Source organism: Salvelinus alpinus, chromosome 7, assembly GCF_045679555.1.
Source record: "Salvelinus alpinus chromosome 7, SLU_Salpinus.1, whole genome shotgun sequence".
NCBI classification, from domain to species: domain Eukaryota; kingdom Metazoa; phylum Chordata; class Actinopteri; order Salmoniformes; family Salmonidae; genus Salvelinus; species Salvelinus alpinus.
This window is the reverse complement of record NC_092092.1, coordinates 59869873-59941961: the sequence shown is the minus strand read 5'-3', so window position 1 is coordinate 59941961 and position 72089 is coordinate 59869873. Positions and strand designations below refer to the sequence as shown.

The 72089-nt window shown below is 42.0% G+C and overlaps 3 pseudogenes; all 3 read right to left on the bottom strand.

Annotated features, from left to right (window-relative positions):
• Positions 1-19456: 19456 nt before the first annotated feature.
• LOC139581900 (protocadherin alpha-C2-like) lies at positions 19457-31112 on the bottom strand (annotated as a pseudogene).
• An 8713-nt stretch (positions 31113-39825) lies between these two features.
• LOC139581899 (protocadherin alpha-C2-like) lies at positions 39826-51481 on the bottom strand (annotated as a pseudogene).
• Positions 51482-60193: 8712 nt separating this feature from the next.
• Positions 60194-71845, bottom strand: LOC139581898 (protocadherin alpha-C2-like; annotated as a pseudogene).
• Positions 71846-72089: the final 244 nt, after the last annotated feature.

Below are 72089 nucleotides of genomic sequence, written 5' to 3'. Positions count from 1 at the left end.
AGAGCGCGCCTTGAGCTTTGGGCGTTGTGCGTGGCACCTGCAATTTCCGTGAATGTGATTGGTCAAGACACGCAAAGAGCATGCCGCAGAACTCAGTTGTGAAGGATATGAGGTATCGGTCTAAAAAACAGCACCCTGCTCCTCTTTAAACACTTTGCGTCGCTATATTTTATTAAACTAAATCAAAAGTGGTACGTACACCTGATTGAAAAGTGCTGAGGCAAATGCCGCCTGGCCACAAGTTTCCTGGCAGCACTGCTATTGTTCAGCCAAGGGAAGATAAAGACGTCCTTGTGCAAATACACTGGAAGATTTCAACACAGTACATGCCTAGATGTATGATAGTCATGGTGTGTCAATGCATGTATAAAACTAAAACCATATTCAACCTAATCTTCTCCTAAACACTAGCCTCACACCAGACAAGAATATCCCCCCCCCCCCTCTCTCAACCGAACAACACACACACTTACCGTAAATCCCCTAAAACATACCATTCTGGGCTATGTAATTCTATCCTGCACTACCCCATCTTCACTTCCACTCTGTCACTTGATCGCAGCCCTGAGCATCAAGCCCTCCGCTGTGTGTGAAGGCTCATATACGGCCTAACATTAAGAGTCAGAGGCAGAGTGGATGGCGGCACCATGGGCCTATTGTTATGGATTTCGCAGCGACGGACAGGAACGGTGAATAGTGTTCAATGTGGTTTCTGGGGTCTCACATTCGGAACAATTACCGTTTAGTTTGGTGCAGTAGAAGGGGAAGAAACCAGACTCTTAAAAAGAGACAAGGCAACACCGGGAAACATTCTGCACTTAGCTTATGAGCTCTCCTGCGGGCTGTGTGTTGTTCGCGTGTTAGTCTGTCAGTGGCTCACAGCAACACAGCAGCAGTGTAGTCATATACAACAAGTACAGGCAACCTGGGAGTATCCGATCTGGGTCAGAAGGAGGGAGACGGAACACTCTGGAACACACCGAGGGGGTTTGTTTATCTGGCCCAGGTTAACCCGGTAAGGGGAGTTTGAACCGGGTGAAAAGTTGTTGCATTGGTTTTGGATCCGGGGTGCCTCCCGGGCGTAAGCGAGGTCCTCCACTCTGGCCGTAGGCTGAACACAATAGTGACGTAATCAAGCACGTGGAGTGATGAGTAGGATTCTGTTTTCACGTGCTAAAGGGGTGGCAGGTAGCCAAGTGGTTAGAGCGTTGAGCCAGTAACTGGAAGGTCGCTAGTTCCCTGAACAAGGCTGTTAATTCACTGTTCATAAGCCATCATTGTAAATACAAATTCGTTCTTAACTGACTTTCCTAGTAAAATAAAGGTTACATTTAAAGAAGGGATTTATGTAGATAAAAACACTTTTTCTGCCTTCCTAATGAAAACTATTTTGAAAAGTAAAAGATGTATTTTATGGAAAAGAAATGTTGTATGTTTCTGGAAGATGCACCATGCTGCCTTGTTGACAACATGACAGAGCGGCGCAGATTACTGTTTGATTTGAGAAGGGTGCTCTTCCCTCCCGGTGTTCGGCCGATGACGTGATGGGCCATTGCCCGGTTCAACTCGGGCCAGAGGGATTTTTGGTGGCATCTCCAAGACTAAAAACAAGGAGCAGTTCTGTCCTGTCCTGTCCTGTCTGAGAAAGGAAGGTTGAGATAAAAATAGGCGTCAACGCTCTGTTCCTCCAACAGACAGGATTCTTTACTGCGTTAATAATTGGGTGTTTCATAAGCAGAGTAAGTGGCTTACATAAAGTACAGTAGCCCTACCCTTGTCACACCCTGATCTGGTTCACCTGTCCTTGTGATTGTATCCACGCCCTCCAGGTGTCTCTTATTATCCCCGGTGTATATATCACCTATGATTCCTGTCTCTCTGTGCCAGTTTGTCTTGTTTGCCAAGTCAACCAGCGTTTTTCCTTGCTCCTATTTTTCCCAGTCTCTGTTTGTTTCTAGTCCTCCTGGTTTCGACACTTGTCTGTCCTGACTCCGAACCCGCCTGCCTGACCACTGTGCCTGTTCTGACTACCAGCCTGCCTATCCCCTTGTACTGTTTGGACTCGGATCTGGTTTCTGACCCCTGCATGGCCTGCCTCGAGACTGCCTATCATCTGGTACTGCTTGGACTCTGACCTGGTTTATGAACTCTCGCCTGTCCCCAACCTGCCTTTGCCTATTCCCTTTGTCATAATAAATATTGGAGCGCTACCATCTGCCGCCTGTGTCTGCATTTGGGTCTCGCCTTGTGCCCTTATAACCCTGGTGGGTGTTACACTGTGACAGTGGAGAGGAGTGGTTAACCAGCAATATAGTGGAGAGGAGTGGTTAACCAGCAATACAGTGTAGAGGAGTGGTTAACCAGCAATACAGTGTAGATGAGTGGTTAACCAGCAATACAGTTGAGAAGAGTGGTTAACCAGCTATACAGTGTAGAGGAGTGGTTAACCAGCAATACAGTTGAGAAGAGTGGTTAACCAGCAATACAGTGTAGAGGAGTGGTTAACCAGCTATACAGTGGAGAGGAGTGGTTAACCACCAATACAGCGTAGAGGAGTGGTTAACCAGCAATACAGTGTAGAGGAGTGGTTAACCAGCAATACAGTGTAGATGAGTGGTTAACCAGCAATACAGTGGAGAAGAGTGGTTAACCAGCAATACAGTGTAGAGGAGTGGTTAACCACACTGTAAAAAAAAAAAAAGGGATACTCTTATATTTAACTTTCGTTGTGTAGAATAATAGAAAATGTCAGTAAATGCGAAATACATTAAACTTCCTGTATTTTTACAGCCATGCATCCCTTTTTCACCACATTAAGCTGTAGAAATACAATAATATACATTATAAAGAAACAACAATTTTTACCATTGTTTTATGGATATTTACTTTAGTTTTACATTTTAAATGCAGATAATTATAGGAAAAACTATTTCTGATGTGTATAAACAGTATAAAACTATGCAAGGGAATGTAAAAAGAATGCTATTGTCTGTGATTGTGCTGATATTGATCACTACATTACAAATATTAACTGTAAAATTATGAGTATTTACAATACCGCAATGACAGTGAATGCATATTATTTAACAGACTGTTATTTAAATTATTAAGCCAGTTATTATTAATAGCAAAGTGTTTCGATGTTTAAGAACAGCATGAAGCTATGAAAGAAAATGTACAAATAATTACATTGTGATTTTAAAGATATTGGCTGTAAAAAAAGTTATCTTACATTAATATACTTCAAATGTTACATGTCATTCTCTTTGTTTGAGAATAATGGTCAGATGTTGCTAAAATTACAAAGATACATCTACATCCCTGGTGGCTCTGTGGCCTATCTAAGTCTGCGTTAGTTCGAATCCTGTTCGCGGCATTTCTAGAACACTTATTTAAACTATTTACGTTAAGTATTTAAAGTTGCCTACTTTTACCAGTGTGTGATTGTGCTTACATGTTTCTATGTAATGTAGGTAGACTGCATTCTACCTCGACTCTCAGGTAGAAGACCATGCTATATTGTCATTTTTCTTTACATTAATATCACCACCAGCAATTTCGTCCTCACCAGAGTATGATTCATTATGATCATTCATTATGATCCAACATTCTCTTCCATATCAGACACTTCCTCCTCTATTTCAAAGTCACCATCCTCTACATCACTCTTCGGAACTATTAAAAAGGTTAGTGTAATTAAAGACTAGTCAATATTTCACATTGAATTTTGTCGTTTCCGTTAGAAACCATTTGACAAGGATTCATTACCACTTTGGAAGCGTCATTCAAACGGCCGCGCACACAACTGGCGCCAATTGAATGCAGCAGGTAGCAGCTTGGCACACGCATTGATAGGAGAGCGGATATCTATCATACCAAGGTGAGCATTACCATCAAACTTTTGCTTAATTGTTTAACATAACGTTTAAATATTTGACGACATTGCTAGATGTGCAGCTCATTAACTTTGTGTTGTATATGCTAGCTAATATCGTGGAGTTTGTGGTTGGCTGCTCACACGTCGTTAGCAAGATAGCTAGCTAATACTACCCAAGCTAGCTACCAACCAGACCTTAGCTAGCTAGCAGCAAGCCAGATAAGATAAGCACACGTTTTTTGTAACATATCATATGTTGACAGTTAACGTTTTATTAGTTCTGAATTTTGAAGCATTGACATTCAGCTATTTAGCTAGATTGCTAGCTGCATTTCATAACCTAGTTAGCGCGCTAATTGCTAGCTAGGTTACGTTAGTTTGCTGTAAACCAATCCCACCTGATAACATGTTTTTTCTCTCTTTCCTTCAACAGTTACATGAATTGGAATTGAGGAAATAACCTGCAAAGTTTAGTTTAGCAAACTGAGTAGCTTAGCATGGAAGTACAAATAAATAATCGCTGTTGTCTCCTTTAAATTCATTGTCGTTGTAATCAAGCAAATCAGTAAGACACACTTCAGTAGTTAATTGGAACCCTAGATTAAAATCTACAAGCTACTCTTTTTCCTTTGTTGTTAAGTAAGTTAAATATAGAGAAATTGGGAATATGTAAGAACTTAAAAAGAATTGCCATGTCGTTCCTGTGGCCTCACTGTTAAAACGTTGAGGTTATGTGGATCATTAGTCATTACACCGACATTAAGCAAATGGCCAATATGTATGCTGCATGGTTAGTTGCAAATCTCAGTTTACATAATATAATGCCTTTAAAAGTCATATGCGTCATCATCATAGTCTGCTGTATCACAATGTGACACGATGCAAGGGCCGTTTACATGTGAAAATCATCATTGTCAGAAACAATGCCTTGATCTGAAGGATCTTCTTGCTCATCAAAGGTCACATGTTTCAAAAAGAGAAAAGGTCAAATGCCCATTCAGAGACTGTGGCAAAGCCTTTACATTAAAATCCTCTGTTATCTCCCACATTTCAAGGCAGCATAGGTATGCTACAGCTGCGCATGTGTCCAATTTTTCAGTGAGTTCTCATGATGATGCTGAAAGTCTGTTCAGTGTAGATCTTATTGAAGGGCCAGAGGATATACTGAACCCAGGTATTATGCAAAGTCTGTATATAAAATATCTGTATGTTTTACATTAAGTTACAGGCCAAGTATCTAATTCCCTCTATGATACAAATTATTTTTGTTTAGCGTAATAGTCTTTATGGACTTTGTCATCAGTACACTCAACATCAACTGAAGGTTGCCCTTCAGTCTAATAATAACTTGACAGAGTCAGAAATTGAAGGTGTTTTAAAGACCTTGGAGGACAGATTTGCATGCATCCTGTAGCTCTACTTAATCACCAGAATAAATGAGAAGGCATTATTTCCAGAAAAACTTCCTATGTGCATCCGAAAAGCTATTAGTTTAGGTACAGATGAAAACCGAAAGGAACGATATGCTCAGTATATCCCTATAAAAGAGACATTGAAAGGAACGATATGCTCAGTATATCCCTATAAAAGAGACATTGAAAGGAACGATATGCTCAGTATATCCCTATAAAAGAGACATTGAAAGGAACGATATGCTCAGTATATCCCTATAAAAGAGACATTGAAAAGAACGATATGCTCAGTATATCCCTATACAAGAGACATTGAAAAGAATGATATGCTCAGAATATCCCTATAAAAGAGACATTGAAAGGAACGATATGCTCAGTATATCCCTATAAAAGAGACATTGAAAGGAACGATATGCTCAGTATATCCCTATAAAAGAGACATTGAAAGGAACGATATGCTCAGTATATCCCTATAAAAGAGACATTGAAAGGAACGATATGCTCAGTATGTCCCTATAAAAGAGACATTGAAAGGAACGATATGCTCAGTATATCCCTATAAAAGAGACATTGAAAGGAACGATATGCTCAGTATATCCCTATAAAAGAGACATTGAAAGCTATGCTCAATGATCCAGTTGTTTGGCAGGAAAGACAGTAAAGGACACTACATGCACTTCTGCATGTGTTAAATTATGTTTGTGATGGATCTGTGTTCAAGTCTAATGCAGTATTTATGGACTCAGGTGTAACTAAAGCCTGTATTGTATCAAAATGCTTTTGATGTTGTTAACCCTCTTGGATCAGCAAGTAAGAAACATAATATTGTGGGGGTCTACTTTACACGGGCAAACTTTGATCCATTTTATCGCTCCAGTATTGATAATTTACAGCTCATGTTATTGTGTAATGAGAGAGACTTTAAATATTTTGGCCATGATGAGCTTTTTTTCTACAATACTGTCAGATCTCAGAGATTTAGAAACAAATGGGTTGGAGATATCTGGATATGCTGTAAAGGCAGCAGGCTTTTGCATTACTGGTGATAATTTGGGGTCTCACAACACAGGAGAATTAATTGAAAATTTTAGTACCTCCAACTACTGCTGTCGATACTGCCTTGCAACTAGAGGTTAGCTGTTTGATTTTGATGAACCTGCTGCTGCCAGAACAGTACAAAATTACAACGAGCCAGTGAAAGCACTACAAGATGGTAATGAGACAATATCCAGGGGGTTAAAATTGAACTCTGTATTTAATTCCCTCAAGCACTTTCATGTCTGTCAGCCAGTCCACCCACCATGCATTGGTCATGATTTGTTTGAGAGGATAGTGGCAAATGACCTAGCCATTTATATCATGTACTTTGTTAAAGTAAATAAATTCTTTACACACTCAGAGCTTAACCGCAGGATCAGGCAGTTTAGCTACCAAGGATCTCATGCCAATTCCACACCCTCAGAAGTTGGTGAAAAGGGAATTCAACTAGGTGGTCAGGCAACAGAAAACTGGTCTCTTTTGAGGCTCCTCCCTGTTATAATAGGCAAAAAGATTGCTGATACAGAAGATTGGGTATGGCAACTAACAATCCTACTTAAAGAACTTGTGGAATGAATCTGTGCCCCCTCCATTTCTGTGGCTCAAGTTACTTTGCTCAATGTTCTGATTCCTGAGTATACAGACAAGAAACGAGCTGTTTCCTTTCACAGACTGAAACCAGAGCACCACTCTCTGATCCACTATCCTGCTTTGATACTAAAGTTTGGCTCACTTATAAGACTGTGGACAATGACGTTTGAAAGTAACAATTCATATTTCAAAAGATATGTTTGGATAGTGCAACATTTCAAAATTGTGTGCCAAACGCTTGCCAATAATCACTAACTTCTGCAACCCTATCTGAACTCAAGTTCCTTTGCTCTTGCTTTGCAAGTAAAATATTCATCCCCTTTTAATGCTGAGTTATACAGTGATGCTGTATGCAATGCAGTTGGGGAAAGTTTGTTTAGGGGACCGGATATTGTGGTGTCCACTGAGATGCATTTGAAGGGCACCTTTTACTGAAAGGGCATCTTTCTATATCTTTGTAATGGTGTCTCATCAGAATTCGGACAGAGATGATGTTGATAAAGGAGAACAAGCATGTCTACTTTCTTGTTACACGTCATAGCTCATCTTATTCACTGGAATTTGGACTACAAAGTTCAAAGTGCTATTGAGGGCATGATGTGTCTTAATGCAGAACTATGTTTGGATTACTACCATTGCCTGTGTATGCTTTCTACAGAACTAGTCATTTCACTGAAACATAGCATAGTAGATGCTGAATAGGAAATCAATTAAGTGGTGGAAGTAGACAGTTCAAATAACACACGTTTGGACAAAATTACAGTTGAATAGAGACCATGTGAACAATTTGTATTGAATGGTAGTCTACTTTTTTTCTTTAGTAGACATGGATGATCAAGACAGTGCTCTTGCATCATTTATATGTTCTTTGCTGCCAAACTCAAGTGGACATCAGTCAGTGCTGGATCCTCTTAAGACATTGGGTGTGGAAGAGCTGAAAGACAAGAAGAATGTCCAGGAGGCAGATCTTCTCCATGTCCTGAGCCCAAGTGCCCAAGTGAGCGCTACATGTTAGTGTCAGTTTGTTACTTCAAGAACTCATAACTGTCATTAAAACATGGTATTGTCACTACAGTATGTAAAATATGTTAAGCATGGTGAGAAAAGTAGAACACGGTACACGGCCTGATTCCCAACCTCTTCTTTTTATCCAAGGTGAAAAGGATAGTACTGAAAGGAATGATCCAACACCCAGAAGTGTGTCTGGTAGTCCCCAAACACCTCGCAGCGAGGATTGTTCCTTTGCTATAAGTAAGTACATAAGAAAATGCTAAACGTGCTATACATTTACTGTTTAAAAAGTGCATATACACCCAAAACTTAAATGGGCTCTATGACGATATGATTGACACTAAAATATTTTCAAGGTGGGTGTCAAGTCGGGTAATATTTGTCTAATTCAAATAGTTCAAATCATAACTTTTGGGAAGCTTTTCGAGCTATACTTCCGATTTCAATCTACACAGACGTTAGAACGGTCTCATCTAGGCTCAGTTTCTCAGACACTGACTAGTGTAGCCTTCCTATTCATGATGGGTCAAATGTAGTTTTCTGACTTTTATCTAATGTTTTATATCATAATAATCATATTATTTAACAAGCAGACAATTGTTAGCAAGATGTATATGTTATAATGGGAGTTAAGTTTGGTTTAGAAACTCAGTGATGATATTGTATGTGGTGTCAGGGAGTTAAATGTGGAGTTAAGAGAACCACAAATGTGTTTCTTGTGCACTTTCACTGGTGGTAGATACAACACTGACAGCACAAGCTCACCACCGGCTAGCTCAAGTCCAAGCGCATGCTCCAGCCCCAGTAGACGGGCAGCAGTGGACAATAACTGGCACTTCAGTTTGTAATTCCTTGGAATCGAATGCCATCTGAGGTTACAAGAAAGCTGGAGAACAAGGAGCGTCCAACTGGAAGGGAGAGACGTGAAGTTATTCGCTTGAATGTATGTGAAATCCTTACTGATTGTCCAATGCCAGGAAAGAAACATTTGAGTGAAGTAGCCAGAAAGATGGTGCTGACTTATCTTAAGGCATTCCAAGATGTCATCGAAGATGAAATGTTGGTCGTGGACACGACTCCCTTACTAAGCAGCTGCAGAGCCGAGTTGATAACTTGAAGCGAGGGAACACCACCCTTTCCCTAAGACAGTCAAGTGAGTCTTGACACAGAAACATACACAAGAAGAACTAAATAAGATGTACAAAAACAGAAGCGAAGACAACAAGAGTGTTGAAAAGAAAATGGCAGCAGCCTTCTACTCCCAGAGGAAAGACATCATTTGTGGTAAGGAGACCTCTGACGTTGCCAAAGAATGGCCATATCTACAGACCCCTGGCATCAAGACTCATCTTAGAGAACTTACTGGTGTTGATCTCAATGAAGAGCATGAGAGCCATGGCGAGCAAATGTGTGAGAATTGTGTTCTACTTCAAGTCTAGTGAGTGGTGGAGCAAGATTGCCAAGACACTGTCAGATATAGACACTGTCAAAGAGAAGCCAGAAACCAACCTACCTGGGTCTGTTTTGCTGCTACTTAACAAGATGTTCCTCAACGTTGATGAAACTTGCCTTCCGTCGGAAATTGACTGCAAAGCTGCCAAGCACACCATGCATCGTTGTTTGTGGTAAGACATTTTCTGCGTTTTCACTTTACATACCCAAGCGAAATCAGTGTTTTTTTTTTAAGTATTATTTTGGAACCACATAAATTTTACTTTAGTACACTGAATAGTATTAAAAGTAATCATATGTACAGTGAGTGTGTTAAAAATAAACCTAATTATCTTATACTTTAGTATACTTATAATACAGGATTGGAAATAGCATTTTAATACAATTAAATATATTCCTAATTTAAACTAATAGCTTATTTTAAGTGTACCGAAATGCTATTTGTAATCCTGTATTAAAAGTATTGTGATGGGTCCTGCATAACAATAAAGCAGGTCAAGTGGATAAGGAACGAGACAAAAAGAACCAAGGGCAATTTAAAGGGTTTTAAATTAAATAAGCAAGTCAACTTCTCTCTGACCTTTAAGGGAAATAATCTACTCTAAAGAACAAGAAGGACACTTAACAGAAGCTATACTGATGGAGAGGAGTCCGACTCCTGGCAGGTTGTTGTGTGAGGTCCGAAGCTTTGAACGTCATTGGGCACGTGGTGTTGTAACTGACAACAAGCTTCTGGTTTACTGCATTGAATTGGTAGCTCTTTGAAAACTGAACTGGGCATCAGAGCTGTTTTTTCATTTATTCTTCCCATCACTACTTATTACTATTTAAATAGCGTTTAAATACTATTTTAATACTATATAGTGTTCTAATGTACAACTAAGTGGTTCCAAAATAATAAGCGTATACAGCTTTTTTTTGCTTGGGTAACAATGTGTCAGACCTGTGTGGGTGTATGTGAGGGAAATAAAATGGGAGTTTGAGGGAGAGGGATGGAGCAGGAGCAAAAGAGGGAGATGAAGTGGGTGAGGTTGCAGGAGGTAATGAGAGAGATGGGTAAAGAGAGGAAGAGTTTGAATGGAAGAAAAACAGTGGTAAAAGATTTCACCCCTTGTCTGTTATTACCATAGGGAGTTCTCCTTCATGGTTTCTGTGGACCAGATCGCCCTGAATGGCATTCTTACCTTCATCGATGCCCTGGTAATGATGTTTGTGGCATATTATTGCTTTAACATAAATTACCCCTCTGACAACATTGGAGGTCCTGCATTTTAGTGATTGACTGTATAGTTCTCCCAGGATTTCTTTGTAGCACTTGGGAAAGTGGCGTGTAACGTTATATTGCAATAGACATTACTTTCTTGGCACACGTTCTAACTAACTCTAGTCTGGTGTTGTCATCTAGGATGCATTACTGTTAACTACAACTTTCAATTTCAAAACAGAACCACACCAGTTCCTTGTTGGCCAATAGAAATGTAGCATTTCAGGATACACTTTCTATGCACCCAATATACCTTCTGGTGAAAAAACATTGTGAAACATTATCGTTCCACTGTTACTTTAACTGTATCAGACATTTTCTAATATCACATTGCAAACATCCTACGTGTAGCCCCTTTAAATTAGATCAATGGATTTTTGCAGGTCCATTTTTGTTAGTCAACAAATCAAATGATTCTATCTGACGGGGTAGAGGACCACTGCTAGTGATTTTAAGAAGTAGTATAGAATGACGTTATTTATGTAATTTCATCCAACGCAAGAGCAACCCAGATATTGGGTCCAAAGTGGAGAAGAACTCAAGAAAGCAGCATGCAATCAGTCCAAAAGTTATTTCTCTGATCTCAAACATTGCAGACCATGAATGGAGGGAGTCAAGAAACAGGCAGAAAACACTTGACCAAAATGTTAGAACTGAATGTTTTTACATTAGCATGTGGTAAGTTGCTTTTAAGTGAATGATTGACACAGTATATGTAAAGTTTGAGTTCCAGAAATGTTTTTGCACTAGGATCGATACACCTTGTCCTATACACATCTCCCATCCCCCCCCATATAGTTGTGGGTTAGGACAACAGAATAATAACTTGACCTAAATATTATAACCAAAATGTTTAAATACTGATTGTTTTTGTAAAAAAAAGAAGCTTTAATTGAATTTCCTATGTTTGACACCATAACTATCAAGTGTATAGTTCCAGAAATGTTTGTACGCTGAGATTACCTGATACCCCTCTTCTTAACACATCCCTCCCTTTCTACCCCTTTACCTCTGCCATGCCACTGCACGCACAGGTTAAGGTTTGAACGTGTATTGAACAACTTAATATAATAATAATAAATCTTGTGAAAATATATACAGTTGAAGTTGGAAGTTTACATACACTTTGGTTGGAGTCATTAAAAGTTGTTTTTCAACCACTCCACAAATTTCTTGTTAACAAACTATAGTTTTGGTAAGTCAGTTAGGACATCTACTTTGTGCATGACACAAGTCATTTTTCCAACAATTGTTTACAGACAGATTATTTCACTTATAATTCACTGTATCACAATTCCAGTGGGTCAAAAGTTTACATACACTGAGTTGACTGTGCCTTTAAACAGCGTGGAAAATGTCAGAAAATTGTTATGGCTTTAGAAGCTTCTGATAGGCTAATTGACCTAATTTGAGTCAATTGGAGGTGTACCTGTGAATGTATTTCAAGGCCTACCTTCAAACTCAGTGCCTCTTTGCTTGACATCATGGGAAATGACATTTCACATTCTTATAATAAGGTGAGGATCCTAACTGACCTAAGACAGGGAATCTTTACTAGGATTAAATGTCAGGAATTGTGAAAAACTGAGTTTAAATGTATTTGGCTAAGGTGTATGTAAACTTCCAACTTCAACTGTATAAGAAAATCCTTGAGTAATGTCTGTTTTGTTTTTTGCTGAAGAATTCTTTGTTTTTGCCACCAATAATAGTTACATTGAGAGTAGGTTTTCGTAATATTATGATAATTATATGTTTTCTAGCTTTATTTGGTCATCAATTAAGGAGTTGTCTTTTTTTAGCTGACCAATTCTCTATTTCACAAATGATACGAGTGGTTAACCAGCTATGCAGTGGAGACGAGTGGTTAACTACCTATACAGTGGAGAGGAGTGGTTAACCAGCTATACAGTGGAGACGAGTGGTTAACCAGCTATACAGTGGAGACGAGTGGTTAACCAGCTATACAGTGGAGACGAGTGGTTAACCAGCTATACAGTGGAGAGGAGTGGTTAACCAGCTATACAGTGGAGAGGAGTGGTTTACCAGCTTTACAGTGGAGACGAGTGGTTAACTAGCTATGCAGTGGAGACGAGTGGTTAACCAGCTATACAGTGGAGAGGAGTGGTTAACCAGCTATACAGTGGAGACGAGTGGTTTACCAGCTATACAGTGGAGACGAGTGGTTTACCAGCTATACAGTGGAGACGAGTGGTTAACTAGCTATGCAGTGGAGACGAGTGGTTAACCAGCTATACAGTGGAGACGAGTGGTTAACTAGCTATGCAGTGGAGACGAGTGGTTAACCAGCTATACAGTGGAGAGGAGTGGTTAACCAGCTATACAGTGGAGACGAGTGGTTTACCAGCTATACAGTGGAGACGAGTGGTTAACTAGCTATGCAGTGGAGACGAGTGGTTAACCAGCTATACAGTGGAGAGGAGTGGTTAACTAGCTATGCAGTGGAGAGGAGTGGTTAACTTTTGCACCCCAGTATCTCTACTTGCACATCATCATCTGCACATCTATCACTTCAGTGTTAATGCTAAATTGTAATTATTTTGCCTCTATGGCCTATTTATTGCCTTACCTGCCTAATCTTACTACATTTGCACACACTGTACATAGAATTTTCTATTGTGTTGTTGACCGTACGTTTGTTTATACCATGTGTAACTCTGTTGTTTTTGTCACATTGCTTTGCTTTATCTTCGCCAGGTCGCAGTTGTAAATGAGAACTTGTTCTCAACTGGCCTACCTGGTTAAATAAAGGTGAAATAAAAACAAATCCAGCTATACCATTTACACAGACCAGAGCCAAAGGACGTGAAGGGACAGCGAGGTGTGCTGCTAACACTACGGACCTGACTATTTACCTGTCTCTGACAGGCACCCTTCACCGCAATACCAGCAATACAATCAGTACAATCAATACCGTCAGTACTATCAATACTATCAGTATTATCAATACCAGCAATACAATCAGTACTAGCAATATCATCAATACTGTAACGACCCTGGGTTTATAAGCGCGGAAATCGACTCTGCCGCACGAGCATGCTTTTGCGGCACAGTCGATAGCGCGCCGGACCTCGGGCTAGAAGGTTGAGGGTTTGACACCTGCTCCCTGCTGTTTCATTACAATACTATCAGTATCATCAATACCAGCAATACTATCAGTATCATCAGTACCAGCAATACAATCAGTACCAGCAATACAATCAATACCAGCAATATCATCAATACTATCGATACCATCTTTTTCTCCCAGATCATCATCATCCCTTCAAGTTCTGTCGCAATTTACTCATTTATATTTGTTTGAATTGCATTATGCTGCCATGTATAGAACATAAAAGTAAAAGTCAGCACCTTGCAGCAGACCAGATGGCTCGGTGTGCGGAGAGGCTCTGTGTCCTGAATCATAGTGCTGATTATCTAACTGAACTACAGCGTGAGGAGGAGAGGCTCTGTCCTGAATCATAGATAATCAGTACTAACTGAACTACGGTGTGAGGAGGAGAGGCTCTCTGTCCTGAATCATAGATAATCAGTACTAACTGAACTACGGCGTGAGGAGGAGAGGCTCTCTGTCCTGAATCATAGATAATCAGTACTAACTGAACTACGGCGTGAGGAGAGGCTCTCTGTACTGAATCATAGATAATCAGTACTAACTGAACTACGGTGTGAGGAGGAGAAGCTCTCTGTACTGAATCATAGATAATCAGTACTAACTGAACTACGGTGTGAGGAGGAGAGGCTCTCTGTCCTGAATCATAGATAATCAGTACTAACTGAACTACGGTGTGAGGAGGAGAGGCTCTGTCCTGAATCATAGATAATCAGTACTAACTGAACTACGGTGTGAGGAGGAGAGGCTGTCTGTGCTGAATCATAGATAATCAGTATTAACTGAACTACGGTGTGAGGAGAGGCTCTTTGTACTGAATCATAGATAATCAGTACTAACTGAACTACGGTGTGAGGAGGAGAGGCTCTCTGTCCTGAATCATAGATAATCAGTACTACCTGAACTACGGTGTGAGGAGGAGAGGCTGTCTGTGCTGAATCATAGATAATCAGTATTAACTGAACTACGGTGTGAGGAGAGGCTCTCTGTACTGAATCATAGATAATCAGTACTAACTGAACTACGGTGTGAGGAGGAGAGGCTCTCTGTCCTGAATCATAGATAATCAGTACTAACTGAACTACGGTGTGAGGAGGAGAGGCTGTCTGTGCTGAATCATAGATAATCAGTACTAACTGAACTACGGCGTGAGGAGAGGCTCTCTGTACTGAATCATAGATAATCAGTACTAACTGAACTACGGTGTGAGGAGGAGAGGCTCTCTGTCCTGAATCATAGATAATCAGTACTAACTGAACTACGGTGTGAGGAGGAGAGGCTCTCTGTCCTGAATCATAGATAATCAGTACTAACTGAACTACGGTGTGAGGAGGAGAGGCTCTCTGTCCTGAATCATAGATAATCAGTACTAACTGAACTACGGTGTGAGGAGGAGAGGCTGTCTGTCCTGAATCATAGATAATCAGTACTAACTGAACTACAGCGTGAGGAGGAGAGGCTCTCTGTCCTGAATCATAGATAATCAGTACTAACTGAACTACGCTGTGAGGAGGAGAAGCTCTCTGTCCTGAATCATAGATAATCAGTACTAACTGAACTACGGTGTGAGGAGGAGAGGCTCTCTGTCCTGAATCATAGATAATCAGTACTAACTGAACTACGGTGTGAGGAGGAGAGGCTCTGTCCTGAATCATAGATAATCAGTACTAACTGAACTACGGTGTGAGGAGGAGAGGCTCTCTGTCCTGAATCATAGATAATCAGTACTAACTGAACTACGGTGTGAGGAGGAGAAGCTCTCTGTCCTGAATCATAGATAATCAGTACTAACTGAACTACGGTGTGAGGAGGAGAGGCTCTCTGTCCTGAATCATAGATAATCAGTACTAACTGAACTACGGTGTGAGGAGGAGAGGCTCTCTGTACTGAATCATAGATAATCAGTACTAACTGAACTACGGTGTGAGGAGGAGAGGCTCTCTGTACTGAATCATAGATAATCAGTACTAACTGAACTACGGTGTGAGGAGTAGAGGCTCTCTGTCCTGAATCATAGATAATCAGTACTAACTGAACTACGGTGTGAGGAGGAGAGGCTCTCTGTCTTGAATCATAGATAATCAGTATTAACTGAACTACGGTGTGAGGAGGAGAGGCTCTCTGTCCTGAATCATAGATAATCAGTACTAACTGAACTACGGTGTGAGGAGGAGAGGCTCTCTGTACTGAATCATAGATAATCAGTACTAACTGAACTACGGTGTGAGGAGGAGAGGCTCTCTGTCCTGAATCATAGATAATCAGTATTAACTGAACTACGGTGTGAGGAGGAGAGGCTCTCTGTCCCGAATCATAGATAATCAGTACTAACTGAACTACTGTGTGAGGAGGAGAGGCTCTCTGTCCTGAATCATAGTGCTGAATCACTAGATGTCCTACTCACAGCAGTCTGTTATGTAGACTCTGTCTTGTTGCTCTTGGCCATCTCTCTTTGCCCAACTACTTTAGTTACAGCAGTACCATTCAGTTCACTCTATTTGTATGGGCTGAACTAGACATTAACATAACCCCATACACACCAGTGGAGGCTGCTGAGGGGAGGACGGCTCATAATAATGTCTGAAATGGAGCAAATGGAATGGCATCAAACACATGGAAAACATGTTTGATGTACAGTATGTCATTTTGATATTTCGTTTTTTTATTCTTAATAAATTGGCAAAAATGTCTAAAAACCTGATTTTGCTTTGTCATTATGGGGTATTGTGTGTAGATTGATGAAGGGGGGAAATATTGCTCTTTAGAATAAGGCTGTAACATAACAAAATGTGGAAAAGGTCAAGGGGTCTGAATATTTTCCCAACGTACTATATTTGATACCATTCAACTGTTTCCGCTCCAGCCATTACCACGAGCCCCTCCTTCCCAATGATGGTGCCACCGACCTCCAGTGATAAACACAGACTCAAGCATCAAGACCCCTCTGGCCATCAGAGAGGGGTCAAGGAAATGGTCACATATGTCATGAGCCATGGCCTGTCTCTCACTGTAAATCTACACTGTCATGTTGTGAATAGCAAAATAAAACCACATTTACGTGAGCATGTATGTAAATCAAATCTGACGTGCCCTTTCACCAGTAGCTAGCCAGCTCCATCATATTTAAAGTGAAAATGTATCTGCCTCTTCCTCACGACTAGGCCTACAGAACATTTTAGGCCACAAAGTGAAAAAGCAAATATCCGCTAGCTAACGCCACTCGTTTTGCCATCAGAATAAATAGACCTGGTCTAATCAAACCATTGCACATTGTTGATGAATCGTTACTAGAGAAATGAGACCAAGTTAAGACGCAGGACAGGGTGGATCGGTATATAGTAAGACAGTTTAATTGGATGTAAAGATATCTGACAAAACGTGCACGGACTCATTCATTTAGCTCAGAAGGAACTAGCCGAAAAAGAGTGCCTAAACAGAGCGTGCATTAGGTTTTATACACAATATGATGTCGGTTAATTCTGGTAGTTCTGCTCTTCTGACTGGTCGGTGAAGAGTTGGAGGCGGGCCTGCTCTAGCCAGAACAGGAGCCCCATTGGTGCACAGCAGAGTCCTCTGCTCTTGGCACCCGACCAGTAGGAGAGGGGGGTGAGGTGTGTGTGTTCATGTGATGAAATGTATGTGTGTCAAAGAACAGTGAAATAAGGGGAACTGGGGTTAAAGGTCTCCTGAATAGAGTGAGTGTGTGCAATGACTTGAGTCAATCAGATGAGTTTAGTATTCTATGTTTGTTTGTGCGATTAGAATCTGCTGAGACTAGAATGCTCTTTGTGTTATTGGGGAACTGTGTTTTGAGCAACAGCAGTTTCATGTCTAGTCATGGGGTGTGTTATGCAAGTGTTAATCATATGGTTGCAGGCAGGCTCTTAAGCAGCCCATGGGCACTAAAGTCACCAAATGATGCTCAATATATGTGCTTGATATATGAGCTATGCATATGAATATATGCATATATGACAACATATCACGATAACTGTATTGTTGACATATTCTCTGCGCTGAATTTACGTAATTTACGATTCGAAACAATATCGCATTTGTCACTGTTGGCCTAATTGAACGACGTTCTTGTTTACCTTTGTAGTAAAATCCTGTTGTTTTCCTCATTTGCCCGAACTCACAGTTCAATTAAGTTAATATTCTGCAGATATAGTTTAGTTTTCCACTTATTGCGTTCATAAACACTCATTAGAATTACGGAAGTCAAGGAACAATTGAGGTCTGGACATGTTGGGGAGTAGGCCCACCTCTTTACATACCAATTGTATTATTTTAAAAATCCTTTGTGATCAATATGATTTCTCTGTATGTATTTCTTACTTTTTTGGGGGGGGGGCAGGGCAGCCTATGGGTACATGTGGTATAAACTAAGTGTGAAACATGAATATTATAGCTGTACACCCCCCAAACAAAAAAATAGTTGAAGCAAAAAATGAACCATAATGGATTTCTGCCAGTGACTTAAAGAGAAATTCTACCCAATAACTATCTTTTGGTATTTGTTTCATTAGTCCATTGTTGATAAGGTCCCAAAATGTTTTGCTTGTCAGCAATCAAGTTTTCAACATATGTAACTATTAAAATACAGAAATCATCTTTGTATGATGCATTTTGCATAACAGGATGCAAAACGCAGCATCATAAGTCGCAAAATGCACCATACAGGGATGATTTCTGTAGTTTGGGAAACAAACTTAAGTGCTGACAAGCAAAACATTTCCCTTTAAGTTATTGGCCTACCATAGAGAATGATAGAGGTCTCTAATGGCCAAATGGCTGTTTTAGCATGGGTAGCGCCATTGAGGGCTTCCACCATGCCAATTTAAAGTAGTTCAAGTGTCAACTGGGTGGGGATTCCTATGGGTTGTAACCTCAATGGCGCTGCCCATGCTGTCACAGACGCCATAATGGCACAAATGTAAAGATGAGTCCTCTATCTAACTCTATGAGGCCTACCTCTGAGTCTTTTGTCACTTTACCCACCTTCAATATCCACCTATCATGTTTCATCAATCAGTAAAGTATTAACCAATGAGATTCAATAATTTTATAATGACTTTCTTCCTATCACTGTCCTGTTGTTGCTTCTGTTTTATAGATCACCACCTACACCCCAGCACCACCAGGTTAGGCCAGGGTTTCCCAAACTTGGTCCTGGGGCCCCGCTGGGTGCACGTTTTGGTTTTTGCCCTAGCACTACACAGCTGATTCAAATAATCAACTCATCATCAAGCTTTGATTATTCAAATCAGTTGTGTAGTGCTAGGGCAAAAACCTAAATGTGCACCCAGGGGGGCCCCAGGACCAAGTTTGGGAAACCCTGCGTCAGGCTATTGATTTGTTTATTAAACATTTCAAATAATCAGTTCAACCGTGAAGCTTTTGTCTGGTAGAACTGCTAATGTGCAGTTACTTCAAAAGTTGAATTGAGGAGGCTTCAGTAGCTAGCATGTCAACCAATGAGCTGCTGTGGAACTGCTCAGCTGACCCTAGCAAAAGCTGCCCCTACACCACAGATCTAGGATCAGATACCTACCAAACTTGACCTTAACCATATCTGAAAAATATCTGACCTCGTATCAGCGGTTAGGGGCATCTTTTGTGTCCTACGGATGAGTGGGCCCACCTTGGAGAGCTAAAAGAACCAGAGAGCAAAGAGGTAATTCATCATTAATGTAATAGTTTTATAGATCAGATCAACATGGCATGCAGTACAATACATAAAGACTGACTACATATTGCACCATCAACAGATACTATAGGCTACACAAAGCACGTATATACTTGCCTTGATCAGAACTAAAAGCAGGAATAGTAGTTATTGTAGTAATATTTTAAATACATATTGGAGTTTCATTTTGTTTAGCAGTCACATTTTGTACATAGTTTTAAAAATAAAGAAATGTAAACTTTAAAAACAGATTAATTTGGCCAGTGTATTGTTTTCTTTGTTTACTTCAATACTAAAGCATTGGCATCAAATACATCCAGCATTACACATAAAATAACAGTCATTCATTTAAGTGATTAAAATGAACTTATTCACTGATAAAGGTTTAAAGTGAACGTATAAGGCAGTGAAACAATATAAAAAATGCACATATTATATTTGGATGAAACTGTATTTGCCATAGGGCCTAATTCAAAATGATTCAAAATTACCAGATACTTCTAATACTTCCCCTCACTGGCAAAGCCCAGACAACCCCCAACCTCACATAGGGGTAGAACATGGATGTTTTTAGGAGGGAACTATGTGCAGTTTGCTCTGCTCTGGAGTGGAGGAGGAGGGTGAGAGCATAGGACGATGACCTCTGACCCCTCCTCCAGACCAGCAGTCTTTGTCATTGCACCTTCATCAGAGAGGTGTCATAATTGTGACTTCATCATAGTGGCTAACAGTATTCTTTGTAATGACACTGTTGTTATGAAAAGTGAAAAATAAAAAACTGAATAAACAGTGACGGTAGAGTGAGACCTTGGTAGACACTGTGAGTCACTTAAAATATCCCGGACCACATCTAACACATTTCCTAACAAAGCAGATGCACATGAAGGAAAGGGCCGATATACGTACATATACACTATTGATAAAGAAGGGCTCACTCTTTGTTGTTTGATGAATGGATTGGTGAAAGTATTCTAAATTCCTTTTTAGGATATATTGGTTTGTTTGATTCTACATTTCCACACGTGTGCTCTGACCGAACAAGAACAAATACTTAAGTAAAAACCTAACATCCAAGGTCTTTCCTTTTGGAAAGGGGGTACAGTCTTTGACGGCAATTCCACATTCCTATGTCTGTCTCTGTATATTCATAGTGGCTGTTTTAACTCCTGCTGCATGTCCTGTAGTACCCTCCTGCATTCTGTCTCTCTAGTGTATGTTCTCTTCACTGTGGTTAGTTGAAACGTGAGGGGCCCTCAGTGATGGGCCATAGCCATGCAGAACCATGCGTGTTGAATGGATGTTGAAAGACGTTGAAGTTGATTGGGGCTAGTGTGTGCTATTAGAGAGATTGGGTCATGGCTGGGGGATAGGGGGGCAGGGGACCATCAGAGTGTCCTTTAGGTCCTTGGGATGACAGTCATTGTTTGGCCAAGGGGGTGTAGGTGAAGTGTCACTGGAGGCCTGGTCGCTTAGGGGAGGGGGCTGAGTAGGGTAAGGACGGGGGTTCCTTTCATCAGTGGACGCGGGGTTCCTTCTGATGTAACTCTGGTGGACCAATGGGGATGGGGCCTTATGAGGAACTGCTGCCGCTGCCAGTGGTGGTGGACCCCTGAGAATGAGAGAAGAGGATTAGACAAAGGTGGGAGGGATCTGGGACACTCACAGCCTTGTGATTGGCCAGACTATGACACGTCTCATGCAGCCGAGGTCTGTCAGTCTGACAAGGCATCAGGCAGAACGACAGAGTGGAGGATTCTGGTGGTGGTGGGGCTATCGATGTACACCATGCTCCAAGATTACGTGAGGGAGAGAGTAGTTGCTAAGTAACTGGGTGATAAGTTTCATTTTCTGTCCCTCTGCACAAAGAATTAGGTCAGGCATCACATCCCAGTGAAGACGAATTCACAAGGATCATTGTGTTGTGAACTCATCAACAGTCAGTCAAACAATCAAACAGTCAATCATTCACACCACAAACAGTACAGTCCAATCCACCAAACAAACAGTCTAAGATACAGTAGAACATGTCCCTGATCTGCATTAGTGATGGGAGTGAAGGGGATGAGCATGTATTAATATTACATGCAGAGGACCGTATAGTTCTGTTTAGGGTTGCAGACATCCAGGAACTTTCCCAAAATCCCCTGTCTTTCCAGAATACCAGGTTGGAAGATTACCTGAATCAGGAGGGGGAAAGCAGGAAGTCCATAATCTTCCAAGCAGGATTACTGGAAAACCTAGGGATTTGGGGGAAGTTCTGCTACATGCTAACATGTATGTCAGCCTGGGTTGTAATATGTCTGTGGTGGTTGCAGGGAGGGCCGGGGTAGGATGCTGTGAGATGTGTCAGTCAGGGATCAGTTGTGGTGTGCAAGAGGGGGCCGGACAATTGTCCGATTTCCTTTTCCTTTTTTTTGTCTGTCATTCTGCGGCCCCCGGGGGCCAGATGCAGGGTTGAGTGCTCAGTAACTGGCTGCAATCAGGAGTTACACACAGGTGTGTGCCCTGAACAAAAAAGGAATCGCAGGAGAGAGGGCATACCGTCATCCATCCCCCTCTTTAATCTGGATTACAACTAAATCCAGAGTTTCTGCCAAATAGATCACAGATGATTATTATTATCAGCAGCGTTATGATTATTAATGTCTCTGTCTGATGTCCTCTGAGGCCAATCAATTCCATTAGTTTGTTTCCCTGATAGGAAACCGTCCAGAGGTCACTGTTCCGCCAGAGAAGAAAGACCAAATGTACTTTAGAGTTAGGAAACTAGGGCAGCAGAACCTACATATCAGCATCGTAATAGTAGCATTGCTAGAGGATATTATTATGTAGTCAGAGCTGAGACGGGCCCAATAGGAGGAGGATATTATTATGTAGTCAGAGCTGAGACAGGCCCAATAGGAGGAGGATATTATTATGTAGTCAGAGCTGAGACGGGCCCAATAGGAGGAGGATATTATTATGTAGTCAGAGCTGAGACGGGCCCAATAGGAGGAGGATATTATTATGTAGTCAGAGCTGAGACGGGCCCAATAGGAGGAGGATATTATTATGTAGTCAGAGCTGAGACGGGCCCAATAGGAGGAGGATATTATTATGTAGTCAGAGCTGAGACGGGCCCAATAGGAGGAGGATATTATTATGTAGTCAGAGCTGAGACGGGCCCAATAGGAGGAGGATATTATTATGTAGTCAGAGCTGAGACGGGCCCAATAGGAGGAGGATATTATTATGTAGTCAGAGCTGAGACGGGCCCAATAGGAGGAGGATATTATTATGTAGTCAGAGCTGAGACAGGCCCAATAGGAGGAGGATATTATTATGTAGTCAGAGCTGAGACGGGCCCAATAGGAGGAGGATATTATTATGTAGTCAGAGCTGAGACGGGCCCAATAGGAGGAGGATATTATTATGTAGTCAGAGCTGAGACAGGCCCAATAGGAGGAGGATATTATTATGTAGTCAGAGCTGATACGGGCCCAATAGGAGGAGGATATTATTATGTAGTCAGAGCTGAGACAGGCCCAATAGGAGGAGGATACTATTATGTAGTCAGAGCTGAGACGGGCCCAATAGGAGGAGGATATTATTATGTAGTCAGAGCTGAGACAGGCCCAATAGGAGGAGCCTTGAGGATAAGAGTCTAACATGGGCAGCATTGGCTAGTTTGGGGATGAGGATCTGTTAAAAAGGGGCAAAAGGTCGATGCAGGACAGACCCAATCTGGTGCTTTTCATGGATGAAGCCATGAGGAACGGGGCAGGGGTATCACCAGAGTGACATTTGTGATCAAAACCACCGCTCCTCTTAACTAGAGGGGAAAAACACAGGACGAGAAGAACTCCACTGAAACAAAAACAGACACGAAAAAGAAAACACATCATTTCTGTAAGGCCATTTTAAAAGGGGTTCCCGGGGCGGTTGAGTGAGACTCCTGCATACCTCCAGCTGCACAGTGGACTTCCCTCATTTAGGGTACTTAAGAACAGGGAGAAAAGAAAGAAGCATTTCAATGGTCAAGACATTGCAGAACACAAGGAATCTTTCTGTATGCATGGTTATGGCCTATGGCTATACTCTCATTTTGTCATATTAATCACTCCATTTCTACTGAAGGGATTATCTGATCAATCTTGGGAAAAGTCTGAAAGTTAATACTTCAAAAATATATAGCCTACAGCCCAAAACAGACAAAACAGGATAGAAGGAAAAATGTCATGGCAACCTGAAAAGGGTAACATGAGTTGGTTAGGAAAACAACCGTTTCAGCAATCCACACACACACACACAGTCACCCTCACACACAAGCGCACACACATAATTTATTCTACAAATACTTACCTTTTTACAAGAACCAGCCTTGATCAAGTAAAACATTTGTTATACATTGGAACGAGTGCGGAAATGTATAATAACACGAGGACAGATATTGCAGAACATGTAGATAGACTATGGATAGGCTATGGCTGGATGTTGAGGAATGACAGTGCACATTATTAGGTATAGAGAGAGTGGTGCACAGCAAAACAAGTTCACTACAACCCTGACCCCTCTCTTGCTGCAGACCTCCTGCTCTCTCTTCCCTACTGAGTGACGTAAGAGGAGGAGAGACAACCTCTGCAGCATGGAGGCGGGAGTGGCCTCATTGAGGCGTTCAGCTTGACGGCTCACTGAGAGAGAGAGGGGGGGGTTTATTCGGATGCATTTTAAATCAGGGGATGGAGATATTTGATGAAATGAAAGTCAATAAACAAATACCGAATTAGAATAGATCATGCGATGTCAATAATGAGAGGAAGCCATTTGGTCCATCTAGACTCATAAAGGACAGGAAGTCTAATGTGAAACCGTAACCTTGTTTGTTTTGAAAGCTCAAGGGGTTTCTGTCTCATTTTCTTGTAGGCTGTACCATATATAGACAACATTGCTGCTGGCGCTGTGTAATCTCCATCACTGTGTGTTAGCTCTACAAGGATGCAGTATGCAGGCACAGTCAGTGCAGTGAAATATAAGCCACACGCCATTCAACCTGTCAGACCAAATTAGAGAGGCCTTTTTCCCAGCAGGTGCTGCAGCTGTTTGTTGAGGTGCTAGAGGGAGAAAATATACATTCATAACAGATGAATGAATTTCAGAGATAAAGGAACTAGGCCTGATTACCTGGCAATGCCAGAAGGGGACCTGTATTTAGACTGGTAATGTGGTGGAAGGTGGAAATGTTACACCTGCCCTCTCAACACCTGACACTTTGTATACGGTATATCTGGGTAAACAGTATGCGACAAGTTTGTGTGAATAGGTTATGTGATGCCAAAAACATTATCAAATTTGATCTTACACATTTTAAGTTTCAGTAATTTTCCAAGTTGCAGTTATTGAACAGTATTTTATAAAATCATCATTGCTTCTTCTCAGAAATAAACAGAACTTATATTTGTGTTATTCACGATGCCATCTTGGATTTACTTTTTGTTCTTACACAGTAGTGTGGTTCTAATCAACATTTGGTGTTGCTCTCTCATTACTGTAACTTCCCAACAACTTCACTGGGTTAACGTCACTTTGCTTGTTGTGGAACTGGAGGCGTATGCGTTGCCAATACAGTCATGTCCATAATTAACAACACCCTTGATAAAAATGACCCCAAAAAAATGTATAAAATAAATAATAGAAATATTGAGATATATTGTACGCCCCAAAAATGTAGATATTGTTGTAACCCAATGATAAAATGTATAGAATTGCAGGAAATAAGCTTTAAAGCTACTAAATTATTTTTTAGCAACAAGAGGGGTGTGAACAGTTTGTGTCATGAACTGTGCTTGTGCCCGTAGAAATAGACTTGGCGCGCGTTGGGGGATGCAGGATATTCCCCAATGTTGGGGCCCCGAGTAAAAGAGTTTGGGAACCCCTGTTTTAGGGCACACACTCTTAGAAGAAAATGTGACGGAAACTTCCGTTCATATGGTTCCCAGCAGCTGACCGGACGTTCTGAGACCTCAAGCAGCGATTCACTACAGCTTCCATCTTAATCCATCCGGACCCGTCCCGTCAGTTCGTGGTGGAGGTCTGGTCCGCAAGGCGCAGTGTTCCCAGCCAACTGGATGTTTGTTTCCACACTCACCTGTCATCCTGGCTCCCATCGGACCTTAGCTTTGGTCCAACAACGTTTTTGGTGGCAGCCATGGTTCCTGACATCTCTTCGTTGCCGCCTGCACTGTGTGTGCAGAACAAGACCCCGGCTGGCCTCCTTCAACCACTCCCTGTCCCTCACGGCCACTGGTCCCATATATCCTTGGACTTCATCACGGGTCTCCCTCCGTCAGATGGCAACACCACCATCCAAACGGTGGTGGATAGGTTTTCCAAAGCCAGCCTAAGTTGCCCTCAGCTAAGGAGACGGCCCAGCTCATGGTGCAGCACTTCTTACGGATCCATGGACTTCCGGTCAACATTGTCTCCAATCACTGTCCTCAGTTCTCATCCCGGTTCTGGAAGGCGTTCTGCACCCTCATTGGGTAGTCGGCCAGCCTGTCCTCTGGTTTTCATCCAACCCCATTCTAACGGCCAGTCGGAAGCGAGACAATCAGGACCTGGATTCGACTCTTTGTTGCCTCGTCTCCACCAATCCCACCACCTGGAGCCAGCAATTGGTGTAGGTGGATTATGCCCGCAACACCCTTCCCTGTTCTGCTACGGGTCTCTGGCTTTCCATGGCTTTCCACTCGGGATCTGCCCTTCCTGGTGGAGTTCCGCAAACTTTCCCCCCATTTTATCGACCTTTTCCCCATCTGTAAGGTCTTTCTGTTGCCCCACACCCTCCGTATACATCCCACTTTCCATGTATCTAGAATGAAACCCTTGGCTCACAGCACTTTGTCTCTTGTTTCCAACCAAGCTCTCGTTGAAATTACAGCGAGATATTGATGAGTTTTCGGCTTCCACTAAATGTCAACAGTCAATAGAACTTTGTCTGATGACTCTAATGTGAAGGGGGGCCGAAGGAGACAGGAATTAGTCACCACTGCCACGAGCTGACCATGCTTTGACCACGCGCGTTCACGTGATAGGCATCTCCGTTCCATCGCTCAACTGAAGTCAATCTAATTCTCCGGTTGGAACGTTATTCAAGATGTATATTAACAACATTCTAAAGATTGATTCAGTACATCGTTTGACATGTTTCTACTGACTGTTATGGAACTTTTTGACATTTTGTCACGTTATAGTGGACGTGCTTTGTGACTTTGGAATTGTTTACCAAACGCGCTAACCAAAGTAGCTAATTGTACATAAATAACGGACATTATCGAACAAATCAAGCATTTATGGTGGACCTGGGATTCCTAGGACTGCATTCTGATGAAGTTCATCAAAGGTAAGGAAACATGTATCATGTATTTTCTTGTTTCTGTTGACCCCAACATGGCGGCTAATTTGGCTATTGTTCTGAGCTCTGTCTCAGATTATTGCATGATTTGCGTTTTCCGTAAAGTTTTTTTGAAATCTGACACAGAGGTTGCATTAAGCAGAGGTATATCTATAATTCCATGTGTATAACTTGTATTATCATCTACATTTATGATGAGTATTTCTGTTGAAACGATGTGGCTATGCAAAATAACTTGATGTTTTTGGAACTAGTGAATGTAACGCGCCAATGTAAACTCAGATTTTTTGTTATAAATATGAACTTTATCAAACAAAACATGCATGTATTGTGTAACATGAAGTCCTATGAGTGTCATCTGATGAAGATAATCAAAGGTTGGTGATTAATTTTATCTCTATTTCTGCTTTTTCTGACTGCTATCTTTCGCTGGAAAAATGGCTGTGCTTATTGTGGTTTGGTGGTGACCTAACATAATCGTTTGTAGTGCTTTCGCTATAAAAGATTTTTGAAATCGGACACTTTGGTGGGATTAACAACAAGATTACCTTTAAATTGATAAAAGACACATGTATGTTTGAGGAATTTTAATTATGAGATTTCTGTTGTTTGAATTTGGCGCCCTGCACTTTCACTGGATGTTGTCATATCGATGCCGGTAGCGGGATTGCAGCCATAAGACGTTATTAACCTACCGATTGCCTGCTCCTTAAACTAATAAACTCTGAGACTCATACTTTCCACCTCCTGTGTCTACATCTGGGTCTTAGCCTGAGCCGTGATAATTATGGGGTATTGTGTGTAGGTTGATGAGGGAATTTAAAAAAATATATATATATAAGGCTGTAACGTAACAAAATGTGGAAAAAGTCAAGGGGTCTGAATACTTTCAGATGGCACTGGAGAACCTAAAAGGGTTATTTGGCATTCCCCATAGGAGAATCATTTGAAGAACTAGTTTTGGTTCCAGGTAAAACCATTTGGGTTCCAGGTAGAATCATTTTCGGTACCATGAAGAACCCTTTCCAAAGAGGGTTCTACATGGAACCCAAAAGGGTTCTACCTGGATCCAAAAAGGGTTCTCCTATGGGAACATCTGAAGAACCCTTTTGGAACCCTTTTTCTAAGATTGCAGTGACTCAGTCATACTGTTGTTGCATTGTGCTTTGATGTGGAGGTCATTCAGAGGTGGAGGTCCTTCTTACCTGCAGAGTAGAGGCTGCTGAGTCGCTGGTCTCTGTCAGGCCCGTGCTCCTTGGTAAACTGGACACAATGTATCTGGAGCCCGCCTTTGGCACAGGCTGTCTGACTACCAGCTTTCCTTTCCTGGTCTCTGCTAGAAACAGACTGTACCAGTAGGCATCGTTGGAGACCAGGGTGGAATCTGCGATGGTCGAGTTCCTCTCTTGCTGATCACGCTGTTCCTACTGGGAGGAGCCGCTTTGCTGGGCATCGGTTTCTGACACTTCAGCACACAGGTGACCAATATGGTGATCAGTAACAGAAAGGACACCGAGCCCAAGCCGATCACCAAATACAGGTTTAAGTCTGAAAATATGTCATATTCTAGAGGCACTTCAGTCATGTCAGAGTAGGCTTTAACAGCAGTCTCCACTGTTGACAGCTTGATGGTAACTGTAGCTGAGAGAGCAGGTTCCCCGTTGTCCTTGGCGATGACAACCAGCCGTTGATGACGCGGATCTCTGTAACTGAACATTCTCATGGTCCGGATATCTCCATTGTATTGGTCCAGACTGAATACGGTGGCGTCAGTAACCTGTAGAAACTGGTATGTAATCCGAGAGTTCTGGACCGAGTCCGTGTCTATGGCTATCACCTTGGAGACCAGGGATCCTTTATCGGTGGATCTGGGAATCTTTTCCTCCACCAAGGAGCCGTGCACGCGCCACGGAGAGACTATGACCGGGGTGTTGTCGTTCTGATCAACAATAATGATGTGGACAGTCACATTACTGCTGAGAGGAGGAACACCAGAGTCTCTGGCCTCAATGTGGAAAAGGAACTCCTTCTCTATCTCATAGTCAAACGTCTTCAGTGCGTAAAGATTACCGTTCTCCGGATTGATGGAAAACAGCATGGAAATGGAGGTGTTCACTATCTCCTTTTCTATGATGAAATAAACTAGATACTGGTTTTCATGGAGGTCTGGATCAAACGCAGTGAGGGAACTTAGCAAGGCCCCAGGCGCGTTATTCTCCATAACGGGTAGAGTGTAGAACGACTGGGGGAACTGTGGAACGTTGTCGTTAACGTCTAGTAGTTCTAAAGTCATTGTTTCATTGTCAGATAGCGGAGGGGAACCCCTGTCTGTTACGGTAAAAGTTATGTCATATTCTGGGACCTTCTCACGGTCGAGAGGTTCTGATACTACTAACTCATAATAGTTATCGGAATTCTCTCTTAGTGCAAAAGGTAATTCATCCGCAATATGGATATCGACAATCCCATTTTCACCTGAATCTTTATCGCTGACACTGACAACTGCTATCACCGTGTCTACTGCTATATCCTCCTTTATAGGACTTTGATATGATTTGATTGATATTTCAGGATGATTGTCATTCATATCCGTCACTAGAATAGTTATTTTACACTGACCTGACAAAGAGTTGGTCCCCTTATCAGTTGCAATGACTTCCATGTCATAGATCCTGAAGTCTTCATAATTTATCATTTCTTTCACCGTTATTTCTCCGTTATTAGGGTTTAAACTGAACGTTTCTTGTGTTTTCTCTGATGTATACAAGCTATATGAATATACTATTTCCGAATTGATACCATCATCTAAGTCTGTTGCATTCAATTTAACTACAAGGCTTCCTATTGGAAAGTTTTCCATTATATTTATATTATATGAATCTTTGTCAAACTGAGGGGCATTATCATTTGTGTCCAGGACACGAACAATTATGTTGGCTGTACCAGAGCGCGCGGGGACTCCACCATCTACAGCGGTGAGTATTAGGTTATGAACGGCGTGCTCCTCTCGGTTTAAAGCCTTTTTCAGTATCAAATCGGCGAACTTCGATCCATCCCTCCCGGTCTGAATTTCAATATCAAAATGATCACTTTCACTGATATGGTAGGTTTTTACAGAATTCGTGCCCACATCGGGGTCAATTGCATTGCTTAGAGAAAAACGCTCTCCGGCTGGGGTCGATTCAGAAATATCTAGGTTTATGATATCTCTACGAAAACGTGGCGCGTTGTCATTTATATCAACGATTTCCAATTCTATGTTAAATATCCGAACTGGATTTTCAATAATTACCTCCATTTTTAGAAAACAAGTTGTAGCTGTTTTAGAACTACAGAGGTATTCCCTGTCCATATTTTCAACAATATACAGCTCCCCCGTCTCTTTGTTCACGTCAAGATATTTCTTACCGGCGATGACATCTAACCGCATCTTGCGTTTGCTCAAGGTTTTCATATCTAGTCCCAAATCAGCAGCTAAATTAGCAACAACGTACCTTCTGGTGAAAAAACATTGTGAAACATTATCGTTCCACTGTTACTTTAACTGTATCAGACATTTTCTAATATCACATTGCAAACATCCTACGTGTAGCCCCTTTAAATTAGATCAATGGATTTTTGCAGGTCCATTTTTGTTAGTCAACAAATCAAATGATTCTATCTGACGGGGTAGAGGACCACTGCTAGTGATTTTAATAAGTAGTATAGAATGACGTTATTTATGTAATTTCATCCAACGCAAGAGCAACCCAGATATTGGGTCCAAAGTGGAGAAGAACTCAAGAAAGCAGCATGCAATCAGTCCAAAAGTTATTTCTCTGATCTCAAACATTGCAGACCATGAATGGAGGGAGTCAAGAAACAGGCAGAAAACACTTGACCAAAATGTTAGAACTGAATGTTTTTACATTAGCATGTGGTAAGTTGCTTTTAAGTGAATGATTGACACAGTATATGTAAAGTTTGAGTTCCAGAAATGTTTTTGCACTAGGATCGATACACCTTGTCCTATACACATCTCCCATCCCCCCCATATAGTTGTGGGTTAGGACAACAGAATAATAACTTGACCTAAATATTATAACCAAAATGTTTAAATACTGATTGTTTTTGTAAAAAAAAGAAGCTTTAATTGAATTTCCTATGTTTGACACCATAACTATCAAGTGTATAGTTCCAGAAATGTTTGTACGCTGAGATTACCTGATACCCCTCTTCTTAACACATCCCTCCCTTTCTACCCCTTTACCTCTGCCATGCCACTGCACGCACAGGTTAAGGTTTGAACGTGTATTGAACAACTTAATATAATAATAAATCTTGTGAAAATATATACAGTTGAAGTTGGAAGTTTACATACACTTTGGTTGGAGTCATTAAAAGTCGTTTTTCAACCACTCCACAAATTTCTTGTTAACAAACTATAGTTTTGGTAAGTCAGTTAGGACATCTACTTTGTGCATGACACAAGTCATTTTTCCAACAATTGTTTACAGACAGATTATTTCACTTATAATTCACTGTATCACAATTCCAGTGGGTCAAAAGTTTACATACACTGAGTTGACTGTGCCTTTAAACAGCGTGGAAAATGTCAGAAAATTGTTATGGCTTTAGAAGCTTCTGATAGGCTAATTGACCTAATTTGAGTCAATTGGAGGTGTACCTGTGAATGTATTTCAAGGCCTACCTTCAAACTCAGTGCCTCTTTGCTTGACATCATGGGAAAATCAAAAGAAATCTGCCAAGACCTCAGATTTAAAAAATAAATAAAAGAATAACATTTTTTTTTTAAAGAATGTAGACCTCCACAAGTCTGGTTCATCCTTGGGAGCAATTTCCAAACGCCTGAAGGTATCACTTTCATCTGTACAAACAATAGTACACAAGTATAAACACCATGGGACCACGCAGTCGTCATGCCGCCATGGGAGGAGACGCGTTCTGTCTCCTAGAGATGAACTTACTTTGGTGCGAAAAGTGCAAATCAATCCCAGAACAACAGCAAAGGACATTGTGAAGATGCTGGAGGAAACGGGTGCAAAAGTATCTATATCCACAGTAAAATGAGTCCTATATCGACATAACCTGAAAGGTTGCTCAGCAAGGAAGAAGCCACTGCTCCAAATCTGCCATAAAAAAAGTCAGACTACGGTTTGTAACTGCACATGGGGACAAGATCGTACTTTTTGGAGAAATGTCCTCTGGTCTGATGAAACAAAAATAGAACTGTTTGACCATCGTTATGTTTGGAGGAAAAAGGGGGATGCTTGCAAGCCGAAGAACACCATCCCAACCGTGAAGCACGGGGGTGGCAGCAGCATGTTGTGTGGGTGCTTTGCTGCAGGAGGGACTGGTGCACTTCACAAAATAGATGGCATCATGAGGCAGGAAAATTATGTGGATATATTGAAGCAACATCTCAAGACATCAGTCAGGAAGTTAAAGCTTGGTCTCAAATGGGTCTTCCAAATGGAAAATGACCCCAAGCATACTTCCAAAGTTGTGGCAAAATGGCTTAAGGACAACAAAGTCAAGGTATTGGAGTGGCCATCACTAAGCCCTGACCTCAATTCTATAGAAAATTTGTGGGCAGAAGTGAAAAAGCGTGTTCGAGCAAGGATGCCTACAAACCTGACTCAGTTACACCAGCTCTGTCAGAAGGAATGGGCCAAAATTCACTCAATTTATTTGTGGGAAGCTTGTGGAAGGCCACCCAAAACGTTTGACCCAAGTTTTAAAAAAGTAAGGGCAATGCTACCAAATACTAACTGAGTGTATGTAAACTTCTGACCCAATGGGAATGTGATGAAAGAAATAAAAGCTGAAATAAATATTTCTCTGCTATTATTCTGACATTTCACATTCTTATAATAAGGTGAGGATCCTAACTGACCTAAGACAGGGAATCTTTACTAGGATTAAATGTCAGGAATTGTGAAAAACTGAGTTTAAATGTATTTGGCTAAGGTGTATGTAAACTTCCAACTTCAACTGTATAAGAAAATCCTTGAGTAATGTCTGTTTTGTTTTTTGCTGAAGAATTCTTTGTTTTTGCCACCAATAATAGTTACATTGAGAGTAGGTTTTCGTAATATTATGATAATTATATGTTTTCTAGCTTTATTTGGTCATCAATTAAGGAGTTGTCTTTTTTTAGCTGACCAATTCTCTATTTCACAAATGATACGAGTGGTTAACCAGCTATGCAGTGGAGACGAGTGGTTAACTACCTATACAGTGGAGAGGAGTGGTTAACCAGCTATACAGTGGAGACGAGTGGTTAACCAGCTATACAGTGGAGACGAGTGGTTAACCAGCTATACAGTGGAGAGGAGTGGTTAACCAGCTATACAGTGGAGAGGAGTGGTTAACCAGCTATACAGTGGAGAGGAGTGGTTAACCAGCTATACAGTGGAGAGGAGTGGTTTACCAGCTTTACAGTGGAGACGAGTGGTTAACTAGCTATGCAGTGGAGACGAGTGGTTAACCAGCTATACAGTGGAGAGGAGTGGTTAACCAGCTATACAGTGGAGACGAGTGGTTTACCAGCTATGCAGTGGAGACGAGTGGTTAACCAGCTATACAGTGGAGACGAGTGGTTAACTAGCTATGCAGTGGAGAGGAGTGGTTAACTTTTGCACCCCAGTATCTCTACTTGCACATCATCATCTGCACATCTATCACTTCAGTGTTAATGCTAAATTGTAATTATTTTGCCTCTATGGCCTATTTATTGCCTTACCTGCCTAATCTTACTACATTTGCACACACTGTACATAGAATTTTCTATTGTGTTGTTGACCGTACGTTTGTTTATACCATGTGTAACTCTGTTGTTTTTGTCACATTGCTTTGCTTTATCTTCGCCAGGTCGCAGTTGTAAATGAGAACTTGTTCTCAACTGGCCTACCTGGTTAAATAAAGGTGAAATAAAAACAAATCCAGCTATACCATTTACACAGACCAGAGCCAAAGGACGTGAAGGGACAGCGAGGTGTGCTGCTAACACTACGGACCTGACTATTTACCTGTCTCTGACAGGCACCCTTCACCGCAATACCAGCAATACAATCAGTACAATCAATACCGTCAGTACTATCAGTACTATCAGTATTATCAATACCAGCAATACAATCAGTACTAGCAATATCATCAATACTGTAACGACCCTGGGTTTATAAGCGCGGAAATCGACTCTGCCGCACGAGCATGCTTTTGCGGCACAGTCGATAGCGCGCCGGACCTCGGGCTAGAAGGTTGAGGGTTTGACACCTGCTCCCTGCTGTTTCATTACAATACTATCAGTATCATCAATACCAGCAATACTATCAGTATCATCAGTACCAGCAATACAATCAGTACCAGCAATACAATCAATACCAGCAATATCATCAATACTATCGATACCATCTTTTTCTCCCAGATCATCATCATCCCTTCAAGTTCTGTCGCAATTTACTCATTTATATTTGTTTGAATTGCATTATGCTGCCATGTATAGAACATAAAAGTAAAAGTCAGCACCTTGCAGCAGACCAGATGGCTCGGTGTGCGGAGAGGCTCTGTGTCCTGAATCATAGTGCTGATTATCTAACTGAACTACAGCGTGAGGAGGAGAGGCTCTGTCCTGAATCATAGATAATCAGTACTAACTGAACTACGGTGTGAGGAGGAGAGGCTCTCTGTCCTGAATCATAGATAATCAGTACTAACTGAACTACGGCGTGAGGAGGAGAGGCTCTCTGTCCTGAATCATAGATAATCAGTACTAACTGAACTACGGCGTGAGGAGAGGCTCTCTGTACTGAATCATAGATAATCAGTACTAACTGAACTACGGTGTGAGGAGGAGAAGCTCTCTGTACTGAATCATAGATAATCAGTACTAACTGAACTACGGTGTGAGGAGGAGAGGCTCTCTGTCCTGAATCATAGATAATCAGTACTAACTGAACTACGGTGTGAGGAGGAGAGGCTCTCTGTCCTGAATCATAGATAATCAGTACTAACTGAACTACGGTGTGAGGAGGAGAGGCTGTCTGTGCTGAATCATAGATAATCAGTATTAACTGAACTACGGTGTGAGGAGAGGCTCTTTGTACTGAATCATAGATAATCAGTACTAACTGAACTACGGTGTGAGGAGGAGAGGCTCTCTGTCCTGAATCATAGATAATCAGTACTACCTGAACTACGGTGTGAGGAGGAGAGGCTGTCTGTGCTGAATCATAGATAATCAGTATTAACTGAACTACGGTGTGAGGAGAGGCTCTCTGTACTGAATCATAGATAATCAGTACTAACTGAACTACGGTGTGAGGAGGAGAGGCTCTCTGTCCTGAATCATAGATAATCAGTACTAACTGAACTACGGTGTGAGGAGGAGAGGCTGTCTGTGCTGAATCATAGATAATCAGTACTAACTGAACTACGGCGTGAGGAGAGGCTCTCTGTACTGAATCATAGATAATCAGTACTAACTGAACTACGGTGTGAGGAGGAGAGGCTCTCTGTCCTGAATCATAGATAATCAGTACTAACTGAACTACGGTGTGAGGAGGAGAGGCTCTCTGTCCTGAATCATAGATAATCAGTACTAACTGAACTACGGTGTGAGGAGGAGAGGCTCTCTGTCCTGAATCATAGATAATCAGTACTAACTGAACTACGGTGTGAGGAGGAGAGGCTGTCTGTCCTGAATCATAGATAATCAGTACTAACTGAACTACAGCGTGAGGAGGAGAGGCTCTCTGTCCTGAATCATAGATAATCAGTACTAACTGAACTACGCTGTGAGGAGGAGAAGCTCTCTGTCCTGAATCATAGATAATCAGTACTAACTGAACTACGGTGTGAGGAGGAGAGGCTCTCTGTCCTGAATCATAGATAATCAGTACTAACTGAACTACGGTGTGAGGAGGAGAGGCTCTGTCCTGAATCATAGATAATCAGTACTAACTGAACTACGGTGTGAGGAGGAGAGGCTCTCTGTCCTGAATCATAGATAATCAGTACTAACTGAACTACGGTGTGAGGAGGAGAAGCTCTCTGTCCTGAATCATAGATAATCAGTACTAACTGAACTACGGTGTGAGGAGGAGAGGCTCTCTGTCCTGAATCATAGATAATCAGTACTAACTGAACTACGGTGTGAGGAGGAGAGGCTCTCTGTACTGAATCATAGATAATCAGTACTAACTGAACTACGGTGTGAGGAGGAGAGGCTCTCTGTACTGAATCATAGATAATCAGTACTAACTGAACTACGGTGTGAGGAGTAGAGGCTCTCTGTCCTGAATCATAGATAATCAGTACTAACTGAACTACGGTGTGAGGAGGAGAGGCTCTCTGTCTTGAATCATAGATAATCAGTATTAACTGAACTACGGTGTGAGGAGGAGAGGCTCTCTGTCCTGAATCATAGATAATCAGTACTAACTGAACTACGGTGTGAGGAGGAGAGGCTCTCTGTACTGAATCATAGATAATCAGTACTAACTGAACTACGGTGTGAGGAGGAGAGGCTCTCTGTCCTGAATCATAGATAATCAGTATTAACTGAACTACGGTGTGAGGAGGAGAGGCTCTCTGTCCCGAATCATAGATAATCAGTACTAACTGAACTACTGTGTGAGGAGGAGAGGCTCTCTGTCCTGAATCATAGTGCTGAATCACTAGATGTCCTACTCACAGCAGTCTGTTATGTAGACTCTGTCTTGTTGCTCTTGGCCATCTCTCTTTGCCCAACTACTTTAGTTACAGCAGTACCATTCAGTTCACTCTATTTGTATGGGCTGAACTAGACATTAACATAACCCCATACACACCAGTGGAGGCTGCTGAGGGGAGGACGGCTCATAATAATGTCTGAAATGGAGCAAATGGAATGGCATCAAACACATGGAAAACATGTTTGATGTACAGTATGTCATTTTGATATTTCGTTTTTTTATTCTTAATAAATTGGCAAAAATGTCTAAAAACCTGATTTTGCTTTGTCATTATGGGGTATTGTGTGTAGATTGATGAAGGGGGGAAATATTGCTCTTTAGAATAAGGCTGTAACATAACAAAATGTGGAAAAGGTCAAGGGGTCTGAATATTTTCCCAACGTACTATATTTGATACCATTCAACTGTTTCCGCTCCAGCCATTACCACGAGCCCCTCCTTCCCAATGATGGTGCCACCGACCTCCAGTGATAAACACAGACTCAAGCATCAAGACCCCTCTGGCCATCAGAGAGGGGTCAAGGAAATGGTCACATATGTCATGAGCCATGGCCTGTCTCTCACTGTAAATCTACACTGTCATGTTGTGAATAGCAAAATAAAACCACATTTACGTGAGCATGTATGTAAATCAAATCTGACGTGCCCTTTCACCAGTAGCTAGCCAGCTCCATCATATTTAAAGTGAAAATGTATCTGCCTCTTCCTCACGACTAGGCCTACAGAACATTTTAGGCCACAAAGTGAAAAAGCAAATATCCGCTAGCTAACGCCACTCGTTTTGCCATCAGAATAAATAGACCTGGTCTAATCAAACCATTGCACATTGTTGATGAATCGTTACTAGAGAAATGAGACCAAGTTAAGACGCAGGACAGGGTGGATCGGTATATAGTAAGACAGTTTAATTGGATGTAAAGATATCTGACAAAACGTGCACGGACTCATTCATTTAGCTCAGAAGGAACTAGCCGAAAAAGAGTGCCTAAACAGAGCGTGCATTAGGTTTTATACACAATATGATGTCGGTTAATTCTGGTAGTTCTGCTCTTCTGACTGGTCGGTGAAGAGTTGGAGGCGGGCCTGCTCTAGCCAGAACAGGAGCCCCATTGGTGCACAGCAGAGTCCTCTGCTCTTGGCACCCGACCAGTAGGAGAGGGGGGTGAGGTGTGTGTGTTCATGTGATGAAATGTATGTGTGTCAAAGAACAGTGAAATAAGGGGAACTGGGGTTAAAGGTCTCCTGAATAGAGTGAGTGTGTGCAATGACTTGAGTCAATCAGATGAGTTTAGTATTCTATGTTTGTTTGTGCGATTAGAATCTGCTGAGACTAGAATGCTCTTTGTGTTATTGGGGAACTGTGTTTTGAGCAACAGCAGTTTCATGTCTAGTCATGGGGTGTGTTATGCAAGTGTTAATCATATGGTTGCAGGCAGGCTCTTAAGCAGCCCATGGGCACTAAAGTCACCAAATGATGCTCAATATATGTGCTTGATATATGAGCTATGCATATGAATATATGCATATATGACAACATATCACGATAACTGTATTGTTGACATATTCTCTGCGCTGAATTTACGTAATTTACGATTCGAAACAATATCGCATTTGTCACTGTTGGCCTAATTGAACGACGTTCTTGTTTACCTTTGTAGTAAAATCCTGTTGTTTTCCTCATTTGCCCGAACTCACAGTTCAATTAAGTTAATATTCTGCAGATATAGTTTAGTTTTCCACTTATTGCGTTCATAAACACTCATTAGAATTACGGAAGTCAAGGAACAATTGAGGTCTGGACATGTTGGGGAGTAGGCCCACCTCTTTACATACCAATTGTATTATTTTAAAAATCCTTTGTGATCAATATGATTTCTCTGTATGTATTTCTTACTTTTTTGGGGGGGGGGCAGGGCAGCCTATGGGTACATGTGGTATAAACTAAGTGTGAAACATGAATATTATAGCTGTACACCCCCCAAACAAAAAAATAGTTGAAGCAAAAAATGAACCATAATGGATTTCTGCCAGTGACTTAAAGAGAAATTCTACCCAATAACTATCTTTTGGTATTTGTTTCATTAGTCCATTGTTGATAAGGTCCCAAAATGTTTTGCTTGTCAGCAATCAAGTTTTCAACATATGTAACTATTAAAATACAGAAATCATCTTTGTATGATGCATTTTGCATAACAGGATGCAAAACGCAGCATCATAAGTCGCAAAATGCACCATACAGGGATGATTTCTGTAGTTTGGGAAACAAACTTAAGTGCTGACAAGCAAAACATTTCCCTTTAAGTTATTGGCCTACCATAGAGAATGATAGAGGTCTCTAATGGCCAAATGGCTGTTTTAGCATGGGTAGCGCCATTGAGGGCTTCCACCATGCCAATTTAAAGTAGTTCAAGTGTCAACTGGGTGGGGATTCCTATGGGTTGTAACCTCAATGGCGCTGCCCATGCTGTCACAGACGCCATAATGGCACAAATGTAAAGATGAGTCCTCTATCTAACTCTATGAGGCCTACCTCTGAGTCTTTTGTCACTTTACCCACCTTCAATATCCACCTATCATGTTTCATCAATCAGTAAAGTATTAACCAATGAGATTCAATAATTTTATAATGACTTTCTTCCTATCACTGTCCTGTTGTTGCTTCTGTTTTATAGATCACCACCTACACCCCAGCACCACCAGGTTAGGCCAGGGTTTCCCAAACTTGGTCCTGGGGCCCCGCTGGGTGCACGTTTTGGTTTTTGCCCTAGCACTACACAGCTGATTCAAATAATCAACTCATCATCAAGCTTTGATTATTCAAATCAGTTGTGTAGTGCTAGGGCAAAAACCTAAATGTGCACCCAGGGGGGCCCCAGGACCAAGTTTGGGAAACCCTGCGTCAGGCTATTGATTTGTTTATTAAACATTTCAAATAATCAGTTCAACCGTGAAGCTTTTGTCTGGTAGAACTGCTAATGTGCAGTTACTTCAAAAGTTGAATTGAGGAGGCTTCAGTAGCTAGCATGTCAACCAATGAGCTGCTGTGGAACTGCTCAGCTGACCCTAGCAAAAGCTGCCCCTACACCACAGATCTAGGATCAGATACCTACCAAACTTGACCTTAACCATATCTGAAAAATATCTGACCTCGTATCAGCGGTTAGGGGCATCTTTTGTGTCCTACGGATGAGTGGGCCCACCTTGGAGAGCTAAAAGAACCAGAGAGCAAAGAGGTAATTCATCATTAATGTAATAGTTTTATAGATCAGATCAACATGGCATGCAGTACAATACATAAAGACTGACTACATATTGCACCATCAACAGATACTATAGGCTACACAAAGCACGTATATACTTGCCTTGATCAGAACTAAAAGCAGGAATAGTAGTTATTGTAGTAATATTTTAAATACATATTGGAGTTTCATTTTGTTTAGCAGTCACATTTTGTACATAGTTTTAAAAATAAAGAAATGTAAACTTTAAAAACAGATTAATTTGGCCAGTGTATTGTTTTCTTTGTTTACTTCAATACTAAAGCATTGGCATCAAATACATCCAGCATTACACATAAAATAACAGTCATTCATTTAAGTGATTAAAATGAACTTATTCACTGATAAAGGTTTAAAGTGAACGTATAAGGCAGTGAAACAATATAAAAAATGCACATATTATATTTGGATGAAACTGTATTTGCCATAGGGCCTAATTCAAAATGATTCAAAATTACCAGATACTTCTAATACTTCCCCTCACTGGCAAAGCCCAGACAACCCCCAACCTCACATAGGGGTAGAACATGGATGTTTTTAGGAGGGAACTATGTGCAGTTTGCTCTGCTCTGGAGTGGAGGAGGAGGGTGAGAGCATAGGACGATGACCTCTGACCCCTCCTCCAGACCAGCAGTCTTTGTCATTGCACCTTCATCAGAGAGGTGTCATAATTGTGACTTCATCATAGTGGCTAACAGTATTCTTTGTAATGACACTGTTGTTATGAAAAGTGAAAAATAAAAAACTGAATAAACAGTGACGGTAGAGTGAGACCTTGGTAGACACTGTGAGTCACTTAAAATATCCCGGACCACATCTAACACATTTCCTAACAAAGCAGATGCACATGAAGGAAAGGGCCGATATACGTACATATACACTATTGATAAAGAAGGGCTCACTCTTTGTTGTTTGATGAATGGATTGGTGAAAGTATTCTAAATTCCTTTTTAGGATATATTGGTTTGTTTGATTCTACATTTCCACACGTGTGCTCTGACCGAACAAGAACAAATACTTAAGTAAAAACCTAACATCCAAGGTCTTTCCTTTTGGAAAGGGGGTACAGTCTTTGACGGCAATTCCACATTCCTATGTCTGTCTCTGTATATTCATAGTGGCTGTTTTAACTCCTGCTGCATGTCCTGTAGTACCCTCCTGCATTCTGTCTCTCTAGTGTATGTTCTCTTCACTGTGGTTAGTTGAAACGTGAGGGGCCCTCAGTGATGGGCCATAGCCATGCAGAACCATGCGTGTTGAATGGATGTTGAAAGACGTTGAAGTTGATTGGGGCTAGTGTGTGCTATTAGAGAGATTGGGTCATGGCTGGGGGATAGGGGGGCAGGGGACCATCAGAGTGTCCTTTAGGTCCTTGGGATGACAGTCATTGTTTGGCCAAGGGGGTGTAGGTGAAGTGTCACTGGAGGCCTGGTCGCTTAGGGGAGGGGGCTGAGTAGGGTAAGGACGGGGGTTCCTTTCATCAGTGGACGCGGGGTTCCTTCTGATGTAACTCTGGTGGACCAATGGGGATGGGGCCTTATGAGGAACTGCTGCCGCTGCCAGTGGTGGTGGACCCCTGAGAATGAGAGAAGAGGATTAGACAAAGGTGGGAGGGATCTGGGACACTCACAGCCTTGTGATTGGCCAGACTATGACACGTCTCATGCAGCCGAGGTCTGTCAGTCTGACAAGGCATCAGGCAGAACGACAGAGTGGAGGATTCTGGTGGTGGTGGGGCTATCGATGTACACCATGCTCCAAGATTACGTGAGGGAGAGAGTAGTTGCTAAGTAACTGGGTGATAAGTTTCATTTTCTGTCCCTCTGCACAAAGAATTAGGTCAGGCATCACATCCCAGTGAAGACGAATTCACAAGGATCATTGTGTTGTGAACTCATCAACAGTCAGTCAAACAATCAAACAGTCAATCATTCACACCACAAACAGTACAGTCCAATCCACCAAACAAACAGTCTAAGATACAGTAGAACATGTCCCTGATCTGCATTAGTGATGGGAGTGAAGGGGATGAGCATGTATTAATATTACATGCAGAGGACCGTATAGTTCTGTTTAGGGTTGCAGACATCCAGGAACTTTCCCAAAATCCCCTGTCTTTCCAGAATACCAGGTTGGAAGATTACCTGAATCAGGAGGGGGAAAGCAGGAAGTCCATAATCTTCCAAGCAGGATTACTGGAAAACCTAGGGATTTGGGGGAAGTTCTGCTACATGCTAACATGTATGTCAGCCTGGGTTGTAATATGTCTGTGGTGGTTGCAGGGAGGGCCGGGGTAGGATGCTGTGAGATGTGTCAGTCAGGGATCAGTTGTGGTGTGCAAGAGGGGGCCGGACAATTGTCCGATTTCCTTTTCCTTTTTTTTGTCTGTCATTCTGCGGCCCCCGGGGGCCAGATGCAGGGTTGAGTGCTCAGTAACTGGCTGCAATCAGGAGTTACACACAGGTGTGTGCCCTGAACAAAAAAGGAATCGCAGGAGAGAGGGCATACCGTCATCCATCCCCCTCTTTAATCTGGATTACAACTAAATCCAGAGTTTCTGCCAAATAGATCACAGATGATTATTATTATCAGCAGCGTTATGATTATTAATGTCTCTGTCTGATGTCCTCTGAGGCCAATCAATTCCATTAGTTTGTTTCCCTGATAGGAAACCGTCCAGAGGTCACTGTTCCGCCAGAGAAGAAAGACCAAATGTACTTTAGAGTTAGGAAACTAGGGCAGCAGAACCTACATATCAGCATCGTAATAGTAGCATTGCTAGAGGATATTATTATGTAGTCAGAGCTGAGACGGGCCCAATAGGAGGAGGATATTATTATGTAGTCAGAGCTGAGACAGGCCCAATAGGAGGAGGATATTATTATGTAGTCAGAGCTGAGACGGGCCCAATAGGAGGAGGATATTATTATGTAGTCAGAGCTGAGACGGGCCCAATAGGAGGAGGATATTATTATGTAGTCAGAGCTGAGACGGGCCCAATAGGAGGAGGATATTATTATGTAGTCAGAGCTGAGACGGGCCCAATAGGAGGAGGATATTATTATGTAGTCAGAGCTGAGACGGGCCCAATAGGAGGAGGATATTATTATGTAGTCAGAGCTGAGACGGGCCCAATAGGAGGAGGATATTATTATGTAGTCAGAGCTGAGACGGGCCCAATAGGAGGAGGATATTATTATGTAGTCAGAGCTGAGACGGGCCCAATAGGAGGAGGATATTATTATGTAGTCAGAGCTGAGACAGGCCCAATAGGAGGAGGATATTATTATGTAGTCAGAGCTGAGACGGGCCCAATAGGAGGAGGATATTATTATGTAGTCAGAGCTGAGACGGGCCCAATAGGAGGAGGATATTATTATGTAGTCAGAGCTGAGACAGGCCCAATAGGAGGAGGATATTATTATGTAGTCAGAGCTGATACGGGCCCAATAGGAGGAGGATATTATTATGTAGTCAGAGCTGAGACAGGCCCAATAGGAGGAGGATACTATTATGTAGTCAGAGCTGAGACGGGCCCAATAGGAGGAGGATATTATTATGTAGTCAGAGCTGAGACAGGCCCAATAGGAGGAGCCTTGAGGATAAGAGTCTAACATGGGCAGCATTGGCTAGTTTGGGGATGAGGATCTGTTAAAAAGGGGCAAAAGGTCGATGCAGGACAGACCCAATCTGGTGCTTTTCATGGATGAAGCCATGAGGAACGGGGCAGGGGTATCACCAGAGTGACATTTGTGATCAAAACCACCGCTCCTCTTAACTAGAGGGGAAAAACACAGGACGAGAAGAACTCCACTGAAACAAAAACAGACACGAAAAAGAAAACACATCATTTCTGTAAGGCCATTTTAAAAGGGGTTCCCGGGGCGGTTGAGTGAGACTCCTGCATACCTCCAGCTGCACAGTGGACTTCCCTCATTTAGGGTACTTAAGAACAGGGAGAAAAGAAAGAAGCATTTCAATGGTCAAGACATTGCAGAACACAAGGAATCTTTCTGTATGCATGGTTATGGCCTATGGCTATACTCTCATTTTGTCATATTAATCACTCCATTTCTACTGAAGGGATTATCTGATCAATCTTGGGAAAAGTCTGAAAGTTAATACTTCAAAAATATATAGCCTACAGCCCAAAACAGACAAAACAGGATAGAAGGAAAAATGTCATGGCAACCTGAAAAGGGTAACATGAGTTGGTTAGGAAAACAACCGTTTCAGCAATCCACACACACACACACAGTCACCCTCACACACAAGCGCACACACATAATTTATTCTACAAATACTTACCTTTTTACAAGAACCAGCCTTGATCAAGTAAAACATTTGTTATACATTGGAACGAGTGCGGAAATGTATAATAACACGAGGACAGATATTGCAGAACATGTAGATAGACTATGGATAGGCTATGGCTGGATGTTGAGGAATGACAGTGCACATTATTAGGTATAGAGAGAGTGGTGCACAGCAAAACAAGTTCACTACAACCCTGACCCCTCTCTTGCTGCAGACCTCCTGCTCTCTCTTCCCTACTGAGTGACGTAAGAGGAGGAGAGACAACCTCTGCAGCATGGAGGCGGGAGTGGCCTCATTGAGGCGTTCAGCTTGACGGCTCACTGAGAGAGAGAGGGGGGGGTTTATTCGGATGCATTTTAAATCAGGGGATGGAGATATTTGATGAAATGAAAGTCAATAAACAAATACCGAATTAGAATAGATCATGCGATGTCAATAATGAGAGGAAGCCATTTGGTCCATCTAGACTCATAAAGGACAGGAAGTCTAATGTGAAACCGTAACCTTGTTTGTTTTGAAAGCTCAAGGGGTTTCTGTCTCATTTTCTTGTAGGCTGTACCATATATAGACAACATTGCTGCTGGCGCTGTGTAATCTCCATCACTGTGTGTTAGCTCTACAAGGATGCAGTATGCAGGCACAGTCAGTGCAGTGAAATATAAGCCACACGCCATTCAACCTGTCAGACCAAATTAGAGAGGCCTTTTTCCCAGCAGGTGCTGCAGCTGTTTGTTGAGGTGCTAGAGGGAGAAAATATACATTCATAACAGATGAATGAATTTCAGAGATAAAGGAACTAGGCCTGATTACCTGGCAATGCCAGAAGGGGACCTGTATTTAGACTGGTAATGTGGTGGAAGGTGGAAATGTTACACCTGCCCTCTCAACACCTGACACTTTGTATACGGTATATCTGGGTAAACAGTATGCGACAAGTTTGTGTGAATAGGTTATGTGATGCCAAAAACATTATCAAATTTGATCTTACACATTTTAAGTTTCAGTAATTTTCCAAGTTGCAGTTATTGAACAGTATTTTATAAAATCATCATTGCTTCTTCTCAGAAATAAACAGAACTTATATTTGTGTTATTCACGATGCCATCTTGGATTTACTTTTTGTTCTTACACAGTAGTGTGGTTCTAATCAACATTTGGTGTTGCTCTCTCATTACTGTAACTTCCCAACAACTTCACTGGGTTAACGTCACTTTGCTTGTTGTGGAACTGGAGGCGTATGCGTTGCCAATACAGTCATGTCCATAATTAACAACACCCTTGATAAAAATGACCCCAAAAAAATGTATAAAATAAATAATAGAAATATTGAGATATATTGTACGCCCCAAAAATGTAGATATTGTTGTAACCCAATGATAAAATGTATAGAATTGCAGGAAATAAGCTTTAAAGCTACTAAATTATTTTTTAGCAACAAGAGGGGTGTGAACAGTTTGTGTCATGAACTGTGCTTGTGCCCGTAGAAATAGACTTGGCGCGCGTTGGGGGATGCAGGATATTCCCCAATGTTGGGGCCCCGAGTAAAAGAGTTTGGGAACCCCTGTTTTAGGGCACACACTCTTAGAAGAAAATGTGACGGAAACTTCCGTTCATATGGTTCCCAGCAGCTGACCGGACGTTCTGAGACCTCAAGCAGCGATTCACTACAGCTTCCATCTTAATCCATCCGGACCCGTCCCGTCAGTTCGTGGTGGAGGTCTGGTCCGCAAGGCGCAGTGTTCCCAGCCAACTGGATGTTTGTTTCCACACTCACCTGTCATCCTGGCTCCCATCGGACCTTAGCTTTGGTCCAACAACGTTTTTGGTGGCAGCCATGGTTCCTGACATCTCTTCGTTGCCGCCTGCACTGTGTGTGCAGAACAAGACCCCGGCTGGCCTCCTTCAACCACTCCCTGTCCCTCACGGCCACTGGTCCCATATATCCTTGGACTTCATCACGGGTCTCCCTCCGTCAGATGGCAACACCACCATCCAAACGGTGGTGGATAGGTTTTCCAAAGCCAGCCTAAGTTGCCCTCAGCTAAGGAGACGGCCCAGCTCATGGTGCAGCACTTCTTACGGATCCATGGACTTCCGGTCAACATTGTCTCCAATCACTGTCCTCAGTTCTCATCCCGGTTCTGGAAGGCGTTCTGCACCCTCATTGGGTAGTCGGCCAGCCTGTCCTCTGGTTTTCATCCAACCCCATTCTAACGGCCAGTCGGAAGCGAGACAATCAGGACCTGGATTCGACTCTTTGTTGCCTCGTCTCCACCAATCCCACCACCTGGAGCCAGCAATTGGTGTAGGTGGATTATGCCCGCAACACCCTTCCCTGTTCTGCTACGGGTCTCTGGCTTTCCATGGCTTTCCACTCGGGATCTGCCCTTCCTGGTGGAGTTCCGCAAACTTTCCCCCCATTTTATCGACCTTTTCCCCATCTGTAAGGTCTTTCTGTTGCCCCACACCCTCCGTATACATCCCACTTTCCATGTATCTAGAATGAAACCCTTGGCTCACAGCACTTTGTCTCTTGTTTCCAACCAAGCTCTCGTTGAAATTACAGCGAGATATTGATGAGTTTTCGGCTTCCACTAAATGTCAACAGTCAATAGAACTTTGTCTGATGACTCTAATGTGAAGGGGGGCCGAAGGAGACAGGAATTAGTCACCACTGCCACGAGCTGACCATGCTTTGACCACGCGCGTTCACGTGATAGGCATCTCCGTTCCATCGCTCAACTGAAGTCAATCTAATTCTCCGGTTGGAACGTTATTCAAGATGTATATTAACAACATTCTAAAGATTGATTCAGTACATCGTTTGACATGTTTCTACTGACTGTTATGGAACTTTTTGACATTTTGTCACGTTATAGTGGACGTGCTTTGTGACTTTGGAATTGTTTACCAAACGCGCTAACCAAAGTAGCTAATTGTACATAAATAACGGACATTATCGAACAAATCAAGCATTTATGGTGGACCTGGGATTCCTAGGACTGCATTCTGATGAAGTTCATCAAAGGTAAGGAAACATGTATCATGTATTTTCTTGTTTCTGTTGACCCCAACATGGCGGCTAATTTGGCTATTGTTCTGAGCTCTGTCTCAGATTATTGCATGATTTGCGTTTTCCGTAAAGTTTTTTTGAAATCTGACACAGAGGTTGCATTAAGCAGAGGTATATCTATAATTCCATGTGTATAACTTGTATTATCATCTACATTTATGATGAGTATTTCTGTTGAAACGATGTGGCTATGCAAAATAACTTGATGTTTTTGGAACTAGTGAATGTAACGCGCCAATGTAAACTCAGATTTTTTGTTATAAATATGAACTTTATCAAACAAAACATGCATGTATTGTGTAACATGAAGTCCTATGAGTGTCATCTGATGAAGATAATCAAAGGTTGGTGATTAATTTTATCTCTATTTCTGCTTTTTCTGACTGCTATCTTTCGCTGGAAAAATGGCTGTGCTTATTGTGGTTTGGTGGTGACCTAACATAATCGTTTGTAGTGCTTTCGCTATAAAAGATTTTTGAAATCGGACACTTTGGTGGGATTAACAACAAGATTACCTTTAAATTGATAAAAGACACATGTATGTTTGAGGAATTTTAATTATGAGATTTCTGTTGTTTGAATTTGGCGCCCTGCACTTTCACTGGATGTTGTCATATCGATGCCGGTAGCGGGATTGCAGCCATAAGACGTTATTAACCTACCGATTGCCTGCTCCTTAAACTAATAAACTCTGAGACTCATACTTTCCACCTCCTGTGTCTACATCTGGGTCTTAGCCTGAGCCGTGATAATTATGGGGTATTGTGTGTAGGTTGATGAGGGAATTTAAAAAAATATATATATATAAGGCTGTAACGTAACAAAATGTGGAAAAAGTCAAGGGGTCTGAATACTTTCAGATGGCACTGGAGAACCTAAAAGGGTTATTTGGCATTCCCCATAGGAGAATCATTTGAAGAACTAGTTTTGGTTCCAGGTAAAACCATTTGGGTTCCAGGTAGAATCATTTTCGGTACCATGAAGAACCCTTTCCAAAGAGGGTTCTACATGGAACCCAAAAGGGTTCTACCTGGATCCAAAAAGGGTTCTCCTATGGGAACATCTGAAGAACCCTTTTGGAACCCTTTTTCTAAGATTGCAGTGACTCAGTCATACTGTTGTTGCATTGTGCTTTGATGTGGAGGTCATTCAGAGGTGGAGGTCCTTCTTACCTGCAGAGTAGAGGCTGCTGAGTCGCTGGTCTCTGTCAGGCCCGTGCTCCTTGGTAAACTGGACACAATGTATCTGGAGCCCGCCTTTGGCACAGGCTGTCTGACTACCAGCTTTCCTTTCCTGGTCTCTGCTAGAAACAGACTGTACCAGTAGGCATCGTTGGAGACCAGGGTGGAATCTGCGATGGTCGAGTTCCTCTCTTGCTGATCACGCTGTTCCTACTGGGAGGAGCCGCTTTGCTGGGCATCGGTTTCTGACACTTCAGCACACAGGTGACCAATATGGTGATCAGTAACAGAAAGGACACCGAGCCCAAGCCGATCACCAAATACAGGTTTAAGTCTGAAAATATGTCATATTCTAGAGGCACTTCAGTCATGTCAGAGTAGGCTTTAACAGCAGTCTCCACTGTTGACAGCTTGATGGTAACTGTAGCTGAGAGAGCAGGTTCCCCGTTGTCCTTGGCGATGACAACCAGCCGTTGATGACGCGGATCTCTGTAACTGAACATTCTCATGGTCCGGATATCTCCATTGTATTGGTCCAGACTGAATACGGTGGCGTCAGTAACCTGTAGAAACTGGTATGTAATCCGAGAGTTCTGGACCGAGTCCGTGTCTATGGCTATCACCTTGGAGACCAGGGATCCTTTATCGGTGGATCTGGGAATCTTTTCCTCCACCAAGGAGCCGTGCACGCGCCACGGAGAGACTATGACCGGGGTGTTGTCGTTCTGATCAACAATAATGATGTGGACAGTCACATTACTGCTGAGAGGAGGAACACCAGAGTCTCTGGCCTCAATGTGGAAAAGGAACTCCTTCTCTATCTCATAGTCAAACGTCTTCAGTGCGTAAAGATTACCGTTCTCCGGATTGATGGAAAACAGCATGGAAATGGAGGTGTTCACTATCTCCTTTTCTATGATGAAATAAACTAGATACTGGTTTTCATGGAGGTCTGGATCAAACGCAGTGAGGGAACTTAGCAAGGCCCCAGGCGCGTTATTCTCCATAACGGGTAGAGTGTAGAACGACTGGGGGAACTGTGGAACGTTGTCGTTAACGTCTAGTAGTTCTAAAGTCATTGTTTCATTGTCAGATAGCGGAGGGGAACCCCTGTCTGTTACGGTAAAAGTTATGTCATATTCTGGGACCTTCTCACGGTCGAGAGGTTCTGATACTACTAACTCATAATAGTTATCGGAATTCTCTCTTAGTGCAAAAGGTAATTCATCCGCAATATGGATATCGACAATCCCATTTTCACCTGAATCTTTATCGCTGACACTGACAACTGCTATCACCGTGTCTACTGCTATATCCTCCTTTATAGGACTTTGATATGATTTGATTGATATTTCAGGATGATTGTCATTCATATCCGTCACTAGAATAGTTATTTTACACTGACCTGACAAAGAGTTGGTCCCCTTATCAGTTGCAATGACTTCCATGTCATAGATCCTGAAGTCTTCATAATTTATCATTTCTTTCACCGTTATTTCTCCGTTATTAGGGTTTAAACTGAACGTTTCTTGTGTTTTCTCTGATGTATACAAGCTATATGAATATACTATTTCCGAATTGATACCATCATCTAAGTCTGTTGCATTCAATTTAACTACAAGGCTTCCTATTGGAAAGTTTTCCATTATATTTATATTATATGAATCTTTGTCAAACTGAGGGGCATTATCATTTGTGTCCAGGACACGAACAATTATGTTGGCTGTACCAGAGCGCGCGGGGACTCCACCATCTACAGCGGTGAGTATTAGGTTATGAACGGCGTGCTCCTCTCGGTTTAAAGCCTTTTTCAGTATCAAATCGGCGAACTTCGATCCATCCCTCCCGGTCTGAATTTCAATATCAAAATGATCACTTTCACTGATATGGTAGGTTTTTACAGAATTCGTGCCCACATCGGGGTCAATTGCATTGCTTAGAGAAAAACGCTCTCCGGCTGGGGTCGATTCAGAAATATCTAGGTTTATGATATCTCTACGAAAACGTGGCGCGTTGTCATTTATATCAACGATTTCCAATTCTATGTTAAATATCCGAACTGGATTTTCAATAATTACCTCCATTTTTAGAAAACAAGTTGTAGCTGTTTTAGAACTACAGAGGTATTCCCTGTCCATATTTTCAACAATATACAGCTCCCCCGTCTCTTTGTTCACGTCAAGATATTTCTTACCGGCGATGACATCTAACCGCATCTTGCGTTTGCTCAAGGTTTTCATATCTAGTCCCAAATCAGCAGCTAAATTAGCAACAACGTACCTTCTGGTGAAAAAACATTGTGAAACATTATCGTTCCACTGTTACTTTAACTGTATCAGACATTTTCTAATATCACATTGCAAACATCCTACGTGTAGCCCCTTTAAATTAGATCAATGGATTTTTGCAGGTCCATTTTTGTTAGTCAACAAATCAAATGATTCTATCTGACGGGGTAGAGGACCACTGCTAGTGATTTTAATAAGTAGTATAGAATGACGTTATTTATGTAATTTCATCCAACGCAAGAGCAACCCAGATATTGGGTCCAAAGTGGAGAAGAACTCAAGAAAGCAGCATGCAATCAGTCCAAAAGTTATTTCTCTGATCTCAAACATTGCAGACCATGAATGGAGGGAGTCAAGAAACAGGCAGAAAACACTTGACCAAAATGTTAGAACTGAATGTTTTTACATTAGCATGTGGTAAGTTGCTTTTAAGTGAATGATTGACACAGTATATGTAAAGTTTGAGTTCCAGAAATGTTTTTGCACTAGGATCGATACACCTTGTCCTATACACATCTCCCATCCCCCCCATATAGTTGTGGGTTAGGACAACAGAATAATAACTTGACCTAAATATTATAACCAAAATGTTTAAATACTGATTGTTTTTGTAAAAAAAAGAAGCTTTAATTGAATTTCCTATGTTTGACACCATAACTATCAAGTGTATAGTTCCAGAAATGTTTGTACGCTGAGATTACCTGATACCCCTCTTCTTAACACATCCCTCCCTTTCTACCCCTTTACCTCTGCCATGCCACTGCACGCACAGGTTAAGGTTTGAACGTGTATTGAACAACTTAATATAATAATAAATCTTGTGAAAATATATACAGTTGAAGTTGGAAGTTTACATACACTTTGGTTGGAGTCATTAAAAGTCGTTTTTCAACCACTCCACAAATTTCTTGTTAACAAACTATAGTTTTGGTAAGTCAGTTAGGACATCTACTTTGTGCATGACACAAGTCATTTTTCCAACAATTGTTTACAGACAGATTATTTCACTTATAATTCACTGTATCACAATTCCAGTGGGTCAAAAGTTTACATACACTGAGTTGACTGTGCCTTTAAACAGCGTGGAAAATGTCAGAAAATTGTTATGGCTTTAGAAGCTTCTGATAGGCTAATTGACCTAATTTGAGTCAATTGGAGGTGTACCTGTGAATGTATTTCAAGGCCTACCTTCAAACTCAGTGCCTCTTTGCTTGACATCATGGGAAAATCAAAAGAAATCTGCCAAGACCTCAGATTTAAAAAATAAATAAAAGAATAACATTTTTTTTTTAAAGAATGTAGACCTCCACAAGTCTGGTTCATCCTTGGGAGCAATTTCCAAACGCCTGAAGGTATCACTTTCATCTGTACAAACAATAGTACACAAGTATAAACACCATGGGACCACGCAGTCGTCATGCCGCCATGGGAGGAGACGCGTTCTGTCTCCTAGAGATGAACTTACTTTGGTGCGAAAAGTGCAAATCAATCCCAGAACAACAGCAAAGGACATTGTGAAGATGCTGGAGGAAACGGGTGCAAAAGTATCTATATCCACAGTAAAATGAGTCCTATATCGACATAACCTGAAAGGTTGCTCAGCAAGGAAGAAGCCACTGCTCCAAATCTGCCATAAAAAAAGTCAGACTACGGTTTGTAACTGCACATGGGGACAAGATCGTACTTTTTGGAGAAATGTCCTCTGGTCTGATGAAACAAAAATAGAACTGTTTGACCATCGTTATGTTTGGAGGAAAAAGGGGGATGCTTGCAAGCCGAAGAACACCATCCCAACCGTGAAGCACGGGGGTGGCAGCAGCATGTTGTGTGGGTGCTTTGCTGCAGGAGGGACTGGTGCACTTCACAAAATAGATGGCATCATGAGGCAGGAAAATTATGTGGATATATTGAAGCAACATCTCAAGACATCAGTCAGGAAGTTAAAGCTTGGTCTCAAATGGGTCTTCCAAATGGAAAATGACCCCAAGCATACTTCCAAAGTTGTGGCAAAATGGCTTAAGGACAACAAAGTCAAGGTATTGGAGTGGCCATCACTAAGCCCTGACCTCAATTCTATAGAAAATTTGTGGGCAGAAGTGAAAAAGCGTGTTCGAGCAAGGATGCCTACAAACCTGACTCAGTTACACCAGCTCTGTCAGAAGGAATGGGCCAAAATTCACTCAATTTATTTGTGGGAAGCTTGTGGAAGGCCACCCAAAACGTTTGACCCAAGTTTTAAAAAAGTAAGGGCAATGCTACCAAATACTAACTGAGTGTATGTAAACTTCTGACCCAATGGGAATGTGATGAAAGAAATAAAAGCTGAAATAAATATTTCTCTGCTATTATTCTGACATTTCACATTCTTATAATAAGGTGAGGATCCTAACTGACCTAAGACAGGGAATCTTTACTAGGATTAAATGTCAGGAATTGTGAAAAACTGAGTTTAAATGTATTTGGCTAAGGTGTATGTAAACTTCCAACTTCAACTGTATAAGAAAATCCTTGAGTAATGTCTGTTTTGTTTTTTGCTGAAGAATTCTTTGTTTTTGCCACCAATAATAGTTACATTGAGAGTAGGTTTTCGTAATATTATGATAATTATATGTTTTCTAGCTTTATTTGGTCATCAATTAAGGAGTTGTCTTTTTTTAGCTGACCAATTCTCTATTTCACAAATGATACGAGTGGTTAACCAGCTATGCAGTGGAGACGAGTGGTTAACTACCTATACAGTGGAGAGGAGTGGTTAACCAGCTATACAGTGGAGACGAGTGGTTAACCAGCTATACAGTGGAGACGAGTGGTTAACCAGCTATACAGTGGAGAGGAGTGGTTAACCAGCTATACAGTGGAGAGGAGTGGTTAACCAGCTATACAGTGGAGAGGAGTGGTTAACCAGCTATACAGTGGAGAGGAGTGGTTTACCAGCTTTACAGTGGAGACGAGTGGTTAACTAGCTATGCAGTGGAGACGAGTGGTTAACCAGCTATACAGTGGAGAGGAGTGGTTAACCAGCTATACAGTGGAGACGAGTGGTTTACCAGCTATGCAGTGGAGACGAGTGGTTAACCAGCTATACAGTGGAGACGAGTGGTTAACTAGCTATGCAGTGGAGAGGAGTGGTTAACTTTTGCACCCCAGTATCTCTACTTGCACATCATCATCTGCACATCTATCACTTCAGTGTTAATGCTAAATTGTAATTATTTTGCCTCTATGGCCTATTTATTGCCTTACCTGCCTAATCTTACTACATTTGCACACACTGTACATAGAATTTTCTATTGTGTTGTTGACCGTACGTTTGTTTATACCATGTGTAACTCTGTTGTTTTTGTCACATTGCTTTGCTTTATCTTCGCCAGGTCGCAGTTGTAAATGAGAACTTGTTCTCAACTGGCCTACCTGGTTAAATAAAGGTGAAATAAAAACAAATCCAGCTATACCATTTACACAGACCAGAGCCAAAGGACGTGAAGGGACAGCGAGGTGTGCTGCTAACACTACGGACCTGACTATTTACCTGTCTCTGACAGGCACCCTTCACCGCAATACCAGCAATACAATCAGTACAATCAATACCGTCAGTACTATCAGTACTATCAGTATTATCAATACCAGCAATACAATCAGTACTAGCAATATCATCAATACTGTAACGACCCTGGGTTTATAAGCGCGGAAATCGACTCTGCCGCACGAGCATGCTTTTGCGGCACAGTCGATAGCGCGCCGGACCTCGGGCTAGAAGGTTGAGGGTTTGACACCTGCTCCCTGCTGTTTCATTACAATACTATCAGTATCATCAATACCAGCAATACTATCAGTATCATCAGTACCAGCAATACAATCAGTACCAGCAATACAATCAATACCAGCAATATCATCAATACTATCGATACCATCTTTTTCTCCCAGATCATCATCATCCCTTCAAGTTCTGTCGCAATTTACTCATTTATATTTGTTTGAATTGCATTATGCTGCCATGTATAGAACATAAAAGTAAAAGTCAGCACCTTGCAGCAGACCAGATGGCTCGGTGTGCGGAGAGGCTCTGTGTCCTGAATCATAGTGCTGATTATCTAACTGAACTACAGCGTGAGGAGGAGAGGCTCTGTCCTGAATCATAGATAATCAGTACTAACTGAACTACGGTGTGAGGAGGAGAGGCTCTCTGTCCTGAATCATAGATAATCAGTACTAACTGAACTACGGCGTGAGGAGGAGAGGCTCTCTGTCCTGAATCATAGATAATCAGTACTAACTGAACTACGGCGTGAGGAGAGGCTCTCTGTACTGAATCATAGATAATCAGTACTAACTGAACTACGGTGTGAGGAGGAGAAGCTCTCTGTACTGAATCATAGATAATCAGTACTAACTGAACTACGGTGTGAGGAGGAGAGGCTCTCTGTCCTGAATCATAGATAATCAGTACTAACTGAACTACGGTGTGAGGAGGAGAGGCTCTCTGTCCTGAATCATAGATAATCAGTACTAACTGAACTACGGTGTGAGGAGGAGAGGCTGTCTGTGCTGAATCATAGATAATCAGTATTAACTGAACTACGGTGTGAGGAGAGGCTCTTTGTACTGAATCATAGATAATCAGTACTAACTGAACTACGGTGTGAGGAGGAGAGGCTCTCTGTCCTGAATCATAGATAATCAGTACTACCTGAACTACGGTGTGAGGAGGAGAGGCTGTCTGTGCTGAATCATAGATAATCAGTATTAACTGAACTACGGTGTGAGGAGAGGCTCTCTGTACTGAATCATAGATAATCAGTACTAACTGAACTACGGTGTGAGGAGGAGAGGCTCTCTGTCCTGAATCATAGATAATCAGTACTAACTGAACTACGGTGTGAGGAGGAGAGGCTGTCTGTGCTGAATCATAGATAATCAGTACTAACTGAACTACGGCGTGAGGAGAGGCTCTCTGTACTGAATCATAGATAATCAGTACTAACTGAACTACGGTGTGAGGAGGAGAGGCTCTCTGTCCTGAATCATAGATAATCAGTACTAACTGAACTACGGTGTGAGGAGGAGAGGCTCTCTGTCCTGAATCATAGATAATCAGTACTAACTGAACTACGGTGTGAGGAGGAGAGGCTCTCTGTCCTGAATCATAGATAATCAGTACTAACTGAACTACGGTGTGAGGAGGAGAGGCTGTCTGTCCTGAATCATAGATAATCAGTACTAACTGAACTACAGCGTGAGGAGGAGAGGCTCTCTGTCCTGAATCATAGATAATCAGTACTAACTGAACTACGGTGTGAGGAGGAGAAGCTCTCTGTCCTGAATCATAGATAATCAGTACTAACTGAACTACGGTGTGAGGAGGAGAGGCTCTCTGTCCTGAATCATAGATAATCAGTACTAACTGAACTACGGTGTGAGGAGGAGAGGCTCTGTCCTGAATCATAGATAATCAGTACTAACTGAACTACGGTGTGAGGAGGAGAGGCTCTCTGTCCTGAATCATAGATAATCAGTACTAACTGAACTACGGTGTGAGGAGGAGAAGCTCTCTGTCCTGAATCATAGATAATCAGTACTAACTGAACTACGGTGTGAGGAGGAGAGGCTCTCTGTCCTGAATCATAGATAATCAGTACTAACTGAACTACGGTGTGAGGAGGAGAGGCTCTCTGTACTGAATCATAGATAATCAGTACTAACTGAACTACGGTGTGAGGAGGAGAGGCTCTCTGTACTGAATCATAGATAATCAGTACTAACTGAACTACGGTGTGAGGAGTAGAGGCTCTCTGTCCTGAATCATAGATAATCAGTACTAACTGAACTACGGTGTGAGGAGGAGAGGCTCTCTGTCTTGAATCATAGATAATCAGTATTAACTGAACTACGGTGTGAGGAGGAGAGGCTCTCTGTCCTGAATCATAGATAATCAGTACTAACTGAACTACGGTGTGAGGAGGAGAGGCTCTCTGTACTGAATCATAGATAATCAGTACTAACTGAACTACGGTGTGAGGAGGAGAGGCTCTCTGTCCTGAATCATAGATAATCAGTATTAACTGAACTACGGTGTGAGGAGGAGAGGCTCTCTGTCCCGAATCATAGATAATCAGTACTAACTGAACTACTGTGTGAGGAGGAGAGGCTCTCTGTCCTGAATCATAGTGCTGAATCACTAGATGTCCTACTCACAGCAGTCTGTTATGTAGACTCTGTCTTGTTGCTCTTGGCCATCTCTCTTTGCCCAACTACTTTAGTTACAGCAGTACCATTCAGTTCACTCTATTTGTATGGGCTGAACTAGACATTAACATAACCCCATACACACCAGTGGAGGCTGCTGAGGGGAGGACGGCTCATAATAATGTCTGAAATGGAGCAAATGGAATGGCATCAAACACATGGAAAACATGTTTGATGTACAGTATGTCATTTTGATATTTCGTTTTTTTATTCTTAATAAATTGGCAAAAATGTCTAAAAACCTGATTTTGCTTTGTCATTATGGGGTATTGTGTGTAGATTGATGAAGGGGGGAAATATTGCTCTTTAGAATAAGGCTGTAACATAACAAAATGTGGAAAAGGTCAAGGGGTCTGAATATTTTCCCAACGTACTATATTTGATACCATTCAACTGTTTCCGCTCCAGCCATTACCACGAGCCCCTCCTTCCCAATGATGGTGCCACCGACCTCCAGTGATAAACACAGACTCAAGCATCAAGACCCCTCTGGCCATCAGAGAGGGGTCAAGGAAATGGTCACATATGTCATGAGCCATGGCCTGTCTCTCACTGTAAATCTACACTGTCATGTTGTGAATAGCAAAATAAAACCACATTTACGTGAGCATGTATGTAAATCAAATCTGACGTGCCCTTTCACCAGTAGCTAGCCAGCTCCATCATATTTAAAGTGAAAATGTATCTGCCTCTTCCTCACGACTAGGCCTACAGAACATTTTAGGCCACAAAGTGAAAAAGCAAATATCCGCTAGCTAACGCCACTCGTTTTGCCATCAGAATAAATAGACCTGGTCTAATCAAACCATTGCACATTGTTGATGAATCGTTACTAGAGAAATGAGACCAAGTTAAGACGCAGGACAGGGTGGATCGGTATATAGTAAGACAGTTTAATTGGATGTAAAGATATCTGACAAAACGTGCACGGACTCATTCATTTAGCTCAGAAGGAACTAGCCGAAAAAGAGTGCCTAAACAGAGCGTGCATTAGGTTTTATACACAATATGATGTCGGTTAATTCTGGTAGTTCTGCTCTTCTGACTGGTCGGTGAAGAGTTGGAGGCGGGCCTGCTCTAGCCAGAACAGGAGCCCCATTGGTGCACAGCAGAGTCCTCTGCTCTTGGCACCCGACCAGTAGGAGAGGGGGGTGAGGTGTGTGTGTTCATGTGATGAAATGTATGTGTGTCAAAGAACAGTGAAATAAGGGGAACTGGGGTTAAAGGTCTCCTGAATAGAGTGAGTGTGTGCAATGACTTGAGTCAATCAGATGAGTTTAGTATTCTATGTTTGTTTGTGCGATTAGAATCTGCTGAGACTAGAATGCTCTTTGTGTTATTGGGGAACTGTGTTTTGAGCAACAGCAGTTTCATGTCTAGTCATGGGGTGTGTTATGCAAGTGTTAATCATATGGTTGCAGGCAGGCTCTTAAGCAGCCCATGGGCACTAAAGTCACCAAATGATGCTCAATATATGTGCTTGATATATGAGCTATGCATATGAATATATGCATATATGACAACATATCACGATAACTGTATTGTTGACATATTCTCTGCGCTGAATTTACGTAATTTACGATTCGAAACAATATCGCATTTGTCACTGTTGGCCTAATTGAACGACGTTCTTGTTTACCTTTGTAGTAAAATCCTGTTGTTTTCCTCATTTGCCCGAACTCACAGTTCAATTAAGTTAATATTCTGCAGATATAGTTTAGTTTTCCACTTATTGCGTTCATAAACACTCATTAGAATTACGGAAGTCAAGGAACAATTGAGGTCTGGACATGTTGGGGAGTAGGCCCACCTCTTTACATACCAATTGTATTATTTTAAAAATCCTTTGTGATCAATATGATTTCTCTGTATGTATTTCTTACTTTTTTTGGGGGGGGGCAGGGCAGCCTATGGGTACATGTGGTATAAACTAAGTGTGAAACATGAATATTATAGCTGTACACCCCCCAAACAAAAAAATAGTTGAAGCAAAAAATGAACCATAATGGATTTCTGCCAGTGACTTAAAGAGAAATTCTACCCAATAACTATCTTTTGGTATTTGTTTCATTAGTCCATTGTTGATAAGGTCCCAAAATGTTTTGCTTGTCAGCAATCAAGTTTTCAACATATGTAACTATTAAAATACAGAAATCATCTTTGTATGATGCATTTTGCATAACAGGATGCAAAACGCAGCATCATAAGTCGCAAAATGCACCATACAGGGATGATTTCTGTAGTTTGGGAAACAAACTAAGTGCTGACAAGCAAAACATTTCCCTTTAAGTTATTGGCCTACCATAGAGAATGATAGAGGTCTCTAATGGCCAAATGGCTGTTTTAGCATGGGTAGCGCCATTGAGGGCTTCCACCATGCCAATTTAAAGTAGTTCAAGTGTCAACTGGGTGGGGATTCCTATGGGTTGTAACCTCAATGGCGCTGCCCATGCTGTCACAGACGCCATAATGGCACAAATGTAAAGATGAGTCCTCTATCTAACTCTATGAGGCCTACCTCTGAGTCTTTTGTCACTTTACCCACCTTCAATATCCACCTATCATGTTTCATCAATCAGTAAAGTATTAACCAATGAGATTCAATAATTTTATAATGACTTTCTTCCTATCACTGTCCTGTTGTTGCTTCTGTTTTATAGATCACCACCTACACCCCAGCACCACCAGGTTAGGCCAGGGTTTCCCAAACTTGGTCCTGGGGCCCCGCTGGGTGCACGTTTTGGTTTTTGCCCTAGCACTACACAGCTGATTCAAATAATCAACTCATCATCAAGCTTTGATTATTCAAATCAGTTGTGTAGTGCTAGGGCAAAAACCTAAATGTGCACCCAGGGGGGCCCCAGGACCAAGTTTGGGAAACCCTGCGTCAGGCTATTGATTTGTTTATTAAACATTTCAAATAATCAGTTCAACCGTGAAGCTTTTGTCTGGTAGAACTGCTAATGTGCAGTTACTTCAAAAGTTGAATTGAGGAGGCTTCAGTAGCTAGCATGTCAACCAATGAGCTGCTGTGGAACTGCTCAGCTGACCCTAGCAAAAGCTGCCCCTACACCACAGATCTAGGATCAGATACCTACCAAACTTGACCTTAACCATATCTGAAAAATATCTGACCTCGTATCAGCGGTTAGGGGCATCTTTTGTGTCCTACGGATGAGTGGGCCCACCTTGGAGAGCTAAAAGAACCAGAGAGCAAAGAGGTAATTCATCATTAATGTAATAGTTTTATAGATCAGATCAACATGGCATGCAGTACAATACATAAAGACTGACTACATATTGCACCATCAACAGATACTATAGGCTACACAAAGCACGTATATACTTGCCTTGATCAGAACTAAAAGCAGGAATAGTAGTTATTGTAGTAATATTTTAAATACATATTGGAGTTTCATTTTGTTTAGCAGTCACATTTTGTACATAGTTTTAAAAATAAAGAAATGTAAACTTTAAAAACAGATTAATTTGGCCAGTGTATTGTTTTCTTTGTTTACTTCAATACTAAAGCATTGGCATCAAATACATCCAGCATTACACATAAAATAACAGTCATTCATTTAAGTGATTAAAATGAACTTATTCACTGATAAAGGTTTAAAGTGAACGTATAAGGCAGTGAAACAATATAAAAAATGCACATATTATATTTGGATGAAACTGTATTTGCCATAGGGCCTAATTCAAAATGATTCAAAATTACCAGATACTTCTAATACTTCCCCTCACTGGCAAAGCCCAGACAACCCCCAACCTCACATAGGGGTAGAACATGGATGTTTTTAGGAGGGAACTATGTGCAGTTTGCTCTGCTCTGGAGTGGAGGAGGAGGGTGAGAGCATAGGACGATGACCTCTGACCCCTCCTCCAGACCAGCAGTCTTTGTCATTGCACCTTCATCAGAGAGGTGTCATAATTGTGACTTCATCATAGTGGCTAACAGTATTCTTTGTAATGACACTGTTGTTATGAAAAGTGAAAAATAAAAAACTGAATAAACAGTGACGGTAGAGTGAGACCTTGGTAGACACTGTGAGTCACTTAAAATATCCCGGACCACATCTAACACATTTCCTAACAAAGCAGATGCACATGAAGGAAAGGGCCGATATACGTACATATACACTATTGATAAAGAAGGGCTCACTCTTTGTTGTTTGATGAATGGATTGGTGAAAGTATTCTAAATTCCTTTTTAGGATATATTGGTTTGTTTGATTCTACATTTCCACACGTGTGCTCTGACCGAACAAGAACAAATACTTAAGTAAAAACCTAACATCCAAGGTCTTTCCTTTTGGAAAGGGGGTACAGTCTTTGACGGCAATTCCACATTCCTATGTCTGTCTCTGTATATTCATAGTGGCTGTTTTAACTCCTGCTGCATGTCCTGTAGTACCCTCCTGCATTCTGTCTCTCTAGTGTATGTTCTCTTCACTGTGGTTAGTTGAAACGTGAGGGGCCCTCAGTGATGGGCCATAGCCATGCAGAACCATGCGTGTTGAATGGATGTTGAAAGACGTTGAAGTTGATTGGGGCTAGTGTGTGCTATTAGAGAGATTGGGTCATGGCTGGGGGATAGGGGGGCAGGGGACCATCAGAGTGTCCTTTAGGTCCTTGGGATGACAGTCATTGTTTGGCCAAGGGGGTGTAGGTGAAGTGTCACTGGAGGCCTGGTCGCTTAGGGGAGGGGGCTGAGTAGGGTAAGGACGGGGGTTCCTTTCATCAGTGGACGCGGGGTTCCTTCTGATGTAACTCTGGTGGACCAATGGGGATGGGGCCTTATGAGGAACTGCTGCCGCTGCCAGTGGTGGTGGACCCCTGAGAATGAGAGAAGAGGATTAGACAAAGGTGGGAGGGATCTGGGACACTCACAGCCTTGTGATTGGCCAGACTATGACACGTCTCATGCAGCCGAGGTCTGTCAGTCTGACAAGGCATCAGGCAGAACGACAGAGTGGAGGATTCTGGTGGTGGTGGGGCTATCGATGTACACCATGCTCCAAGATTACGTGAGGGAGAGAGTAGTTGCTAAGTAACTGGGTGATAAGTTTCATTTTCTGTCCCTCTGCACAAAGAATTAGGTCAGGCATCACATCCCAGTGAAGACGAATTCACAAGGATCATTGTGTTGTGAACTCATCAACAGTCAGTCAAACAATCAAACAGTCAATCATTCACACCACAAACAGTACAGTCCAATCCACCAAACAAACAGTCTAAGATACAGTAGAACATGTCCCTGATCTGCATTAGTGATGGGAGTGAAGGGGATGAGCATGTATTAATATTACATGCAGAGGACCGTATAGTTCTGTTTAGGGTTGCAGACATCCAGGAACTTTCCCAAAATCCCCTGTCTTTCCAGAATACCAGGTTGGAAGATTACCTGAATCAGGAGGGGGAAAGCAGGAAGTCCATAATCTTCCAAGCAGGATTACTGGAAAACCTAGGGATTTGGGGGAAGTTCTGCTACATGCTAACATGTATGTCAGCCTGGGTTGTAATATGTCTGTGGTGGTTGCAGGGAGGGCCGGGGTAGGATGCTGTGAGATGTGTCAGTCAGGGATCAGTTGTGGTGTGCAAGAGGGGGCCGGACAATTGTCCGATTTCCTTTTCTTTTTTTTTGTCTGTCATTCTGCGGCCCCCGGGGGCCAGATGCAGGGTTGAGTGCTCAGTAACTGGCTGCAATCAGGAGTTACACACAGGTGTGTGCCCTAAACAAAAAAGGAATCGCAGGAGAGAGGGCATACCGTCATCCATCCCCCTCTTTAATCTGGATTACAACTAAATCCAGAGTTTCTGCCAAATAGATCACAGATGATTATTATTATCAGCAGCGTTATGATTATTAATGTCTCTGTCTGATGTCCTCTGAGGCCAATCAATTCCATTAGTTTGTTTCCCTGATAGGAAACCGTCCAGAGGTCACTGTTCCGCCAGAGAAGAAAGACCAAATGTACTTTAGAGTTAGGAAACTAGGGCAGCAGAACCTACATATCAGCATCGTAATAGTAGCATTGCTAGAGGATATTATTATGTAGTCAGAGCTGAGACGGGCCCAATAGGAGGAGGATATTATTATGTAGTCAGAGCTGAGACAGGCCCAATAGGAGGAGGATATTATTATGTAGTCAGAGCTGAGACGGGCCCAATAGGAGGAGGATATTATTATGTAGTCAGAGCTGAGACGGGCCCAATAGGAGGAGGATATTATTATGTAGTCAGAGCTGAGACGGGCCCAATAGGAGGAGGATATTATTATGTAGTCAGAGCTGAGACGGGCCCAATAGGAGGAGGATATTATTATGTAGTCAGAGCTGAGACGGGCCCAATAGGAGGAGGATATTATTATGTAGTCAGAGCTGAGACGGGCCCAATAGGAGGAGGATATTATTATGTAGTCAGAGCTGAGACGGGCCCAATAGGAGGAGGATATTATTATGTAGTCAGAGCTGAGACGGGCCCAATAGGAGGAGGATATTATTATGTAGTCAGAGCTGAGACAGGCCCAATAGGAGGAGGATATTATTATGTAGTCAGAGCTGAGACGGGCCCAATAGGAGGAGGATATTATTATGTAGTCAGAGCTGAGACGGGCCCAATAGGAGGAGGATATTATTATGTAGTCAGAGCTGAGACAGGCCCAATAGGAGGAGGATATTATTATGTAGTCAGAGCTGATACGGGCCCAATAGGAGGAGGATATTATTATGTAGTCAGAGCTGAGACAGGCCCAATAGGAGGAGGATACTATTATGTAGTCAGAGCTGAGACGGGCCCAATAGGAGGAGGATATTATTATGTAGTCAGAGCTGAGACAGGCCCAATAGGAGGAGCCTTGAGGATAAGAGTCTAACATGGGCAGCATTGGCTAGTTTGGGGATGAGGATCTGTTAAAAAGGGGCAAAAGGTCGATGCAGGACAGACCCAATCTGGTGCTTTTCATGGATGAAGCCATGAGGAACGGGGCAGGGGTATCACCAGAGTGACATTTGTGATCAAAACCACCGCTCCTCTTAACTAGAGGGGAAAAACACAGGACGAGAAGAACTCCACTGAAACAAAAACAGACACGAAAAAGAAAACACATCATTTCTGTAAGGCCATTTTAAAAGGGGTTCCCGGGGCGGTTGAGTGAGACTCCTGCATACCTCCAGCTGCACAGTGGACTTCCCTCATTTAGGGTACTTAAGAACAGGGAGAAAAGAAAGAAGCATTTCAATGGTCAAGACATTGCAGAACACAAGGAATCTTTCTGTATGCATGGTTATGGCCTATGGCTATACTCTCATTTTGTCATATTAATCACTCCATTTCTACTGAAGGGATTATCTGATCAATCTTGGGAAAAGTCTGAAAGTTAATACTTCAAAAATATATAGCCTACAGCCCAAAACAGACAAAACAGGATAGAAGGAAAAATGTCATGGCAACCTGAAAAGGGTAACATGAGTTGGTTAGGAAAACAACCGTTTCAGCAATCCACACACACACACACAGTCACCCTCACACACAAGCGCACACACATAATTTATTCTACAAATACTTACCTTTTTACAAGAACCAGCCTTGATCAAGTAAAACATTTGTTATACATTGGAACGAGTGCGGAAATGTATAATAACACGAGGACAGATATTGCAGAACATGTAGATAGACTATGGATAGGCTATGGCTGGATGTTGAGGAATGACAGTGCACATTATTAGGTATAGAGAGAGTGGTGCACAGCAAAACAAGTTCACTACAACCCTGACCCCTCTCTTGCTGCAGACCTCCTGCTCTCTCTTCCCTACTGAGTGACGTAAGAGGAGGAGAGACAACCTCTGCAGCATGGAGGCGGGAGTGGCCTCATTGAGGCGTTCAGCTTGACGGCTCACTGAGAGAGAGAGGGGGGGGTTTATTCGGATGCATTTTAAATCAGGGGATGGAGATATTTGATGAAATGAAAGTCAATAAACAAATACCGAATTAGAATAGATCATGCGATGTCAATAATGAGAGGAAGCCATTTGGTCCATCTAGACTCATAAAGGACAGGAAGTCTAATGTGAAACCGTAACCTTGTTTGTTTTGAAAGCTCAAGGGGTTTCTGTCTCATTTTCTTGTAGGCTGTACCATATATAGACAACATTGCTGCTGGCGCTGTGTAATCTCCATCACTGTGTGTTAGCTCTACAAGGATGCAGTATGCAGGCACAGTCAGTGCAGTGAAATATAAGCCACACGCCATTCAACCTGTCAGACCAAATTAGAGAGGCCTTTTTCCCAGCAGGTGCTGCAGCTGTTTGTTGAGGTGCTAGAGGGAGAAAATATACATTCATAACAGATGAATGAATTTCAGAGATAAAGGAACTAGGCCTGATTACCTGGCAATGCCAGAAGGGGACCTGTATTTAGACTGGTAATGTGGTGGAAGGTGGAAATGTTACACCTGCCCTCTCAACACCTGACACTTTGTATACGGTATATCTGGGTAAACAGTATGCGACAAGTTTGTGTGAATAGGTTATGTGATGCCAAAAACATTATCAAATTTGATCTTACACATTTTAAGTTTCAGTAATTTTCCAAGTTGCAGTTATTGAACAGTATTTTATAAAATCATCATTGCTTCTTCTCAGAAATAAACAGAACTTATATTTGTGTTATTCACGATGCCATCTTGGATTTACTTTTTGTTCTTACACAGTAGTGTGGTTCTAATCAACATTTGGTGTTGCTCTCTCATTACTGTAACTTCCCAACAACTTCACTGGGTTAACGTCACTTTGCTTGTTGTGGAACTGGAGGCGTATGCGTTGCCAATACAGTCATGTCCATAATTAACAACACCCTTGATAAAAATGACCCCAAAAAAATGTATAAAATAAATAATAGAAATATTGAGATATATTGTACGCCCCAAAAATGTAGATATTGTTGTAACCCAATGATAAAATGTATAGAATTGCAGGAAATAAGCTTTAAAGCTACTAAATTATTTTTTAGCAACAAGAGGGGTGTGAACAGTTTGTGTCATGAACTGTGCTTGTGCCCGTAGAAATAGACTTGGCGCGCGTTGGGGGATGCAGGATATTCCCCAATGTTGGGGCCCCGAGTAAAAGAGTTTGGGAACCCCTGTTTTAGGGCACACACTCTTAGAAGAAAATGTGACGGAAACTTCCGTTCATATGGTTCCCAGCAGCTGACCGGACGTTCTGAGACCTCAAGCAGCGATTCACTACAGCTTCCATCTTAATCCATCCGGACCCGTCCCGTCAGTTCGTGGTGGAGGTCTGGTCCGCAAGGCGCAGTGTTCCCAGCCAACTGGATGTTTGTTTCCACACTCACCTGTCATCCTGGCTCCCATCGGACCTTAGCTTTGGTCCAACAACGTTTTTGGTGGCAGCCATGGTTCCTGACATCTCTTCGTTGCCGCCTGCACTGTGTGTGCAGAACAAGACCCCGGCTGGCCTCCTTCAACCACTCCCTGTCCCTCACGGCCACTGGTCCCATATATCCTTGGACTTCATCACGGGTCTCCCTCCGTCAGATGGCAACACCACCATCCAAACGGTGGTGGATAGGTTTTCCAAAGCCAGCCTAAGTTGCCCTCAGCTAAGGAGACGGCCCAGCTCATGGTGCAGCACTTCTTACGGATCCATGGACTTCCGGTCAACATTGTCTCCAATCACTGTCCTCAGTTCTCATCCCGGTTCTGGAAGGCGTTCTGCACCCTCATTGGGTAGTCGGCCAGCCTGTCCTCTGGTTTTCATCCAACCCCATTCTAACGGCCAGTCGGAAGCGAGACAATCAGGACCTGGATTCGACTCTTTGTTGCCTCGTCTCCACCAATCCCACCACCTGGAGCCAGCAATTGGTGTAGGTGGATTATGCCCGCAACACCCTTCCCTGTTCTGCTACGGGTCTCTGGCTTTCCATGGCTTTCCACTCGGGATCTGCCCTTCCTGGTGGAGTTCCGCAAACTTTCCCCCCATTTTATCGACCTTTTCCCCATCTGTAAGGTCTTTCTGTTGCCCCACACCCTCCGTATACATCCCACTTTCCATGTATCTAGAATGAAACCCTTGGCTCACAGCACTTTGTCTCTTGTTTCCAACCAAGCTCTCGTTGAAATTACAGCGAGATATTGATGAGTTTTCGGCTTCCACTAAATGTCAACAGTCAATAGAACTTTGTCTGATGACTCTAATGTGAAGGGGGGCCGAAGGAGACAGGAATTAGTCACCACTGCCACGAGCTGACCATGCTTTGACCACGCGCGTTCACGTGATAGGCATCTCCGTTCCATCGCTCAACTGAAGTCAATCTAATTCTCCGGTTGGAACGTTATTCAAGATGTATATTAACAACATTCTAAAGATTGATTCAGTACATCGTTTGACATGTTTCTACTGACTGTTATGGAACTTTTTGACATTTTGTCACGTTATAGTGGACGTGCTTTGTGACTTTGGAATTGTTTACCAAACGCGCTAACCAAAGTAGCTAATTGTACATAAATAACGGACATTATCGAACAAATCAAGCATTTATGGTGGACCTGGGATTCCTAGGACTGCATTCTGATGAAGTTCATCAAAGGTAAGGAAACATGTATCATGTATTTTCTTGTTTCTGTTGACCCCAACATGGCGGCTAATTTGGCTATTGTTCTGAGCTCTGTCTCAGATTATTGCATGATTTGCGTTTTCCGTAAAGTTTTTTTGAAATCTGACACAGAGGTTGCATTAAGCAGAGGTATATCTATAATTCCATGTGTATAACTTGTATTATCATCTACATTTATGATGAGTATTTCTGTTGAAACGATGTGGCTATGCAAAATAACTTGATGTTTTTGGAACTAGTGAATGTAACGCGCCAATGTAAACTCAGATTTTTTGTTATAAATATGAACTTTATCAAACAAAACATGCATGTATTGTGTAACATGAAGTCCTATGAGTGTCATCTGATGAAGATAATCAAAGGTTGGTGATTAATTTTATCTCTATTTCTGCTTTTTCTGACTGCTATCTTTCGCTGGAAAAATGGCTGTGCTTATTGTGGTTTGGTGGTGACCTAACATAATCGTTTGTAGTGCTTTCGCTATAAAAGATTTTTGAAATCGGACACTTTGGTGGGATTAACAACAAGATTACCTTTAAATTGATAAAAGACACATGTATGTTTGAGGAATTTTAATTATGAGATTTCTGTTGTTTGAATTTGGCGCCCTGCACTTTCACTGGATGTTGTCATATCGATGCCGGTAGCGGGATTGCAGCCATAAGACGTTATTAACCTACCGATTGCCTGCTCCTTAAACTAATAAACTCTGAGACTCATACTTTCCACCTCCTGTGTCTACATCTGGGTCTTAGCCTGAGCCGTGATAATTATGGGGTATTGTGTGTAGGTTGATGAGGGAATTTAAAAAAATATATATATATAAGGCTGTAACGTAACAAAATGTGGAAAAAGTCAAGGGGTCTGAATACTTTCAGATGGCACTGGAGAACCTAAAAGGGTTATTTGGCATTCCCCATAGGAGAATCATTTGAAGAACTAGTTTTGGTTCCAGGTAAAACCATTTGGGTTCCAGGTAGAATCATTTTCGGTACCATGAAGAACCCTTTCCAAAGAGGGTTCTACATGGAACCCAAAAGGGTTCTACCTGGATCCAAAAAGGGTTCTCCTATGGGAACATCTGAAGAACCCTTTTGGAACCCTTTTTCTAAGATTGCAGTGACTCAGTCATACTGTTGCATTGTGCTTTGATGTGGAGGTCATTCAGAGGTGGAGGTCCTTCTTACCTGCAGAGTAGAGGCTGCTGAGTCGCTGGTCTCTGTCAGGCCCGTGCTCCTTGGTAAACTGGACACAATGTATCTGGAGCCCGCCTTTGGCACAGGCTGTCTGACTACCAGCTTTCCTTTCCTGGTCTCTGCTAGAAACAGACTGTACCAGTAGGCATCGTTGGAGACCAGGGTGGAATCTGCGATGGTCGAGTTCCTCTCTTGCTGATCACGCTGTTCCTACTGGGAGGAGCCGCTTTGCTGGGCATCGGTTTCTGACACTTCAGCACACAGGTGACCAATATGGTGATCAGTAACAGAAAGGACACCGAGCCCAAGCCGATCACCAAATACAGGTTTAAGTCTGAAAATATGTCATATTCTAGAGGCACTTCAGTCATGTCAGAGTAGGCTTTAACAGCAGTCTCCACTGTTGACAGCTTGATGGTAACTGTAGCTGAGAGAGCAGGTTCCCCGTTGTCCTTGGCGATGACAACCAGCCGTTGATGACGCGGATCTCTGTAACTGAACATTCTCATGGTCCGGATATCTCCATTGTATTGGTCCAGACTGAATACGGTGGCGTCAGTAACCTGTAGAAACTGGTATGTAATCCGAGAGTTCTGGACCGAGTCCGTGTCTATGGCTATCACCTTGGAGACCAGGGATCCTTTATCGGTGGATCTGGGAATCTTTTCCTCCACCAAGGAGCCGTGCACGCGCCACGGAGAGACTATGACCGGGGTGTTGTCGTTCTGATCAACAATAATGATGTGGACAGTCACATTACTGCTGAGAGGAGGAACACCAGAGTCTCTGGCCTCAATGTGGAAAAGGAACTCCTTCTCTATCTCATAGTCAAACGTCTTCAGTGCGTAAAGATTACCGTTCTCCGGATTGATGGAAAACAGCATGGAAATGGAGGTGTTCACTATCTCCTTTTCTATGATGAAATAAACTAGATACTGGTTTTCATGGAGGTCTGGATCAAACGCAGTGAGGGAACTTAGCAAGGCCCCAGGCGCGTTATTCTCCATAACGGGTAGAGTGTAGAACGACTGGGGGAACTGTGGAACGTTGTCGTTAACGTCTAGTAGTTCTAAAGTCATTGTTTCATTGTCAGATAGCGGAGGGGAACCCCTGTCTGTTACGGTAAAAGTTATGTCATATTCTGGGACCTTCTCACGGTCGAGAGGTTCTGATACTACTAACTCATAATAGTTATCGGAATTCTCTCTTAGTGCAAAAGGTAATTCATCCGCAATATGGATATCGACAATCCCATTTTCACCTGAATCTTTATCGCTGACACTGACAACTGCTATCACCGTGTCTACTGCTATATCCTCCTTTATAGGACTTTGATATGATTTGATTGATATTTCAGGATGATTGTCATTCATATCCGTCACTAGAATAGTTATTTTACACTGACCTGACAAAGAGTTGGTCCCCTTATCAGTTGCAATGACTTCCATGTCATAGATCCTGAAGTCTTCATAATTTATCATTTCTTTCACCGTTATTTCTCCGTTATTAGGGTTTAAACTGAACGTTTCTTGTGTTTTCTCTGATGTATACAAGCTATATGAATATACTATTTCCGAATTGATACCATCATCTAAGTCTGTTGCATTCAATTTAACTACAAGGCTTCCTATTGGAAAGTTTTCCATTATATTTATATTATATGAATCTTTGTCAAACTGAGGGGCATTATCATTTGTGTCCAGGACACGAACAATTATGTTGGCTGTACCAGAGCGCGCGGGGACTCCACCATCTACAGCGGTGAGTATTAGGTTATGAACGGCGTGCTCCTCTCGGTTTAAAGCCTTTTTCAGTATCAAATCGGCGAACTTCGATCCATCCCTCCCGGTCTGAATTTCAATATCAAAATGATCACTTTCACTGATATGGTAGGTTTTTACAGAATTCGTGCCCACATCGGGGTCAATTGCATTGCTTAGAGAAAAACGCTCTCCGGCTGGGGTCGATTCAGAAATATCTAGGTTTATGATATCTCTACGAAAACGTGGCGCGTTGTCATTTATATCAACGATTTCCAATTCTATGTTAAATATCCGAACTGGATTTTCAATAATTACCTCCATTTTTAGAAAACAAGTTGTAGCTGTTTTAGAACTACAGAGGTATTCCCTGTCCATATTTTCAACAATATACAGCTCCCCCGTCTCTTTGTTCACGTCAAGATATTTCTTACCGGCGATGACATCTAACCGCATCTTGCGTTTGCTCAAGGTTTTCATATCTAGTCCCAAATCAGCAGCTAAATTAGCAACAACGTACCTTCTGGTGAAAAAACATTGTGAAACATTATCGTTCCACTGTTACTTTAACTGTATCAGACATTTTCTAATATCACATTGCAAACATCCTACGTGAACCCCTTTAAATTAGATCAATGGATTTTTGCAGGTCCATTTTTGTTAGTCAACAAATCAAATGATTCTATCTGACGGGGTAGAGGACCACTGCTAGTGATTTTAATAAGTAGTATAGAATGACGTTATTTATGTAATTTCATCCAACGCAAGAGCAACCCAGATATTGGGTCCAAAGTGGAGAAGAACTCAAGAAAGCAGCATGCAATCAGTCCAAAAGTTATTTCTCTGATCTCAAACATTGCAGACCATGAATGGAGGGAGTCAAGAAACAGGCAGAAAACACTTGACCAAAATGTTAGAACTGAATGTTTTTACATTAGCATGTGGTAAGTTGCTTTTAAGTGAATGATTGACACAGTATATGTAAAGTTTGAGTTCCAGAAATGTTTTTGCACTAGGATCGATACACCTTGTCCTATACACATCTCCCATCCCCCCCATATAGTTGTGGGTTAGGACAACAGAATAATAACTTGACCTAAATATTATAACCAAAATGTTTAAATACTGATTGTTTTTGTAAAAAAAAGAAGCTTTAATTGAATTTCCTATGTTTGACACCATAACTATCAAGTGTATAGTTCCAGAAATGTTTGTACGCTGAGATTACCTGATACCCCTCTTCTTAACACATCCCTCCCTTTCTACCCCTTTACCTCTGCCATGCCACTGCACGCACAGGTTAAGGTTTGAACGTGTATTGAACAACTTAATATAATAATAAATCTTGTGAAAATATATACAGTTGAAGTTGGAAGTTTACATACACTTTGGTTGGAGTCATTAAAAGTCGTTTTTCAACCACTCCACAAATTTCTTGTTAACAAACTATAGTTTTGGTAAGTCAGTTAGGACATCTACTTTGTGCATGACACAAGTCATTTTTCCAACAATTGTTTACAGACAGAT